Consider the following 68,675-nt stretch of genomic DNA (forward strand, 5'->3'; position numbering starts at 1 on the left):
CTACACAGCATATGCTTCTTGTGAAGAAAATAAAGTAAAATAAAATTGTCGCAAGTAACAAAAATCAGACTATGAATAATATTTATTTATGTTTATTTGCTTTTTTTTTCATAATCTCCGTTCTTACATCTGACAACTTGCAAACCAAAAACATGACAAACACTTAAAAATACAGTGGCAAATTACGATACCAATTGCAAAAATAAAGAGCAATAAAGTTTTTACAAAAGTAACTAAAGATAATACTGATCGCATTAGAGATCTGCCTTGCAGGAAATGCCACTTATTCTTCTAAATTTTAGCTTTGGTATTTGAATAATATTTCCATCCTTCTGCTTCATAACCCCATGCAAAGACCATTAATGTATTTAGATTACCAGATGTTAGAATATTTTATATTATACAAAATGGAGTCGCTTCTACTCAATTTAAGTATTAACTAGACAGTCTCTTCTGCGGTATTTTTAGGGTATATCATTGAATTTAATGAAGTCTCTAGCTCACATCTCACCATACGTAAAAAGTAGCGTGTTTTAACAAGTTTATTGTAAAGGATGTTGTCATGGACGCCGATTCAGATGTCATAACAGGGCTGAGGAAAAATAATTTCCGAATTTTCACTCGAATTTGGGTCGCTTCCGCCTGCAACAAGGGCTGACCTTTTATGTAATGAAAAAACGTATGTAAGGTGTCTGACTATCCAAGTTTTGTAATGATGCAAGATCATTTGAATTTTTTATGCGTGTTGTTTTTGAGAGGAAGATGGATAAAAAGTTCTTGACTAGTGGTCTTGTGCTTTTCAAGCACACATGTAACTTCGATGTAACAAACTTTCACGCCTTGGTGGATTCTCATGTGTTTTTGCTACTAAATTATAAAAAAGACTTTGTTTCAAAGATATCAAGAGGATTTTCTAAGAAGTTTGTTTTGAATTTATAACTTTTACCTAGATATGCGCATTTATGGTCGGGATATATTATAATAGTAAACTTCATGCGCGGATCTAGAGGGGGGTTATGGGGTCCGCCCCCCCTTGTAAAATTCAAATTTCTTTAAATTACATTATAAAATTACCAAAATTATGCCTCGGAAACCCCCCTCCCCCCGGGCAAACTCAATTAACCATCGGACCCCCCCCCCCCCCCGCCCTGGAATTTTTTTTCTGGATCCGCGCATGAACTTTTTAAATACTGTAGTGACACCTGCAATACATACGAGCTCTGCCGATTGGATGGAAAACTGTTAACTCATTAAAAAAATCATAGTTGCATACGATGAAGCGTCGTATACGCAAATTAAATGAGGTATCACTTTCTAACGATTATTACATATATTTACTGTGGTATTTCAAGTAGCTCAACAGTTACACTTTTTATGAATTTTATTCAAATTATTTGTGTTGGATTATCATCAAATTGCATATCAATGCAAATTGATAGAAAACAATTTGTGAAATATTGCATACAGAAAACGAAGCCTAAAATAAAATTGATAAAAAAACCCAGCACAAATTATCGTGTGAAATATTTTGTATAAGATTTCTGCATTTTTATATAAAACATGGTGTTCATAACTATAACATGTTACATGTAGCTCGACATATTATGCGTTAACGAGGGTCTATTGCTCCATGTTGATAATGAATTTTAATCAAATCACCGGTAGCAAATAACACTCAGGTGATTGCATTGTTTGAAAGGGATAAGGCTAGATGTTTTTACAATTATAAACACTTTTAATGAGATATTGAAAGCAATTTAGTGTCTTCTGACACTAAAATTGTTCCGTCCGGATAGAAGTACGTGTAGCAATAATAATATATAGTTTATATAAAGAAACGTTTGGTCCGGCGGTTTCAACTTTGAGACTTTACCGTTTAAAAACACTCAAAACCTATTCATATCACAAAGTTATTCCAATTATTACTTAACACCTAATACACAACTCAATGCATATAAAACCCATTTTTTTTTTCAAAATTCTAATTGGAAAGAAATCATCATCATGAATGTGATATCTTTTGAAGCACCTATATCCGATATATAATAATAATATTCATTAAATGAAATTTATTGCCAATTTAATAATAATAGTGATTGAAGAAATGTATATGCATGCAGGATAACTTGAAGATATTTAGTTTTCCCTACTGCATAGTTACGAGTTCTCCCTGGTACGACTTCTCCAGGGTACGATTTCTCTAGCATACGCCAGTAGGTGGCGGTATTTCGGAAATGCGAAAACGAAAGTGAAAGTAGGATTAGAAATCTGGCGACAAAAAAGCGCTGCAGCTATGCTTAGCGCTTTAAAAAGTAGGTAAAGAGTGTAAAGGGAGAAAAAATATTGTGAGATAAGAATAGTTTGAAGTAAAATTTAAAATACGTGGAAAACCAAAGGAACCTGCTATGAGGTATACAATACAGAAAAAAGCTTAGAGGGAAAATCTCTTTACAAGAGAGAGAGAGAGAGAGAGAGAGAGAGAGAGAGAGAGAGAGAGAGAGAGCGTATCGTGTATAAATCAACAGCACATAAATAAACTGGTATCTTACAGTTTCTAAATTGTTATCTTTGGTACTCTTTATTGAAAAAGAATAGTTTTATCTGCGTTTAAGACAATTCGAAAATACTATTCAAACATATAAGAAATATATTGTTTAACGAACAAAAAACATTTTAATTCAACGTATAAATGCATGTAAAGACTGCTTTAGTACAAAGATGAATGTAGCAAATATATATATTGATAATAGCTATTTTTAAAAACATTTTTCTTTTTTTTCTACTTCTTCTATCAAACGCATTTATAATATGTTACGAATACTTTAAACATTATTCTTATTCCTGTAGACCGAAAAGTGTTTCCCGAGAAATGAACAAAAAACAAAGACAGCGACCTATCACCGTTGTTATTGCTGTTGTTGTTGTTGTCGTTGTCGTTGTCGGCATCACCGTTGCTGTGTCGGTTCGTAACTAGACAGTAAAAAGATCATCACTTAAATCAAAACAGATGTCAATGCTTGTGAATATAACTCTTGAATGTAGTAGTTTTGAGAAACAAACAATTCCACTGTTTGGATTTTCAGACATTTTCATTGTTTCTTGTTATGATTCGGTTGAACAAGAAAAAGTATATATATATATATATATATATATATATATATATATATATATATATATATATATATATATATATATATATATATATATATATATATATATATATATATATTTGGTTGTTTTGAAATAAATAAACAAGTACTCAACCTTGATTTATTTATCATTCGTTCATTATTCTAGTTCTAGCACATTGTCTATATGCAATGATTGGTTTGGATTTAGTGTATCTACCAGCATCTTTCAATGCAGACGCTAAACAAAGTCTACGTTTTAACATTTTAACTTATATTCACTGGTAGGTTTAAAATATATTGCTATATCTAGCAAGCTGATTCGCTCTTGAAGTAAAGATAGCTTGTTGCTTTAATATTTTGAAACATTTCTTTTGTTTTGCTGAAGCAAAATTATTGATTAAAACTTAGGAAGAGGTTCTAGAGAAGTCGAAAAAAAAATCAATGTGAAAAGATTACAGGCGCAAGGTATATAAGGGGTGACAAGCTCATCTAAAACGTTATTTCAGGTGAGATCAAACTTTTAAGATTGCATAATTTTAGCACTTGTTGTAAACAGCCTTTCGTAGATATTTTTACATCTTAGCATCAACAGAACTTCCGGATTTTGGGAATTTGCCTTTTCCTTTTTTTTTTTGCTTGTCAAGATTTTTTGGATGAGTCTGCCCCCCCCCCCCCGGCCTTCAAAATCGAGATTCTACGTGCCTGTGTTAAAAATAATCTGCATGGGAAAAACACATTTTTATATATTAAACCTTTATGAACATGCATATGTAGTTTAATCCACAGAATATCCATTTCATGAGTCGTACCAAGACATTTTGTTTAAATACACGTTTGAATTTGCCTGCCATTTTGTCGGAAATCGCACTCGATAAGTCTCGGGATTATTTACATTAGCATGGCGACCATAAACAGCGAATTTTCAAACGTGATGTTAAAAGTGGCAGTGATTTCGTTGCAAAAACAGTTTATGTGGTAAAATGGGATTATAAAAGAGCAACATTGTAGGTATTTGAGACCAATCATATGAAAATTTAGGCGAGATACAGTGCGATCAATTTTTTTACTTGCTACGAAGCGAGTATATGGGACGAATTCTATCGTTAAACCGGGTCCGTAGGACATCTGTCATTTCAACGATAGAACATTCTATCTAGTCCCTACCGACCGTCAATAGCTGTCAGGGAAGGAGGGTTCGTATGTGCTGAATTAAAATAATTGTCCAGAGAAAATTAGTATAGTTCATTATAATTATAGTAATGTTAATTAATAGGCGACGTATTTGGATACAACTGCTTTCGTTTCGGAACCCACGACACAGATCCCTATAACTGCGATTGCCCTATGTTGAAGTACGACGGGTGGTGGGACAGTTGTTGTTCCGACAATTGCAGTCTGACCATGCCTAATAACGACCCCACCTATTCATTTGGATGAGTGTGAAAATGATGGTTAAAAGAAGATGAATTTTTTTGTTACCTTCACTTAAAAAGAAATAAGCATTGTCGCCTACATTGTATGCACATGTTCTTGATATTGTTCGTTCAAGCAATTAAAAAACACGACGAATTAAAGACATTTACATTGATCTTAGCAAAAGTTAACTGTTTGCAGCTTCGAAATTGAATACATAGATGTAACAATGTACATTTGAGGAGTGCTTCGACTGTGTCTCTGGCCACACATTGGTCAGTGGAGTTTATAAAATCATCAGTCCTGTAACAAACAGTCCCATCCTACTAGAATGTGTGATGATGGATGGATACGGATATACGGTAAACCCATGCAGCTGAAGTTAAGACAACAGTTTTTCTTTCCGGTATCCTTAAAGCCAAGTCCCGGTTTTGGGCAATATCCTTTAAAGGTATTGTATTTGACTGTGGAGGCATGTAGTTTTCGCTATATCAAGTACATCGTAAGTAAATTCAGATACCGTACTTATATATGTATTAATTTTACTTTCAGAAATGCTGTGAATCAATTTACTTCGCTTACTTATTATTTAAAATTCATTAATGCAAGATATCTTATATTTTGCGGTGTTTACCCAACCATGTAAAGGGTGAATTTCACACAGCGTTAGGTTTCAATAAAACGATTATAGAAAAGTATTAGACGAATATTTGAGCCAGCTGGGACTATTTTAAGGAGATATTACATGTCAGTTTTAATGTTAGAATTTTCTGAAAAACGTATTTACATGTATAATTAATTTAATGAACAGAACTTAATCTTAATATGATCGAAGAAAGTGATTCTAACGTTGCAAGTTTAAGTCTTGATATGGAATTTAGACTTTTCACTAGCTTAAAAACCCGGAACGTTGCGAGTTTTTTAAAACTAGATAACCTTATACATGTGCATGTACTCATTGTAAAATGTCAATAAACACAATATAATAACTAGTTATGACTTTGAAAACCTTTCCATACTGAAATTGTTGAGAAATGAACACAGACAAAAAGCCTTGAATTGTACTTCAGAATTTAAACTCACTCAAACTGACCGTTAATCATGCTTTTTTGTCACCCTTACTCCTCTTAAAGATGCTGTTTTCTCAGAATACTAAAAATTCAACTGATAATCATGAAAGACCATAACGAATATGCAACATTATACTGCCTTACGAAAATCATTTTAACCTTCATTATTAAATGATGATAAAAATAATGTTTAGTTGAAAAATTGAAATAAAATTGAAGTATGAATTTCCTCTGTTATGCTGTAAGTCTATGTTTTCTTTGAGCTCAAGATTTTAGATTTTAAATCAATATTCATTTATGATATAAATACTTATTGTGTTTAAAACAAATTTTTCTCATGGTATTGAACTTATAACAGTCCAAATTTGACTCTCAAACTATGAGTAAACAACACTCTCAACCCGTTGCGTAGAATTCATAAACTTCGTATTTCCGCATGTAAGACGTAATATTCAGATAATATTATACGATGTTCTCTATACAATTTTTGAACGTGAGTTTCGTCACTGACACATTCAGCAACGTGGCCGCGCAGTTGACAAGAAGCCACGACACTTTCACGAACTACACCGGTTATGATAAAAATAATATACGTACACTCTTGAAAAACAACTATTAGCTGACAACAAAATAACAATAGTTTTACGATTTATACAAACAAATGCAAAGCTGATACAAAACGACTTCAACTTCATCGATATCACAAATTTATTTTCATTCCTTTTGCGAAGTATTGTCAAGCAATATAGTATAATTTCGAGGTATGTGAGCTCCCTCACTCCTTTTATATAGGATTGTCTTCGTTTTTACTATTTTTAGTCTTTTACAATTTCGTCATTTCAATGAAGATAATCCTCCAGCGACATGATGGTTCCGTGGACTTCAACCGGACGCATTCCGAGTATTAGGACGGGTTTGGATCCCCATTCACAGAAATGTGCCTAGGTAAGTGATCAACTATCTGGCTCTACTGTCACCAACATTTTTGAAATTTCCCAACTTATACTGAAAGGTAAACCCCAACTTTGAGGTTAGGAATTAGTAAGAAGTTGATGACGGTGGGGACAGTAACAATACTACAGATCGAAGTTACATCAGATGTCGTAGTATTGATATTCCCGTCTGTACATTAAGTTGAAGTACAATGATTCCAGTTTCCGATATGTGGACTATTCTAATGTCGTCGTACATGCTGCCTCGGCCTATTATCGTCTTTATAATCACGGCACGATGACCGGAAACGCAAGTAAGAATTTTATCAAATATTGTAGCAATGACGCTTTTTTCAATTTTACCTTTTTTGAATTCAAAAGACAGTTCGTTTTCAACTGTATCATATTTGGGGATTCATGGTATATACAAACTTTAAAAATATAAGGAGTAATTGTTCTTTGGAATTGTTGACAGGATCATCCGTAACTGAGTTGTGAAGTAACAAAGTGAAAAAAAACACCAACTCTTGTCCATTTTCGTCTCAATGATGACAATGAGTGAATTAATATATATACATTCCTTATTGTAATAGTAATTTTCATTAATAGGTGACGTATTAAGTAATATTGAAGGCTATTATTTCGGAGCTTACGACCTGAATCCCAATGGCTGCGATTGTCCTATGTCAAAATACGGCGGGTGGTGGCACGATTGTTGCTTGACTCCATGCGATCTGACCATGCCTTATAACGACCCCACCTATCCATTTGGATGGGACTGCAGCAACGAAACAAGTATCAAGCTAACGAGTGTGAAAATGATGACAAGAAGAAAGTTGCTTTACAACAATATGTAGAACTTATCGCATGTTGACCGTATTTATAAAAGTCAGACTTGAGGGAAATTTATTTAAACCATGGATAACGTGTGTCATATATAACATTTATAGTGTTTGTAATCCGAATATTTTGAAATGCTTGTTACTTTGTTGGTTTTCTAAAGTGTCATTATATTCAAGCTTTTTATACCTTATTTTGTTGTGTTATAGAAATTAAAGAACTTGGCTAATTTGATGCATTATAGATTCATCGTTGAACATTTTAAATTTGATTGATTTAACTGCTTTAGACCTTTTTAATAGCACGCAAAACAAAATTTCGAAGCAAAGGCAATGAAAAAAGGTCTGAAATCATAAAGAGTCAAAAGTTTATGTAAAGATGGAATCTCTCGGATTTCGGCAGAGCTCGGAGAAAGACGTTATATTTTTTTATGGATTCATCTGTATACTTTTCATTTTTAGACGGTGGCTATAAATAGCCACGGTCTATTGCTACCGTCCTGACCGGAAGAGAATTTCTCACAGGGACCCTAGCGGATAAGGAACGATAACTCTGTTACAGACAATGTTTTATCTATGTGTCGATTTCAGTATGAGAACTAATTTTAATCTTATCAGATATTTTAAGCATTATAGCTGCTAATTATTTTGTACATATGTTTAAATAATTTATGAAATTGTGTTTTATCTTAAATTGGCCGTTACCCTGTCTGCTTACGCGGTATCGATAATTTATGCACCAACTGCCAGTTGTGACGTTAAACTCTGTATCAGGGCTGCATAAACTATATCACTGCAATAATTTGCTAAGAGATTTCACAATAATCGCTTCTTGTTTTTTTATGATGTAAACAATTGTCAGAAACACACTATTTAAACAGGTTTGCCATTTCATATTTCAGCAATTTTTCAACCGTGACGCATTAATTTTAGTTGAGGCAGAATATTTATTTTGTTGTAGCTTATTCCAAAGAATTCACAACAGATACTGACAATAAATATTACATAAATTACATTTTATTGAACTTCAACCGACCAATGGCACACTTTCTTCTACAAGTGTGCATGTGTTTTCAAACATACAAAAAACCTGAAATTTACGATACAAATGTGTTTAATTTTGGACTGACCTGTGATTTACATGAACCTTATTTTGTAACCCACCCAGTCTGTAGGAACATCAATTTTATTACAGGAACCTCAATATTCATCAGACAATATTTACTACTGAATTTGACGCTTTACTTGCTACTGACTTTTTCTCAAACACGCTAATCGATCGACCTCGGATTGTAAAATTCACGTGCAAATCGAGTCGCCATTTTACAATTTTACATATATAAACAAACCACATTTTACGATGTTTCAAAGATTTTCAGTTCAGATTTTTTGTAAGCAAATAAGGGATTGAAGACATAGGCTGTAAAACGTCTTATGGATTTCACGGCGTGTCAGCTCGTGTATCTCTAAATAATTTGCAGCAAACGCTAGCTTTTTTTGTGAGAAAAAACAATCGGTTCAACTCATGCAATATTCCATATACATTTATTGTACATTGTGAACAGTAATGTTAGAGATAATAGTTTTGTTCACTAACCAGTTTCTGACGATTTTTTTCGCAATAAACTGAATAACGCAATTTGATGAGCGAAGTACAATCTCATTCTGTGACTTTAATCCATATGCACCCGTCGACGTCTCTGCTATTAGAGAACCTTTTCTTTGGTTTTGGGGGGATTTTTTCACTAACAGATAACATTATTACACATGTACGTAAATATCGCCCCTTTTGTTCTCAAATAATTTTTATCTCGCGAGTACAACTCTATTATGAGCTTTCTTCGACATTTGTTTCCATAATAGGGAGGCCTTATCTATAAATGCGCCAGTTTGTTGCGACTCGCAATCGAAATACACAACGGTTAGAAAGTGTCATCACTCAACGAAATGCTACATCAGCCATAGCGTATACATCCATGCTATATTTGCGATAAATAATGAAACATGAAGGCAAAAAATGTGCTTCATAGATGACTGTTGTTTTCTGCTGAGCTACAGAACTATAGCTTTCCGGAAATATTGCTGGGATTTGCGAACCCTAAATATAGTGTATATAGTACATGCAAAGAATAAAATGATATTTATATACACAGCTGTACGGTCAGAAAAACATGCGTTTAACTTGGATTTTGTTTGTTTGGGTTTTTTGAAAACTAATTTTAAATAATTAATCAATATTTGTTGTAAGTTTACTAGAAGAGTTTAATGTAGCAAGTAAATTATGTGTGTTTAAGTGTACTGAGAAGAGATAAAATATACATGTGACTTTCCCAAATCCATTCAAATGATTTGAATGAATCTATAGCTAAATACAATTAATGATTAATGAAACTGCCGCGACTGTCTATTGTATGATATTTTTTTTTCAAATTTTTATTCACTTTCGCTGTGAACAAATGAGAAGCGATAAAATATACGTGTGACTTTCCCAAATCCATTCAAATGATTTGAATGAATCTATAGCTAAATACAATTAATGATTAATGAAACTGCCGCGACTGTCTATTGTATGATATTTTTTTTCTCAAAGTTTTATTCACTTTCGCTGTGAACAAATGAAAAGCGATAAAATATACATGTGACTTTCCCAAATCCATTCAAATGATTTGATTGAATCTATAGCTAAATACAATTAATGATTAATAAAACTGCCGCGACTGTCTATTGTATGATATTTTTTTTTCAAATTTTTATTCACTTTCGCTGTGAACAAATGAGAAGCGATAAAATATACATGTGACTTTCCCAAATCCATTCAAATGGTTTGAATGAATCTATAGCTAAATACAATTAATGATTAATAAAACTGCCGCGACTGTCTATTGTATGATATTTTTTTTTCAAATTTTTATTCGCTTTCGCTGTGAGCAAATGGATCCACTAAAGTCGAAGATAAAATATTGATTGACTCTTCTGTTTCATGATGACAAGCAATACCAGTTTTATCAAACAGGTTCTTGTAAACTATTCTGTTTTCTTTACACCTAAATGTATCAACTGACTATGAAGACAATAGCAAGTTGATGGTTCACAAGACTGCAACTTTTCCCCCGTGAAGAAATTGACGGAAAATGCTGTCGAGAGGGACAATAAACATACTACATGTCTACCAAATAATCAGTAAAAACCTGATAAGTATTTTATCCATTTATTATATCCAATCCACACTTTTCAAAAGTTGTTCCCCTTTACGGGGTCAACCCAAATGTCAAAAGGGAAAACCCCCCTTAAAATCCCCTTCTTTATACAATCAAATATTTGGGCGTACTGTGATGAAATCGCTTTGGATTTGATTTTAATTATTCATTCAATATGTGGTGGCAACCCACATATTTAATGAGTCATTCTGGGGCAATCAAAATACAAACATGTAGTACATGTATTACCTAAAACGGAGTTTTAATGTCATTGACACAAATGTATCTCGTCGACATATGGCAGGGAAAATGACGCTGCATTAGTGTCGCAATCTGTCGAACTGTATTTGTTACTTTAACATGAATAGTACTCGTGAGCATTTTCTATAGTTTTTTTTTTTTTTTAATTTTCAAGGCTTTCAGGAAAAATGGGCATTTTCTACATAGAGTAATGACCGGGGGGAGGGGTCATTAATTTACTGCGAAAAAAAGAACCCCGGTAATTATTCTACGGGGATCATTATTCTGCTTTACACCGGTTCCCAGGTGTGCAATTCTACTAGTCTCAGTAAACTACCGTTAACAAAACACTAACATCTAGCGTAGTTCCTCTGTCTCTCTGTGATTTCCAGCATGATTTGAGCGAGGTCAATGAAGTGGCCCACAGTGAACTGGAATCCATATTATTGCTTATTGGTTTAAAATTTAACTTAAAAACAATAACCCACGATAAAAGTTTGAGATATAAGTCGTTTAGTTAATTCGACCATTATATAAGCATTGATCTTGATAAATGTTTTGTTCCTCTTTTTTTCATTTGAGTTACATATTGTAGTTTCTTTCAACAACAATATTTATTTATTTATTTATTTATTTATTTATTTAGAGAGAGAGAGAGAGAGAGAGAGAGAGAGAGAGAGAGCACACATTGGATCGACATATTTCTGAGCAACGTTCAATTTCTCTGTATGTGTTATAAAAAGTATACAATTAAATGGTATTTCTAAAACTTCTAGAATCAAACTGTTTGTAGATTTTCGAAAAATGATTACTTTTTGAATTCTTGATAAATGCATCATCTGATAAAGCAAGATCAAACACATCTACTACTTTAAAGAAAAAAGTACCGTTTATTAAATTAATGCATATATATGCCTGAGATACATCAATAATAAATAATACACCAACCATACTTAATAAATATATATCAATCAATAATACATCAATAATACATGTTTCTATCATGCAATGAATATTAGCTATTCCTTTGTGAACCCAACTATGATGAAGCATAGTTCCCCGGGCTACTTTTATTGCTATAAAACTGTCGAATGTTGAACATAAACGTATTACTTTGTGATACGTAGTTGAAAATGGCGAAGATTCCAAGATTTGTGCTGTTGGTCCTATTTTTAAGTATTAATGCATTGGCCTTCTACAGCAATACCAAATTTTTTTACGAAGGTTTCGTGAACTATGACATAATTGATCATGTCTTTGAGGAATTTCAAATGCGTGGAGGACGCGAAATGGCGAACTGTTCTCAAGAATGTATCTTAGAAAACGACTGCATCGGATTCGAACTATGTAAAGTCGATTCGTCACAAACATGTAGGCTTGCACGTGAAAGTCCGAACCCTAAGCCTTCTCTTGACAAGTCTGCTCCCTGTCAGCACTTTATTAAGGTATCTGCTTAAAGTTCAAACATGATCTTTTAAATGAAGTACCAAAAAAAGATAATGAATACTATGGAATCATTTCATGTCGTGGGGGTTAATCTCCATACATTATGTGTTTTTTGCTTATTCGTGTGAATGTAATTTCATGGATACGTCGGGTTTTTTGTAACAGTTTTCGTCGAGGATGTAAATTTTTTGGTGGGGGCTAGAGCCACCACGAATTCGAATGATTCCACAGTCTTAGAATATCTCAATTCGGTTGTTTAAAGAAACAGGGTGTCGGCAAGACAATTCAAAAACTTTTTATGCAAGAAATTTACATGTTTAGTTACTGGTGTAATAATTTCATTATTTATACCGACAAATAACCATAACTGTGAAGAATGTGCCATACATTTCAGCTCTCCCACAACTTGTACTCGTGTGACGGGTTCTCGACAACCGATGAATGCATTGACAACTCTCCGACCGGAACTTATTTAGGTGACATAACTTTACCATTTCCTACTTTGGAAAAATATGGTTCCATTTATAAATAACTGTATCGTGTTTAGGATATCTTTATTATTTAAAATAATTATTTTTTTTTAATTGTAAGGATTAGCAACCTTCCCAATCAAGTTGATTTTTCACATTGTATCTGAAACCTTTGATTAACGATTTAGACCCTTAACTATAACTTAATTTATTTAACTGTTCATTATGATATTATTCTATCACATTTGCAATGTTTATTTTACATCACAGCGTTTGTTTTGTCAAAACTCCGCAGAAAACAAAATAGAAACCTTTAAGAGCCACCGTTGTATTTTTGTGGTTTTTTTTCATTAACTAAATCTTATTTCCTAGATTTGTTTGCAGCTTACAAAATGAATTTATAGATGTTACAATGTAATTTGTAGAGTGCCTCGACTGTGACTGTGTCTCGAGCTATACTTCAGTGAGTGGAGTGTATGAAATTACCAGCCCAGTAACAAACAACAGCACCCAGGTGGAGTGTGTAATGAAGGATGGACACGGATATACAGTAAGTACAGTATCAAACTGATTGCACAGTCTTTTTTAATATCTAAAATATATGAAGTATACTTACTTTTCTAACCAATTTCTTAATTTTTAATGAAATGCGGTTTTTCAACGTCGATATTAACATTTTCGCTTACGATGTTGATTTAGACGTTTCTGTAAAGTGGAACTATCATAAATATTGGTAATTCAGTTTTCCCCATTTGTTTTAAGTTTTTACCTTTAAGGAAAAGATATGATGTTGTTTGCTAGCCTGAATCAAAGGAACTGATCTTTGCGTTGCTAGTTTGAATTTTGGTGGTCGAGTTTCGAAATTGAATTTGGAGTCCCGTAAGATGCACGTCGTTTGAAATCCTTATATTTACGATGAAATGTCACTACTTCAATACAATGCAATAAATTTTTGACATTGAAAACCTTCTCCTGCTTTATAGGATATAGTTTAAAATGAAATAAAGCAAAAGAGACTTGAATAACATTTTGCTATTTTAGATGACTGTTTAAAAAATAGATTTGCTTTATTTTGACTGCTTCAGCACGACATATTGCTACGTTTTCACTATTAACGAATTATTATAAATTAATTATTTACTGTAAAAAGTGATATTTTGTAGGAGATTTTGATCCTGTTTTTTTTTCTGGTTGATAGCCTCTTTTACTCTTAAAAGCATAAAAAAATATATTGCATTCTCAAAAAATGTTGTAGCGTGATGTCTTGGTGTTCACTCACTGTTTGCATTTAGGTTTTGTATCTTGGTTGCATTTTTGTCACTATCTTTAATCTTTTACCATTTCTATGAAGGTAATCCTCCAGCGACATGACGGATCCGTGGACTTCAACCGGACGCATGCCGAGTACCAGGACGGGTTTGGGTTTCCATTCACAGAAATGTGGCTAGGTAATTAATGAATCATCTGGCCACACTGTCACCAATGTTTTTTAAATTACTTGGGTCAAACTGAAAATCTTACGTGAACAAACCGAGGTAAAACATCAGATTCAGCTTTGAGGCTGTAATTTAGTTGTTAAAGAAAGTTCATGACAACGTTTCTAGTTACAGTACTACGAAAGCCAAACGGTGTCTGAATGTCTGAATCAGAATTTGTTTTCGTAAATTTTTGTTTTTCAATATCTTGAAAAAAATAAAATGATAAAGATATTGCTATCTTTCTTATTCTTTAAACTACAGGAAATGAATATTTTCATAATCTGACCTCTTTGGGTTCCCGTCTGTACATAGAACTGAGGTACAGTGACCTTAGTTTCCGGTATGTGGATTATTCTGATGTTATCATAGACTTTTACGCCAACTTTTATTATTATCTTCGTCATGTCGGCCTGATGACCGGAAACGCAAGTAAGAATTTTATACAATATTAGAGCAATGGCACTCCTTTCAATTTTAACTTTTTAATTCAAAAAGCGCAGAGAGATCCTTGTGTAAAAAGGCATTTTAAACTAGGAAGTAACTGTTGTTTGGAGTTGTTGCAAGCATCATCGGTGACTGAGTTGTAAAGTGACAAAGTGAAAGAAATAGAAAACTTTAGTCCACTCTCGTCTATATAATTATGCACAGTAAATTAATATGATTAACTTTTATAGTAATTTTAATTAACAGGTGACATATTACATTTGTATGACGGATATTTATTTGGAGCCCACGACGTACATTATTATAGCTGCGATTGTCCTATGTTGAAGTACGGCGGGTGGTGGGACGCTTGTTGTCGCAGCCCATGTGGTCTGACCATGCCTTATAACGACCCCACCTATCCATTTGGATGGAACTGTAACGCCGAAACAACCATTAAACTAATGAGTGTGAAAATGATGGTTAGAAGAGGTTGGAATTTAAATATTTTTTCTCATGTTACACTGTATGCATGTCTTATACACGTACTTAATTTTGATCAAGAAAAATAAAGATATGGCGAACAAGATACATTTAGATTGATCTTAGCAAAATTAAAAACTTCTTTAGATTAACCACCTTAACATACCAGGTTTTTTAAAATTAAGATGCCAATTGCGACTTTTCGCGCATTTTTTCAAATCGCAGAATGTACTATCCTCACATGATGTTAGATATATTTCATACAGAAGTCTCTTAAAAAATTCCAATCAATTTTAAAAGAATTATCTGGACAGCTATGAATGCTTGCAGTAGTTTTCCCGCTCATTTAAGGTGGAATGTCCCTATGATAAGAGAGATAACTTCTGTAGAAAAAAATATCACTTCGTTTCTGTTAACTCACAATTATTGAGGCATGTAACAACAAGGGAGGTGGTGCTGGGTCCCAATTTATGTTGGAAGGCGATACACTTATTTCAATTCATATATAGAAAAAGAAAAAAATTGAACGGAACAAACTGAGCTCCAGGACTCCTTTGAAGCAGGGAGCAAACATGTAAAGAAAACTTTTACAAAATATTACAAGAAATGTATCATAATGATAAAGTATTTATGAGGCAATATCTACATGACCATCCCCCCTAACGATGGATTAATTCTTTTTTTAAATATAACTAAATTTTGTTCAGTACATGTACGTACATGTTTGATGTTTTAGGCCAGAGAATATTTTGATGGAATATTTTTATTTCTCTATCTATAGCTCGTTCACAGAGCTAAATGAATTATAATTGAGAAAAATGTGACCAAAACAATTTCAAAATTCTAGACTTAGTTATAATCGTTTAAAACTTATAACATTTCAAATGTTTAAAATTGAATAAGGCTTTTCTATTCTGAAGGAGCAGATATGGGAAAACAAATTTAAAAAAAAACTAATATCTCATTGGTTCAAGACAATATATCCCTATATTGATATCATACCAATTACTGGAAGATTATTCACTTGATCCCCTTTTTGTGTTTAACATAACAAAATGCTCTGGTTTACATTTTTAGGATTTCTTAAATATATATCCATTTACTATTATCTTATCCAAATCTAAGAACAGAAAACCTTTTCTGAAAATTGAGAAACTGGCAATTTATCATGCACTATATGTAAACATGTATGTTAAACCTTCAATAGTCTATGATAAAGAAAGATAACTCTTACTGATTGAAGCATTTTTTGTTGCAAACCTATACAACAAAGTGCTATTCTGAACAAAAATGCAGCGCTTCAATATGTTTTGTAATATGAATTGAAAATGTATATAACTATATATTATTTTCATATACATTTTAGATTTTTAATTTTATGCTGTGATGGTAAAATTTTGCTTTTTCTAATCACTATGTCTAGTTTTCTTCATATTATGATTTGACATATTATCAATTTTTGAAAAATCTAGCAGCGCTTCATTACTTAAACTTTGTTTCATATGAATGGATTGATATTGACTTTGATGAAAATCAATATGAAAATATTTTAAAAATATATGGCAAAATTAATAGCAGAGGGATATTACTCCTTAAGCTTCATTTCCAAGGGAAAATTATATACAAAATTTGTTTATAAAACAAACTGTACATAAAAGGCCAATGCGGGTATAATTGTATTACGACTTTGAAATTCGTTATTAATCAATTATCTGTACATACATATATTTATTTATATGTACAGTATGATATTGTATCATATATAATACATAAAATGACATTGTATCAACTTGATACAACATTGTATCACATCAAATGATACAATATCATTTAAATACATATATATAATATTATAACTGTAACTTGATCCAAAGGGTCGGATCAGGTCGAGTTGCCAGGCGCGGATCATCAGATCAAACGAGAGGCGATCTGATGACCCGCGCCTGGCAACGAGACGTGATCCGGCTCTTTGGATCAAACTACTGTTATAATGATAAATTTATTATATACCCTTGTCCATTTAAAAGTTTTAATTACAAAACTATCTTTTTGAAATCAACTGTGTGACGTTTACTTATATAACAAAACTATTTTGAAACGAACTCTTTTAAAACGCGCTAATATACAGACCTTATTTAATGCGTACTACGCAATCAGTTTCAGAGAGTGTTGATACGGAATCGGAAAACCGCAGTATGGTGATCTGGAAAATCGGAACACACTCTGTAAAATTGAGCATATCAAAAAAGGAAAATTGATTAGTATAAAAAAAGAGATATTTTCCTTTTGGGCTGAAATAAAGCGACCTTGGGCTCATATAGGATGAGATATAAAAATTGCCATGTTATGATTTTTATGTCATATGCATTGTACTTATAAAAATGATAAAAAAAAAAAACCATCATGTGATGAATAATTATTGTTAACAAATCGCTCCATGTTTATATATTGCATCTCTAATAAACTTCCTTGAAAGTTTTGCGCCAGCTGTTTATATACAAAGTTGACGTCGACGTAACTATTAGACATAATACTGGTACTCGGAGATCGGAGTTGAACGACGCATATCGAACTCTACGTCATAATAGCTGATGATAAACTGAAAGGGATGTGATATTACATCAGAAGATTGCCGGAGAGGGGTGTGACATAGATCTTATATACATGTACACCCCTAGGGTTTATATCACACGGGTAGACGAATATTCTGTTAATAGCGCACAGGGCGGAAAGGGTTATATTTTCTATAAGTTTCCGATATATGATACAATATCATATCTTGATACGATGCCATATCATATATTACAATATCATATTGTATCATATGCTATAATATCATATTGTATCAGTTCTTTATAGAGTAGTGTATATTGTTTTATATGATAAATCCTATGACACAATATTGTATAGTACCATAGGATGCAATATTGTTTTTAATATTATATACTGTATTGATTTACATTGTATCTTACAATTGTTTTGTCATGTAAACATGACTCGTGCCCTGTTTTTGTTTAAATAGGTTCAATATACCAGTAAAAATCAAATCGTTTACAAGCTGATTTGTCTATCTTATTCTTTAAACAAAACAGAAACAAACAGTTTCTAACGTTAAACACATTCATTTTAGGTCTATAATTAGAATGTTCACTTCAGTATTAAAATGTAAACAAATTCTTTGTTTACACTGCAAAGAATTGTAAGCTCTATAACTGGAAATTGAATTTATAGATGTTACAATGTATATTTGTAGAGTGCTTCGACTGTGCCTGTGTCTCTGGCCACAAATCGGTCAGTGGAGTTTATGAAATCACCAACCCAGTAACAAACAACCCCATCCTAGTGGAATGTGTGATGAAGGATGGATACGGCTATACAGTAAGTACAGCTGGGGAAGTTTAGACAACACTTTTTTCTTTGTTGTATCCTGTTTTCAAAGTCAGTATATGAATAAGTCCCCGTTTTTGGGCAATATACTGTAAACAAATTATATTTGACTGTGTATTCAATTTGACGTGACATATTTATTACAAGTTGTTTTTTTTAATTTGAAATGAAGGAATGGGTCTACAAAATAATATTTCCAAATTTGAATCTCTTACTCCCAATAGTTTTCTAGCTACAGGCTTTTGTAAAACGCTGTTTTTATATCCCTCATAACTGGCACAACGTCATAACGTCACTAATTACCTTGACGTTGCGCACATTACAAACATAATTTTATCATTCAGATATGCACTTAGTTATTTTTTTTATATTGTATAATTTGTAGAACAAGATGATATTTAGGGTTTTCCGTTTTCAACGGAAAACCCTTTTGTTATTCTACGGTTTCTTTTTCTTTATTATTATACTTTTTTTTCTTTTTCTGACTTTTTTGGAGCGTTTTTTCTCAGAAACTATTCAACCGATTTACACCAAATTTTTAGGAGTTATAAAGCATCAATGTCGCTACTGATTAATAAAATTTCAAATGATTACGTCACTTCCGGTTTCAGATATGGACGATATTGTAAATTTTTAAGGGTCATTTTGTCCACGCATCTCCTCTGAAACTAATCATGATAAAAGCTTGAAATTTGCAGGGATTGTAGATGAATGTCTGTAGATTTCCCTCCATGCTTCCAATTGCGAAAAATGCGCAAGGCCTAGAAGCTCGCCTGAACCTGAAAATTAGCACCATATTTTTTCACAAAATTTTCGCACATTTTCCGTAATATCTTTTGACGTATAAATATTTTGTTAAAACATGTAATGTAAAAGCTGTTTCAATTTGCACGGGCTTTTATTTGATATCAAGAAAAAGGGGCTGGCCCCTCAAATTAGGGGCCAAGAGGGCTCTAAAGTCTATTTGCAATAACTTTTTAGTGAACAATAATTTGTTATCAATTATAGAAGCAAAAATGTTCATTGTACAGCTGTTTATCTATACAGTGCCATACTTAAGTCATATATTACGTAATAAGGGGTTTCAAGGGGCCAGAAGTTCAAAACTTTGATCATTAATATCTGAAAAAGGAGAAATATTTTGAAAAGCAATGTAGAACAAAAGTTATTCAAAATAATGTTTTGTACAATATGCTACCTTAAATGTTTTTGTTTATGACCCCATTTAGGAGTTAAAGGGTCGGCCCCTAAAACACATTTGTACAGATATCTCAAGAACGGTAAACATTTTGTGAACACTTGTTGAACAAAATATGTTTATATTTACAAGACCTTCCATTTGATGTCAAGAAAAAGGGGCTGGCTCCTCAAATTAGGGGTCAAGAGGGCTCTAATGTCTTCTTACAATAACTCTTTACTGAACAATATTTTGTTATTAATTATAGAAGCAAAAATGTTCATTGTACAGCTTTTAATCTATACATTACCATACCTAAGTCATATATTTCGTCATTAGGGGTTTCAAGGGGCCAGAACTCAAAACTCTGATCATTAATATCTGAAAAAGGAGAACTATTTTTAAAAGCAATGTAGAACAAAAGTTCTTCAAAATAATGTTCTTAACAATATGATACCAAAAATTTTGTTGTAAGTGGCCCCGGTAAGGGGTTAAAGGGTCGGCCCCTAAAATGCATTTGTACAGATATCTTGAGAATGGTTTACAATTCATGAACACTTGTAGAACAAAATATGTTTATATTAGCGAGACCTTTTATTTGATATCAAGAAAAAGGGGCTGACCCCTCAAATTAGGGGCCAGAAGGGCTACTAAGTCTTTTCATAATAACTCTTTCCTGACCAATAATTTGATAATAATCATCAAGCAGCAAAGAAGCCTTTATTAAGCTTAATTTAAAACCGAAACCCGTTTTAAAATCGGACGATGCATTACAGAGATATCGGGGTTTAAAAATTTATTTTTTTCCGGAAATTTTGATTCCGCGTCCTTGGTTTAAAAAATAGCGTTATGTTTAAAGTAAAATTAACTCGTACCAAAAATAATTGTTAAGTCGTACTTCAACACATTCGGATTTTTTTTGTTAAGTCGTTCTTGAAATCGGAAAGGTGTTTGTTAAGTCGTACTAAAAATCATTCGTATTTTGTTAAGTCGTACCAGGAATAATTCGATTTTTTTTCATCTTTTATATTTAAGTTACTCTTGTTATTGGTTTAAGAGCTCTGCTTCTTACAGGAACTTCCAGCTTTACTTCCGACATTAACGGAAGACCCTACTCGTTGCTTTGCAACGAGCTTTGCTCTAGTTTTAAAAAGCTTTAGTTGATTAGTTAACCATATTTGATCATTTCAATTTTTTCTCCAAGTTATAATAATATAGTAATAAAAATATATACACCATCAGAGTAAAGAATAGCAATCTGATTAAAATCAGCTGTTCTGATACGCTACCGCTCTCGAACATCTGAAACAACCCGCTTAGAGGTCACGTCCGAACGACCCGACAATCTAAATATTTAAATATAAGGTCGTGACCTTTTTAACCAATGAAAATTCCCGTCTCTTCAAGACTATCGGGTGAAGAAGCAAAATGGCGACAGATGCAATGAAGAAAGTGAGCGAGTTGTTTAATGTTTCGAATGTAAAGAAAGAGCAAGAACAGATGTTGGAAATGCTTTTGAGAAGACAGGACTGCATCGCAGTGTTACCCACAGGCTACGGTAAATCCTTACCATACCAAATGCTCGTACCAGTTCGACGGGAAATGAAAACGAGTGACATGAACTGTAAAATTATCGTTTGTTCACCATTAATGGCTTTAATGCGTGATCAATGCGAAAGACTGAACAGCATTCCAGGCATAAGAGCTGTATATAAAGGTTAGTTAATGTACTGAAGTTTTATTTAAAAAATAGAGATCACGGGACTTGGCTATTGTATTTATCACGTTATCATGGTTATATAGAAACAATACATCTTCCTCTATGAGTTCGCGAGCAAAGCTATGTTGTTTACTTTATACCGTGATAGATAGAACTGTGTAAAGATTTAATTGAACTTTACTTCATTCAAATGACATGTATATCTATTCGGAAAATCATATATATCGTTAGAAATGAATTCTATTAGAACTTTCTCAATACACCTTGTAGGAGGCTCTCAGGATAATGAATTAATACAAAGCGGGGATTTCGACTACCTCTTTGCATCCCCAGAATATCTTGTTGGAGATAAAACGTTCCGGGCCAAGATTCAAACCTTTGATGTGTCCACGATAGTTGTTGATGAGTTCCATACCATTTCAACCTGGTAAGCATAATTAAGTACATAACCCCATATGTTTATTTAATACATGTACTATGGGTTACAAATCTTTGTCTTATAAGTTACATTAAAAATGTGGAAATATTTAAAGAATTTTACCCATACATACAGAAGTGTTACAGATTTTTCTAAATTATTTCAAACAAGTATTTTATTTCTATTTCATTGAATTTGTTTAATGTACTATAATTGTTATAAATGTTAACTTATGGCATTGTAAAATATTATGTATACAACCAGGAGAGGGCAATCAAAGTTTTTTTAAGAACTTGATAGTCATTTAAATATGTTCAACTCAATGTATTATGATTAACTATAACTGTTACTGGTATGTATTATCTTATAGGGGTGAAGAGGAGGGAAAACAAGCATTCCGCAAATGGTATCGCACATTGGTGAACTGAGATCACTTTTTCCCAAAGCCTCAGTGCTTGCATTGAGTGCTACGTGCACCAAGAAAATATCAAGAAGAGTTTCAAAAATTCTCCAACTTGGCACCGACACAACCGAAATTAGAATTTCACCCAACAGAGATAACATCAAGGTTGTTGTGAAAAAAATTCCAAATACTACAGAGATGGCCATGGTTTGGATTATTGATGCTTTATCGGATGGGACGTTACCAAGAACAATTCTGTACTGTACATCAATAAAAGATGCCTCAAATATATATTCCTACATAATAACAGAACTTCCACAGTGTTCCGAGGTGCAGATGTTTCATTCAGAAACCCCAGAGGACGTCAAGAACAAAATTCTGCAAGATTTATTGGATGAAAAAAGTGCCACCAAACTTGTTATAGCCACAAGTGCACTAGGTATGGGAGTGGACATTAGACAGTATTATAGTGTCATTCTTTATGGTGCCCCCAAGAGCATAGTTGACACTGTGCAAGAAATAGGGAGGGTGGGGCGTGATGGAAAGGACTCTGTAGCCCTTCTTCTCTTCAATTCCTACCACCTGAGGACAGTTGACACTGAGGTAAAGGATGTTTTTACCTCTAAAGACTGCAGACGTGTCTCCATGTTGGAGCCCTTTCTATCAGAGGGAGAACTTATAAAAGAAAAGAGTAGGACAATATCACATTCATGCTGTGATCTCTGTGCGGACAGGTGTGACTGTGGGACATGTGATTTGACCCCTATAGAGAAACTTTTTATGGTGGATACTGTCGAATTTAGTGACCTTAGTTCATCTGACACCGAACCTTATAATTATGATGAGATTGACGACAATATTGATGATCTTGTGTCTGATTAATTGTAACTCATTTTAAAGAGTGATATAAATTTAATTAATAACAATCAGTTGCACAGTTTTTTTTCTTCATTTAACTATTTTATCTATAATCAAAATCTTTCAAGAGTTGGAATTTTTTTTTTTAACTATACATCATAACATCAAGTGTGTTGAACATTGCATAATTGTGTACTACAAGTTGAATATATATGTCTAAATGTTCTTATAAACTGTAATATTCACATAACTTTCACACACACACTTCTGGTTTATTTAAGGGGGCTGAATGATCATTTTCAGACTTCTGATTTCCTTAAGAAGAAGAGCTTATAATAATCAAATTTTAAAGCTAAAGTTATTAATCGAATTTTTATTTTTACTAAATTATTATTATTATTTACAGCTAAACAAATCAAATAAAGAATTCCATGGTATATTTGATGGGTAATTAGTTGACCAGCCAGCCTCCTTAATCATGTTAAAAAATAAAACCTGTACAGTGCACACTTTTGGTAATCCATTTAAAAAATGATAACTGTTTTAATATTATAGCTACAGTTGACGGAATGACATACTCTTTAATTCGAGTGAAAACATCTGTAATGGTATATTGAATACACAATTTGATTTTGGTAATAGTTTTAATGATAACATCTGTTATGACATATATTACTTTGTCAATAACAAAATGCACTTAAATTTGTGCTCAACAATATTGATGAAACCACATGGGATAAACCTGACATATAAAAAAAAAAATCGACAAAAATGTTATAAACATCATATCAATATTATGCATAATTAGTATCACAACAGCTGGCTTAAACAATACTATTTTAAATTGTTTTGTTTCTAAGACGATGAAATGCAACAAGAGGTGTGTGTCTATGGACAAGTGTGGCAAACCCTTTGAAACAATCATTAAAAATGTTTTTGTTTGTACATAAAGTCTTGCATTTCAATTTTCTTCCCTCAACATGCAAAAAAGCATTCAAGTCTTCTAATTCTTTAACAATTTTTTTAACATCCTGTTCATAAGAAGGGAGGTTGTGTATTCCCTTTTTGGTTGTTACACCACAGAAAGTATCATAGTGTTTCACAAAGTTTACAATGTGTGGAAACTCTTTTGAGTGTCTAAGAATACTGTCCTTAGTTTGATAACCCGAGCAAACTATTTTACTGTCTCTATTCAATAACTCTACATATTCGTCTAACGCCATGTTATTATTCTTTCCACCTTGTAGGTTTACACACCTATTTGCAATTAGCCTTTCCTTTTCTTCCTCATCCAGTATTCCTTCGGTTAAAGAAATAAGATGGATAGATCCAATGGCATATTTAGTTTTGTTTGTTTTAACATAGATGGGAAGTTCATATTTTGCAGACCGCACACTACGGTGTCCATCTGCCATGTCAACGGCTGTATCTAAGTTTCTATGAAGCAGTGCAAGTTTAAAAAAGAGTTGACAATAGTTTCCTACTTCATCTTTAACCTTTTCTGTTGATCTCTTTGTTTCTGGAGTTTTTGCACCATGAACCTTTTCCTCATGCACTTTCAAGGAACCCACATATGTGTATGATTTTGGACAAAAATGGCATTGTACTCTTCCATTTTCAAGATTTGAAAGATAATAGTTTTCAGGATGACCCATGTCTGTTAAAATCTCTCTAAGATCTTTCATAATGTCTGTTTGGGATTCAAAAAAGTATTCTTGTAAAATTTCACAACATATTCCATTGAACCAAGCTATTTTTTCTTCAGATGATAAATTCTGAAAGTTATGTGGCAGTGGAATTTCTTCATCAGATGTTTTACTGAATTTTTGGAAAAATAAAACACAACACATGGCATCTAAAATTGTATAATAGAGAAGTTTGTATGGTCGATAGGCATTTCTAACTTCTCCCTTGACATTTACAGCATTTAACAAATTTCTGAAGTAAGCTGCAGTTCCTCTATCCCCTGCTGACTCTGCGCTATAGGTGAGTCTGCAGATTGCCTGAATGAAAATGAATGTTGTGCGAATAAATAAAAGTTAAAACCATGTGACATGTAAGCTATTACAGATGCTTTAACGTAGCCTTACCTATAATTGAAATCTGATTTAACTTGGGGTAATTTAATGTTTAAGACTATACATCAACATAATTCTCAAATTTTTTTATGAACAACCTTTATTTCTGAACAACAGACATTCATTTCACAAAGAAATGTAAATTTGAAAAAAAAATACCTCCAAGAAATTCATGAGACGATGAAAGTCTTCGATTTTTGAGATGAATCCTTCTAATCGTGACGATGCTGTGTCTCCATTAAGAACTGACTGTTGTGCACACTGCACCCTTTCATCCGTTAGTCTGTCACCTTAAAAAGAAAATTTAGAACTCATAATATGCCTTCTTAGCCATTGTGTGTTAAACTGTCATCAAGAGGAGTAGGTTTAAAGAGTAATAGGTAAAATGTCCCTTCAAGTAAACATACTAACTACATCTCTTACCACCAAAAAATACAGATTCCACAATTTCATCATTTTGGAATGGGACGTATCTTGATTGCAAGTCCCTTAGAAGTTGAATCATATCTGCGGTTTTTGTTTCGTTGGTGTCAAATAATCCTAACGGATACTGAAAAAAGAAGCCAATTCAATGTATTAAATGGGCTACAGAAAGACTTTTAAAACAGCAAATAAGATCAATCATAGTATATAACACAAATGTCATACCTGTTTGGTTTTTTCTCCTGCTTGTGCAGTATATCGATGATGAAGATGTACTGGATAGATGCTCAAAAATTCTGCTTTCATCTGAGGAACATTTTGGATAACTGAAGTAGCAAAAAGGAATACCAGCTCATCCATCAGAATACTCTGTTATGAATATCTCTTTATCTCCTGGTACGTCTGTTTTCCGGTCTCCTTCATTTCCAATACGTGTAAAAGTAGGAATTATTCGATCCACCACCACAACAACATTAAACAGGTGAAGTGATAATGTTTTCTGTTGTGATGTCCTAAAAATATAGTGGACTACTGATGTTAAAGAAGGTGCCACATTTAATGTCTGTATTCATGTTCATTGACAGTGATACAAAGAAAGAAAATGCCGTATTCATCTTGAAAAGTATTAAGATATCAATTATCTGATAAACAATCTGATTAAAATCAGCCATTCCGATATGCAACTGCTCTCGAGAGCGGTAGCATATAAGAATGGCTGATTATAATCAGATAATTAAAAGAATAAAGTAATAAAAGTAAAAAGATGGCAAAAAACAACAGATGTAATTCATATATGTATATTAAAAAAAAGCTATTACTTTGAGATGAAAACTATCTCTTTTTTTCAAATCAATTAATTCCTACAGAGACTTATAGTAGAGAAATGAACCTTTCAAAAATTTATATGCAGCATTTTTTAAAGAATTTACCTAAAAGCTGGGATTATGTTTTTGTCCCAGTTGTCTCCAACTAACTGGTACTTCACTTGCCCTCCTTTGGCCCATTCTTCTCTCAAACAAATAATCTCCTCGTCTAACTTGTCAATCCAGGATGCCAACTTGTTATGTACAGACCCAGGGCTGACACACAGACCAAGTTTGGCTAGTCTTTGGATATCCTAGATTAATGACAGTTGATTTTGTTAATGTTATATCATGAAAATGATTTTTAATATACAAGACCAGCAAACAGATTATTTTTCACATGAAATGATTGTTTAAACTATTAAGTGATATGAGGGAATTTTATAATTATTCTCATGCTTCAAAATAGTTTTTATCATTTGAGAAATAGTAAAATATGTTTCAGTATAAAAGTATTACCCTCTGAGTACATCCCCCATGGACAAGCAAAAATGCAGTGCAATAATGTAGCCCAGACATTTCCTGACTACGACCATGGAACCCAGTTGCAATTGTGTGTAAAATGTGCATGAATTTCTTTTCTGCTGGTGCTACTGGTATATCACTAACAACTGCACTGACCACCTTTAAAAGATTAGGAGCTCGAATTTCCAATTCCTTGTGAAATTTATCCCATGTAAAAGACATCAAGCTGGCATGGTCCTTCTTCTGCAACAGCGACCCTGAATTTCTTTTACATAATTCTTTGGACTCTACATTCACGATGTTAGCTGCCGCTGCAACAACTTCATCTGGGTTTGAGATAGTCAGCACATCCAGCACAGTTTTTTCAACCTTGTCTGATTTGAAAATAGCTTTACATATTTTCTGGTGAGCCTCATTCACAATAAGCGCTGTCCTTTTCCCACTTGGATAGGAAATTGTTATCTAATTGATACAAGAAATGTAAAACACTTACATTAAAATTGGTCTATTACAAATCAATATTCAAAACTTAAACATTGATATTAAATTGATTGAATCAGAACGGCTGATTTTATTCAGATTGATTGAATCTATTAATAAATATTCATGACTTATTCATTTGAAATTAAGATGAATAATTGATAAAAATTATCTATAATCAGTTTAATAAAATGAAGAAATTGAGTTATATATTTACAGCATAAATAATTATATATGAATACCTTGCCCTCTTCATGACTGCTCAGTTGAACCAAACAATAATTAACAAATGACCCTGAAATGTTAAAGAAAACAAGAATTGGAACAGCATGCAAACAATAAACTTTGAACACAACTGGAATAAACAAAAACATAAAAAAATTGAAATTGTTAACTAGCAATTAAGTGTAACAAGTTGGTAATTGGGGGGGGGGGGGGTAACTTTACATTGGAAAGGGGAGGGTGGGGTTAAAGATGCCTTCTATTATATCAGTTAAATTGGTCTATAATTAAAAATACAAATGTACTATATCATCTATTTTAATCAACTCTGAACATGTAATAAAAACTATAAATTGTATTGAGGTATAATACAAAATATGATCATATACAGCATGTAGAAGTCATAAATGATAAAAAATAGTGTCTGCTGTTAATCTCTATTTTTAAAAAGAAAAAACTAATAATGTGTGTCATGAGTTGTATTATTGATTTATTGCAAGCTTATTTTACTAAATTTGTAACAACAAATTATTTGTCACTGAAAATTTTCAAGCTTTGATATGATCACATTGTAAGCTATTGGCTGCTATATAAAAATTCAACACCAAGTAATAATTTAATAACTATTACAACATAAAAATGAGACGTACCTCCACTTCCCCATGTAAGATTTCAGTAAACGATGTTGTCAGTGACCTGCGTACAGAAACTGCTGCCTTTGGCTGTTCGGCTTTGGTGATATCTTCAAATGTCTGTATACATATAGGCTGAATACAGGTTATGGGCAACAGAGGGGTCAATTTCTTGGTAGGTTGTTGCAACCCAGGACTGCGGAGCATTCGTTTAGTTTTACACATATCTGCTCGTTTAGGTGACGGAAGAGAGAGAAAACAATTCTCCTTCACCCCTTGGGTTGATCGTTTGAGCTTATCTTTGAGTTCTGTCGATTCCTTTTCAAGTTTACTAAGTTTTTCAACACTACGGAAACATTTCTGACATACTCCCGTGTCGTTACCTACATCGTATGTATCAACACCGATAGCATCGCTTATTATTTTCTTACGTTCTTCCGTTAACTTAAGCTTTCTATCGAAATATTTCTTAGTGATCTCCTTTCCAAACGAGTCTTTAATTGTCTGGATAAACGAGAACCCACAAATAATGCACATGTTGCATAAACTGTAAGTTTTTTTAGGAGTTTGTGTCTCTTTAGATGGAGCAGCCATCTTGGATAAATGTAAATATAACCGCACAGATTTATGGGAAATCATCTGCTGGCTGAGTTCTGCTAGCCACAATTTGATTGGCTTATCGAAAGATCGTTCGGACGTGACCTCTAAGCGGGTTGTTTCAGATGTTCGAGAGCGGTAGCGTATCAGAACAGCTGATTTTAATCAGATTGAAAGAATAGGAAATTGTTTTTAATTAAATCGTTCTGCTATTTCATATTTGTTAATTCATATGCAAATTTAAGTAAATGGTGTAATTAATATATGAATTCTATTATTAAAAGTTAGATTTACACAATAAAAGTCCACCATCTCCTGAAAAAATGTTTACATCAAAATGTATCAAAGTAAAATTTCAGTTCAGTGAGTTTATTACTGAACTGGAGAAGGGCACGTCTCCTCCTAGAAAGCAGATCTCACATGCGAGTAGAGATAACGCACCCTAGATTCAGACAGTCCACCACCGGAAAGTACATCCGGTCTTCTTTTTTCTCTGAACTGAAGTCCCTGACCTTCTCGATTTCATCACAAGTCTTCTTAGTTATAATGCCTGGCTCGCAGGAATCGAACGAAAAGTGTTGGTACTGGCGGATACCCTTCACTGGTTGGAAAATCTGTCCCAGATACTCTTTCCAGGATCTCCATTGCCATGCTTGATATCGCACAGCAGTGTTAGTAGTAGAAGATCTGTTAACAACATCTTCAAGTTGGCCTATGCTATCACAATCACACTGCCTATACAACTTATTGAGAAGAGCAAATCCTCCATTGATGAGGCATCGTGCGTGTCCAGGGATCTGCATCTTAAACTCTATTCTGTTGTGTTGCTTTGTCATTACTCACCACATGAAATATCCAATGAGATACTGGTTCTTATTTTGGCCACAGCAGTGTATAGCATGCCATTTTGCCTGAATTGTGGTTTTCTAAGGCCCAGTTTAACATTAAAATCACAAAATATGGTCCATGCACTGGTTCTATCTGGTCCGATAGTTTCATCTTAGTTTGTTAGAAAGTTCAGTTAATTTGGTTTTCCATTGGATCGGACACCAAATATGAACTTTCCGAAGTGTCTGAAAGTACAGGGGGCCCATTTGCCGCGAATGATGAGAAATGCATACATTCCGACTGAAGTCAAAAGTGTAATGGACGAATCTGTCATATGAATGGATGTGTCTCGAGACCTTTTCACACAATCGTTGTACACTTTCCTTTCAGCTTGCGTATGTGATGTGTTCCTGCATCTTTCTTTCTGCTTCCAATTCTTCCTCCTCTGAAACTGCATTTAAAACACTTTTTCGAAGTTTTTCACACGTGGCAACACATCGTCCCTTGGTTTGGCTATTCTAATATGCTGGAGCACTGATTCCACATGTTGCAAAATGTGGAATACCGCACATGTCGGTCGTTTGGACAGCTTTCAACATATTTCTCGTGGACCTCCTTTTTTGTTCTGTCGGATGGAATGTATATGGGAGGAGTGTCATCTTTTCCTCTTGGGGCAGCCGGTTGTGGTAACCCAAGGTCTTCTGCATAGCTTGATATGAACTGTACAGCTATTCTAATATCATACTGTAGCGAATGACTAGGTTTCTTTCCTAGGTTTCTATGCTTGCGTGGTGTTACTCCATGTGTATTCTTATTGTTGATGATGTTATGAAGAAAATGCTTCCTTATATTATAGACAAGCAGGAAGTTTAACGTATTTCTGCAAACCTTTTCCCCAGGAAACATGAAAGTCTGCCTTGAACGTATTCTTTTTCCCCCGTTTTGTCGTTTCTTCGCAAATGTCCACAAGCGATCCCATGATGTACATGCCTTTTTGTTCTGTTGACACTTCTCTCATGTTTAGGATGTGCGAGTAAAAGGTATCACCGCTGAAGATAGAAACGCACTTGTTCTTACAGCCGCAGCCACGAATCTTTATCTATCTGATTTTGAACAGATAAGGATCATTATGGGGTAGAGGTACATTCTCAATGGACGTTGAGGTTCTCTGATATTAATTTTCGTCATCGTCCCCATTTCCATCATCTGAATTTGAATCCGACAAGAAAGCATAATCTAAATCAGTAGTGTCATCAGCCGGTCCATCGTCGTCCGCGTCATCTGACGAACCTTCATGATCAGTGACCTGGAAAGCTGCAGGAGTGCTGTTTGGAGTTCATCCAAAGTGCTCAGAAAAGAAATTCTCTAGCTCCTGAAAATAAATAAAAAATGAATATTTTTCACCAATAAGAAATCAATAATTTGACACATTGTAACATTTCATGAAAAACGCCAACCCTATAATGTTATTTTATTTAATTTTTTTGGTGTATGTCAATAATTGTAAATTGACTTATTAAACAAATATAATTAATACTCAAAGAGAAAAACTGCAAACATTGATATTAAGAATGTATACATATCAGTCCCGTTAATGATTTCTTTTCCCAAAGCTTGTTCAATTGTATTTTTAACCGGGTTTTCCAACGGAAAAATCCGGTTAATGAAATAGTGAAAATGGCGGGCGGGCGGGCGGCTGCCAAAAGGGTACCCTCATTGTACGGATCACTCCTCCTATAGTTCTCAAGATAGGAAGTTGTTCTTTTGCAGATCAATTGTACATATATCAGAGGTGTGCATATTGCTAGGATTTTGATGTCTGATAATTTATAAAAAAAATACCAGCTTTTGAACTTGCCCATTTTTGGCAAAATGTTGCATATAGGGTACCCTCATTGTACGGATGACTCCTCCTACAGTTCTCAAGATAGGAAAATGTTCTTATGCAGATCAATTGAACATATATCAGAGGTGTGTATATTGCTAGAATTTTGATGTCTGACAATTTATGAAAAAAATACCAGCTTTTGAACTTAGTCATTTTTTGGCAAAATATTGCATATAGGGTACCCTCATTGTACGGATAATTCCTCCTACAGTTCTCAGGATAGGAAGTTGTTCTTTTGCAGATCAATTTTACATATATCAGAGGTGTGCATATTGCTAGGATTTTGATTTCCGTTAATTTATGAAAAAAAATACCAGCTTTTGAACTTAGTCATTTTTTTTCAAAATGTTGCATATAGGGTACTCCATTTCAATGGATACGGGTTGACATGGATTATGGATACAGTTCACATAAAAGAAAACCCGGTCACATTGACAGCTTTTCACCTGTTTAATTTTAACATAAAAATTAATGTGCAAAAAGTTTCACATTTTGTTTTCCTGACTAAAAATAAATTTGGTATACATTTCATAATTGTTATTTTTATTGTTAAACCAAATATATTAAAGGGCGAAATGAATTCAAAATGCAAAAGAAGAAAAATAATGCGATGTCACGGGGTCTTGAACACCCGATAGCAAAATAGATGAATATATCAAGAGAATGACCTAGCCCACTGCGCCACGGACTCTACGCACAGACAATGTGCGATTTCGTACGTCAAAATAGCGATGTCAATAAGCCAGAGAGCGGTCTTTATATATATTTGTTATATTCAGCAGTATATTCTCCCTACATGTATATTACTCTATATAGACGAATAGTCAATATTTATAATATTAGCTCGTCCGAAAAATATTGACCGGTCAATATTTTTTTAATATTGACCGGCGAGGAATAATACCTAGAGAATATTCCCTCTATTTCAATTAATCGCTTCTGGTTTGTTGATTCGTAAACGATGACGTAAATAACTCTTCCCGACTCCAAAACAAGGTGACGTCATTATAGACAGCCAGTCAAGGCAAGCAAACAACGGACGCACAATGCTATCATAACGGATATAAGGATTTGCGAATTATTGTGAATTTAAATCAGGTAGAACATCTGTATAATAATTCTTACGGGCGGCGGAATATCACCAGTGACCGTTTGATGCTGAGGATATTTTGGAAATAAACTTTGCACAATATTGAATTCGTGAATTCTATGTTGAGTAGAGAAATTCACGGCGATCTGTTTTTAATTACTTTCTTAAATTTTGGTTTGTTCCTTCATATAACAAAACAAATATTGACTGTGTTTTCGAGCAACGTTGATTATATTAGCCCCCTTGGGACGAAAATATTGCCCTCCGCTTCGCGTCGGGCAATATTTCGTCCCTCGGGGGCTAATATAATCAACGTTGCCCTCAACCCCAGTCAATATTTGTATAATATATTTGTTTGAATCAGCCTAACTAATCTAAAAACGTTTACTCAGAATGCAAAAATTCACAATAATGAAAAACCACCTATTGTACTAGTATTTTATAGAACTTAGAAGGAGGTGTTTTTTTCTTTTTCAGTCAGTGGCTTTTGAATATTTTTTGAAACGTTATTTTAAGGAAATCCCCTTTTGCTGCAAGTCTACGTTTTGTATGAGCTCAATTCCATAAATTGATAAAGATTTTAATTTTTATATCAATAGTACTTAGAATCTTAATCTTTAGATCTTCATGGCATTAAACACTATAAGATCCAAATTTGACGACTCAAACTCTGAGCACCCTTAACCCGTTGCGCAGAATGAATCAACATGATATGGTAGTTACGCAGGTAATAAAATATTGATCAGGTGATCGATATTATAAGAAATTTTCTGTTCAATTTTTGAAAGTGAGTTTTGTCACTGACACGCTCAGCAACGTGGTCGCGCACTCGACATTGAGCCACGACTCTCCGACTAATTACTTGTAAACCAGTTATGCTAAAAATAGCCTTGCAGCGAACACTCTTGTAAAAAAAACCCATTGCAAACAACATAGAACAATATAACAATAGTTTACTATTTATACAAACTAATGCAAAACTGATATAAATGGACTTTCTCACACATGCATTTTCATTCTCTTTGCAAAGTGTTGTCAAGGAATATGGTATTGCAGGGTATATGAGTTGACTCACTCTTTTCATTCTGGATTGTTGTTTTCTTTTTCATCATCTTTAGTGTCTCATCAATCTGTCTTTTTCTGAAGGTAATCCTCCAGCGACATGACGGATCTGTTGACTTCAACCGGACGTATGCCGAGTATCAGGACGGGTTTGGGTCGCCATTCACAGAAATGTGGCTAGGTATATTATTAATCACTATTAACCACCGTCACCAACATTTTTTAAATTACCTAGCTCATACTGAAAGTCTCACCTGAAAAAAAACCTATTGAGGTTACACTCCGGATTGAGAACGGCTAGTAACGGTACTACGGATTAAAATCGAATGATACCACATGACCACAATGTCGAATATAAGATAATAAAAGTTTTATTGTAAAATTGTAAAATACTAGATCTAGATCTCTTGTCGTAATGCGGATTTCGTTCGCACACAAACAAACACCCACCCACACCCCCCCCCCCCCACACACTCTCTCTCTCTCTCTCTGAAATTCACACGTTTTCCTGTGATTACAGGAAATGAATATTTTCATCATCTGTCCTACCATTGGATTTCCCGTCTGTACATTGAATTGAAGTACAATGATTCCAGTTTCCGATATGTGGACTATTCTAATGTCAACGTATACCCTGCCTCAGCTCATTATCGTCTTTATCATTACGGCACGATGACAGGAAACGCAAGTAAAAATTCTCTTAAATATTCAAGCAAAGACGTTTCTTTCAATTTTACCTTTTTTAAATTCAAAAGACAGTTCGTTTTTAATTGTATCATATTTGGGGAATCATGGTATATACAAACTTTAAATATAAAGAGTAATTGTTCTTTGGAATTGTTGCAAGGATCATCCGTAACTGAGTTGTGAAGTAACAAACTGAAAAAAATAGCCAACTCTTATCCATTCTCGTCTAAATGATGACAATGAGTTATTTAATATATATATTCCTTATTGTGATAGTAATTTTCATTAATAGGTGACGTATTAAGTAATATTGAAAGCTATTATTTCGGAGCTTACGACCTGAATCCCAATGGCTGCGATTGTCCTATGTCAAAGTACGGCGGGTGGTGGCACGATTGTTGCAGGACTCCATGCGGTCTGACCATGCCTTATAACGACCCCACCTATCCATTTGGATGGGACTGCAGCAACGAAACAAGTATCAAGCTAACGAGTGTGAAAATGATGACAAGAAGAAAGTTGCATTACAACAATCTGTAGAACTTATCGCTTGTTGACCGTCTTTATAAGTCAGACTTGAGGGAAATTTATTTAAACCATGGATAACGTGTGTCATATATAACATTTATAGTGTTGTAATCCGAATATTTGAAAATGCTTGTTACTATGTTGGTTTTCTAAAGTTTCATTATATTCAAGCTTTTTATACCTTATTTTGTTATGTTCTAGAAATTAAAGAACTTGGCTAATTTTATGCATTATAGATTCATCATTGACATTTTAAATTTGATTGATTTAAATGCTTTGGACCTTTTTAATAGCACGCAAAAACAAAATTTCGAAGCAACGGCAAGAGAAAAAAGGTCTGAAATCATAAAGAGTCAAAAGTTTATGCAAAGATCGAGTCTCTCGGATTTCGGCAGAGCTCGGAAAAATACCGTAAAAGAAAGACGTTACATTTTTTTTATGGATTCATCGGTATACTTTTTTTTTTTATATTTATACATGCTGACCTAAATATCTGAATAGTTTGTTCGTCAGTTATTTGAAATTTGTAGTTTTAATACTTGGTTAAGATCTGTATTCAGTCTTTAATAGAGCCCGTTTTAATAGATATCAAAGTATATTTTTAATCAAACAATGCATTTGGAATGGTGATTTCAAAGATTTTAAATAAAACGTCATACATTTCAGATATGTTAAGTGGTTTTCATTTTTATTTCTTTCTTGTTTATTTAAATAAAAAAAATTAGCTATTGACACATAAGTTTTGTAAGAATGGTACAAGTTTCTCACGTGTATTTTTTTTTATCTTTTCATGTAGAAAATATATACAATGTTAAAACATGTAGAAAAATATTGTGAAGCATATTAAACCTTTTGTAGAATATGAAGAGAATTTATGTTTTAGGAGAGATACAGGAAGAGGCTAAAGACGAGAGCGATAGCTCATTTTTATAGGGGATGAAAAGTTAACATAATGGAGGTCAAAACTCTAAAACAGAGTTCAGTTCCAAAGCCTTGCTAACAGAACTACGTTGGTTACATAATATTTTTTAAATCGTAGTAAGACTGCATTTTAAATAGAGGTTACATCTTCAACCTTCTCCATTGGCCGGTGTAGAGAAGAATAATGACCCCCATAGAAAAATGACCTGGGGTCATTTTTCGACGTAGTGAGTAATGACCCCCAGCTGTAGAATAATGTATAATAAATGTTAAACATGAAGAAAAATGACCCCTGTTGTAAGCAAAAAGGATATGAGTGCGGTCTTGAGAAAAGGGTGGTTATGGCATTTAAGCACATTTTGAGATTTTTACAGAATTGAATAAATCACATTTCAAAGTTGTCAAATCTGAAATTTTATGACTATAAACCAGTTCTAAGTTGAGCCTTTCTCCGTTTTTAGTTAAGTATTTCATAAGGAAAAAATGTGACGTCATTTTAAAAAACAATTTTAATATAACAGCGACCGTGACTTTGAACCGCAATAAATGTAAACTAAATAGTTTGTTTTAATTATTGTATCATTTTTAGGTCGCTATGTGGTTAAAAGGACCCATACCAAGTGATATTAATCGGAGCGATATAGACTGAACCTTTGAGGTCGATATCACTTTTCTGTGTCTTCGGTCGATATCACTTGACATGGGTCTTTATAGTCACATGTTTATTGTACATTGATGTCCATAATACTCATTTAATCACCCGATTAGACAATTATATTTGAAATAATTAGTAAATGTAGCACATCACCTAACTCGGATGACCAGATTTCCTAAGTTCTCTGGATAATCATCCAAGGCAGACGATCATGACGACCATGCAAGGTCAGTTTGAGGTAAATACTCATTGCCCAAAGACAGAATGTCAAGTGAATTTTTTACTATCAATGAGAATTACCAAAATAATTGTATTATATAAGTTAGTTACGCACTAATGAGTCTTAATAGTATGTAAGGTACAGAGCCCTTGTAACTTGATCAACACTATAACAACAGCTGACTCATACGATACTGTATAGAGTACATAGATAAATTAAAGAATATTTATTAATTAAAAATACATATATGACTTAATGCCAGTTTCACTTATATAGCTGATATATGGTCCTCGACTATCTTTTTATCGTATTAGAAAAAGTCCTCTATGAATAGTGTCATATAACTTTAAAGAAAGAGGTGATATAAGGAAGCAAACATTTAAACTGTATCTAATTTGGTATTTATAATGAAATATTATGGTAGATTATCAGTATCGCTAAGGTCTTCTTTACTCGTGTATTATTCATTTTTATCATGATACATGTTGGGACGTTTTTTACGATCATAAGTTATATTTAAATTTTGTGTTATATTATTTTTCTCGTTAAGATCAGCGCAAAATGTAACATTGCAAAATCTTACGAATATGAATCAAAGGATGTATTCTTTGATTTCTTGGAATCTAAATCGCTTGCATTTACAATATTAAAATTAAGAAATGTAATCGTCGTCATTCTTTTCCGGTTCCGGTTCATTATTTACGGTTCGTTATGGTTGATGTCATTATGTTAAATGTCATTAAAATTCAAGTCATGATGACAGGATGAGCCTGTGTTGTCCATCCAATCGAATCATAACTGGAATGTCGGGCAGTGTTAGGGGTGACTAATTAGCACAGCTACGTTTGATTGCCTGTAAACATCTAATATATAAAATATCAATTTAAATTTGTACTAGTTCGTGAAAATTAATCAAACTGAACCACAATTGGTGAAGGATGATGAATTTAACAAACGAAGTCCATTCAATGTAAATCAAAAAGATGCAGAGAATTGCAATGAATTTTTTCTTAATTTTTACCTGTGTACTTTTCCGTGAAATAATCAAAATTGTTGCTAGAGGATGCAATTAAAACATCTTTGAAGTTTAAGTAAAACAATAGTTTTGGTATAAATTATTCATTTCATAATGTACCATTCCGTGTAAATCAATCTAAATTGTGACAGGGAGTTGCATTAAAAGAGTTCTCTGAATTTAAAGTAAAACGAAAACATGTTTTCTGTATAAAATATTCATTCATTTCATAATGTAAAATTCCGTGTAAATCAATCTAAATTGTGACAGGGAGTTGCATTAAAAGATTTCTCTGAATTTTGAGGAAAACACATTATGTTTTTCTGTATAAAATATTTATTTATAATATACCATTCTATGTTGATCAATCAAAATTGATGCATGAAATTGCAATAAAAAACCCTAAACTTTAAGTAACACGAAAATGTGTTTTCCTTATAAAAAAAATAATTTTAATTGTACCAGTCCGTGTAAATCAATCAAAATGATCACATACGATGTCCAAAATGACTGTAATGAAAAAATTCTCGGAATTTTAAATGATAAAAAAATCTTTCGCGGTATATTGAAAGACTGTATGCAGTTTGGATACAAAAGATTTTTAGACATTGACCATTTTACACCGGTCAGCAGAGAATGCTCACTCCTCGTAGGCACCTGATTCTACTTCTATATTTTTAGAGGTCCGTGTTGCTCTTCTTCGAATTCGTATTTCGTTTTATGGATTTTTGAGATGGATGACAGCTTGTTATTGTCATTTTTTTCATATTGACCATTTAAAATGTTTTCTTTAGATTTTGTGATTCACTACATAATTATGAAATCTCGATATTAAAGCAATTAAAAGCAGTGTTGCAGTTTAATACAGCGTAGATTTTACAGTTTGAACGAAGTCAAATTCAATTAAGTCAATGTTATACGTAAAAAAATACCACTGGCAACTAATGAATAAGTATTTGCTAAAAAATTAAAAACATATATAAGATAGAAAATCATCAAATTTGTACCAATTACGTTACATTTTCACATGATATAATACTTCAATTACAAACTAGGACATTTTTATATTTAAAACTTCTTCCTCTTTTCCTAATGGAATTTGTACATAACACATTACAGCATAACATAATAATAGAAGGTCTATTAACTTCAAATTCATGCTAGGCCTAGAAGTTTTAAAATTTGTTCTCTATGAATATGGGGAAAATAATTCGAGTTTCCATATCAGGGGTTAGACATAAGCTAAAAATAGCAATCCACAGTTTGCCCGCAAAAACTGAATAAAGTACTACCTTCTAGTCAGTATATTTTGGTTTCAAACTTCAGGAATTTACACGATATGGATTTTCTGGCAACTGAACCTTTTGAATTAATATATATAAACCCTCAAACAAATGAACCGACAAACTTTTGAACTTTTGGATAACTGGACATTCAGGATAAAATCGTCAGACTATAACAATATTTACTGAGAGAGAGAGAGAGAGAGAGAGAGAGAGAGAGAGAGAGAGAGATAGCACGTTCATTTTCTCTGTATGTGTTACAAAAAGTATAAAATTAAATGGTATTTCTAAAACTTCAAGAAGCAAACTGTTTGTAGGTTTTCGAAAAATAAATTTACATTTTGAACTTTTGATAAAGGTTTCCTCTGACCAAGCATGATTATAACTTCAAAGAAAAAAGTACCTTTTATTAAATTGATGCATAAACACATGTATTCCTCAGAGTTTTCATCACATCAATTGTTTCTATTATGCAATCAATATTAGCGATTCCGTTGTGAACCCAAACTATGATAAATTTTAGTTCCCCGGGATACTTTGACTACTAAAAAACTGTCGAATGTTGATCAAAAACGTATTACTTTGTGATACGTGGTTGAAAATGGCGACGATTCAAAGATTTATGCTGTTGGTCCTATGATTAAGTGTTTATGCATTTGCCTTCCTCAGCAATACCAAATTTGTTAACAAAGGTCTCGTGAACTACGACATAAACAACCATGTCTTTAAGGAATTTCAGATGTTTGGAGGACGCGAGATGGCGAATTGTTCTCAAGAGTGTATCTTAGAAAATAATTGTACCCGGTTCGATCTATGCAACGTCGATTTGTCTTACAAATGACAGTCCAAATCCTAAGCCTTCTCTAGACATTTCTGCTCCTTGTCGGCACTTTATGAAGGTATTTTTCTTCGTTAGAGCACGATTTATTTTATAAACTAAGTATTGCAGTCAAAATTTATTTGTTTAAGAACCTGAATTTAGTAGTATATATACTTTGAAAACCTCTCAAGTGTTCAGCAATATAAGTACATGTAGTCAAATTTTAGTTACTGGTCTATCGTATATCTTATCTAAATCTAAATTTAACTTTGCAAACAAATACTCAAAATACCATACATTTCAGCTTTCACACGACTTGTACACTTGTGATGGGTTTTCTACAACTGATGAATGCATCGGAGACAACCAGCTTAACTTCCGGTGTGACAGTTCAGACAACGACATCCGGGTCATATTCAGGTAATGTGCACTGTATTAAACTGTAGTATTACGGTCTTTGGGAACATGGTTTTTCATGTAGGATATCTTTGTTTCAAATGATTGTTTCATAATGGTTAGAGTCAAGTCAAATACAAATAATGTTGTGCAGATCTCCCGTCCTCTTCCATGAACTAACCTGCGCCGTGACGTTTAATGTAGCTAATCTAGATCTCGGATTTTAATTTTATGACATGGATGAATGAATTAAGAATTTTTTTATGGCGAATGTGTGCCGACCTTATCTTTAATTGACATATGAAAGGTCAACAATTCTGAAATCTATATAGTCGATACTTTTTCTTTTGAATATTGATAGTTCGTCAAAATTAACACGTCATATTTTCTCGGCACGAAATTCATCAATGTTTCAACTCACCACTATAATTACGTTTATAGTATAAAGATGTTAAATCGTATGTTTGTAGGTTGCTCTCACTGCCACTGTGTCTCGAGCTATACATCAGCGAGTGGAGTTTATCAAATAACAAGTCCAGTAACAAACATCCCCATCCTAGTGGAATGTTTAATGAAGGATGGATACGGATATACGGTAAGAATGACCTTACTGCCAAGCAAAAAGCAGTTCTCATTGAGACCGGTTCAAAGAAAAACAATGACCCCATCGGAGAATGAGCGGGTCATCATTTTTCGACGTACAATAATGACCCCCAAGTTGTAGAATAATTGGACTATTTTTAAGAATAAAAACGACACAGGGACCTTTTTCGACATGTTAGACTTTATGAGAAAGGACCACCGGAAGAAATATGACCACTGCCTAAACAGAAATAGATATGAGTTACCCATATCAAATATATTAGACTTTAAATGACTTGAATTTTCAAAAACGAGCATTAACATGTTGTTCACTTTACAGATTTGATACTTTATGTATACAAGTTTTTTATTTGCAATTTTATGTAAAAGTAAATAGAGTGCATCTGTGATCACAGTGTAGGAGCGGATCGAAGTATAGTTTGTTACAATACATAGAGTTCACACAAAGACAGGATGGTCAACAAATTGACATTAAAGCGACATGGTCTAGGTTTTGGTTAAATTCAGTTTTATATCTTTTTATTATTTACAATGATTTAGGAATGTATTTCTAATGATCATGTTAATTTGAAATATAGACGTAGGGTCATGAGCAAGATACAAGGCTCACAATTCTTTGTCATGTAAACATGGCACGTGCCCTGTTTTTGTTTACCTAGATTAAATATACCAGTAAAATATCTTTTTCAAACTGATTTGTCTATTTTAAATCATTTTAGTGTAAATTAACAGTTCCTAACGTTTAACACAATGTCATTCATTTATATCTAAAACTGGAATTTTCACTTCAACATATAAAATGGAAACAAAAGCTATATTTACATAGCAAAGAACTGTAAGCTCTGTAACTCGCTTATAACTCAACGGATGATATTCAAAGTTTGGTTGCCTATTGAAAATGCCTTACTGAAGCATTGTAAACATTAAAATCGGACAAATAATTTCTGACTAAATTTCTAACCATGCCCCTTTAATATCTGTCGTAAACATTAATATAAATATTTTTGTCCATATACTAACATCTAGTAAAGACAAAAATCCAAAGTTTAAGCTTTAAAATGAATCAGTGTCCTATACCTTCACACAGAGCTCTTCTTTTTATGAGATTTAAATAAAAGATAAGAAATGACTACGACCATCGATCCCTCTTAATATTTCAATTTAAAGATCCTCGACACACGAATATTTTAGTTAATTTTTATGCATTTTTTTTGTAAAACGTAAGAAATTGTTTTGATTGCGAACAAGGTTTTATTTTTAAACTTCAGATTTGATAGATATATTATACGAGTAATTATTCTGAATAATGGAGTAACCTTTTTATAATTTTGGCTTTATTAATAATTCTGGGTACTGCACTTGCATAGCCAGTGGTTATTTGCAGGGGATAATTATACACGCCAATGCAAGTATAATTCATGACCAATATAGGGTCTACTCTTTGATTGCCAATAAACAGAATATAATTTCGTTATATAGTGACTCGTATATCGAAATAATTAAATGTGTTTTCACTGGTAATGATGAGATACATGTAAGTCGCTAAGGTGAGAACTAAACTTCAGTACAATATATCAGTATCTTGCTATAACAAAAAGGATTCTAATTTTCTATAATACTAGACTTTGACCCGTGCGTGCACGGGTTGACATTGCATATCGGACATTTACGAAATAGGTACAGTGACACACCTTATTATTGGCATTTACATAACAAAGCTATAAACCTACAATAATGCTATTAATTTCACTGCACTTTCCATAGTTTGAATAATCTGTGTCTCGGGAAAGGCCCTCACCACAGTTAGAATGCCTCCCTTATACCCGTAATGTAGCAGAAAATTGCAGAATCGCTCCGGAACGATTTTGGAGAAAGTTAATGAAATTGCCTTGAAAATAACAGTCAAATTCATCACAACAAACCTTTTTGAGACTGCAAATACCTTTCAACTAAAAATTTTAATCCATAGAATGGAAGAATTCAACACCTTTTCACCGACGTACACGTATTTTCTTTGTAAAACTGGGTCCGTAGGACATTATTCATTTTTACGATAAAACATATTCAATCTTCACTCTCCTAACAAATACGAAGACAAAAGTAAGTACTTAGTTGAAATGTATATTTGTTATTTTATACATTCTCTCATAAGAAATCATTAATATATATGAACAGAATATATAGCAAAAGTCGAATGAAAATTTACCCGTATTTGTATTATCATTTCTGAGTTTATTCATGCGGATGTGATATTCTGGAAACATAAGCTAAAGATCCCGTTAGCGTGAATGTATTGCGCAAGCGCAAGATTGTAAAATCCAAAAAATTCAGGTGATTTCCGGGATTTTTTAAGGAATTTTCGTTGATTATTAATTAGCGAAGCTTAACTGAGAAAAAATAAAAACAAATTGGTAATCTTTAAGTGCCAATGATGTTTAAAATATAAAAAACAAAAGACAGTATTCTTCCGATTTCTCGGTATTAAAGACAAAAAATTCGAGTCTATTATTTTAATATAGTAGTATAGATACTCCTCCTTTTACTTTAAGTTTAACTGAAAATGAACTATAATTTAAAGCCACTTTCTGTTAACTGCGATAAAAATGACAATATTGTAGAGATGATTTTATTTATAACAAGAAATGAGACTGAAAAACTTAAATTTATAAGGGGATCATTATTTAACAGGGGTCACTTTTCTTCACGTAGATTATGCTCATTTTTATGAAAATTGCACTTATTCTTCTTGGGGAAAGGGTCATTTTTTCGTCCAATAATGACCATGGGTCAGCAATAGGATTGTTTAATCAATCAATCCATAAATCAAGCAATTAAATTGTTGATCAATCAATATGAATCAATTACATTAGCAATAGGTTTATTGAATTCAATATCGATGACTATTTTCTTTTGTGTGGCATTGTCATATGATAGCATTGGGTATATGTGCATGCTCACATTTTATTTCATAACTTAATATACATGTATAATGGTCGCTAAACAATCCGCCATTCTATGAAGGTAATTCTCTACCGACATGACGGATCCGTGGACTTCAACCGGACGTTTGCCGAGTACCAGGACGGGTTTGGGTCTCCATTCACAGAAATGTGGCTAGGTAAATATAAAATGATAAACCAGGTGGTTAGGGTACTATCAAAGCTGAACGGTAACACATGAAAACAATTTCTGAAAAATAGATGCTTTCTCATAAAAAAGAAAGAAAGATAATAACAGGGTCACGTTTGTCATAATTACTACATGAATTATGTAGATACTAGTATGTTGCACGCATGCGCACATGTGCACTCAGACGGACACCTCCACCTCTTTCTCATTCTAATTTACACGTTTTCTTTTGATTTTTATTACAGGAAATGATTATTTTAATTATCTGACCTCCTCTTGGAGTTCCCCTCTGTACATTGAGTTGAAGTACAATGACGCAAGCTTCCGGTATGTGAATTATGTTGACATCATCATATCCAGTGCTTCCAGCCAGTACAAACTCAAAAAAGTCTCCGCGATGACGGGACACGCAAGTACGATTTTTTTTATTGTTGTAGTAATTTTTTTTTTATAAATTAGTATTCTTTCATTTGAAAAGGCGTAAAAAACACATTTTATATTTTTCAAATATATTCCATCATTACGTTTGGGTGGGATTCGGTTTAAACAAGTGTATTCATGCATATACTAGATGTTACTGTTGTTTGAAGTTACTGTTACAGCAAGCATATTCGATGACGGAGTTGTATAGTTAACAATGTAATATTTATAGACAACTCTAATCCACTCTCGTCTAAATGATTTTTCATACACATTATACTTTAATTTAATTTCAAAATAGGTTAAATAAATTTTAGGTGACATGTTACGTTATTATGAGAGCCATCCTTTCGGAGCCTACGACCTTGACCCCAGTGGCTGCGGATGTCCTATGTTGCAGTACGGCGGGTGGTGGGGCGCTTGTTGTTTAAGCCCATGCGGTCTTACAATGCCTTTTAACAACCCCACCTATCCATTTGGATGGAACTGTACCGCCGAAACAACCGTTAAACTAACGAGTGTGAAAATGATGACTACAAGGTGAATACAATGCAAAGAATTTTGCCGAACTCTTCGTGTTATCTGCACCAAAGTGGGACTTGGGGAGTTTCATTATGATAAAGAAACTTTTGAGAAAGCTTGTATCTATCATTTACAAAATATGATCTGCCGGTGTAATTTTTTTGTTTGTGAAATTGTCTAAACAGTATTTGTAAATTTTACTGCAGTTTACAGAAAGTAACAGAAATTGAATTCAGATTCAAATAAATTTAAAGTGAATGAAGGGGTATATCTTAAAAAAAAAGATACTGACGTATAGTATCGGGGTATGGTTGTCATCTTAACGAGTTACATTTACATGTATCTCATTATTACGAACGATAGCACATTAAAATTATTTCGAGATAAAAGACACTATAAAACAAAATTCTGTTTATTGGCGATGAAAGAGTAGACTCGATATTGTTCATTAATTATACCTGCATTGATGATTTCCCCCCTACTACAAAGTACTGGGTATGCAAATATATCACCCAGAATTAATGATGAAACCAAAATTATCAAAAGTTCACTCCATTGTTAGGCATTATAACCATGCTGAAGTAAGCAGCCAGTAACAGCAGCCATTAAGCCAGTAGAAACTAACGGCCAATAAGGAAAATCATGAAAGTACAAAGAGAGCAAGAGAGCGAGAATTTGAATGCATTAATTTAAAAGGAAGCAAAAAGTAGAGTTTTTGTTATAAGAAATACTCTCGAAGCGTTTATCGTTAGGCAGTTGAAAACCAAAGTTCCGTGTTGCAATGTAACATGTACATGTATCGTGCAAGGTGCTCGCACGATAAAAAAAAAACTCTCGCTGATCGATGTCCAGAATTCAGGGATTCATTGATTATTTGATTTTAAAACAGATTATGTTTAGATTCAGGCCATAAAAGAGAAAGAAACGTTTTTTGTCGAAAATTTACTAGTTTATTTGCAAAGTTTTAGGAAAATTGACCATCTGGTTCTTTTTAGGGACCATCTCAAAATAGAGTTACATTTACTACAGGAATATATAGGAAACTGTCATTTTCCGCACTTCGAAGCAGATTAAAAAATACTATAATAGTTTTTTTTCTCAAATTGTTTTATATGATTAGTAATATCATTTCTTACATTATGTGTAAAGACTACTGAACTCTGACCTCTGGTTTTTAGTGGGGATCATCTTAAAATATAAAAATACACCAAATTGTGCTATATATTTAGAGCATTACGAATGAAGATTGGTTCAATGGATTCATTCAAAAGATACTGACAGTCTTGTCGAGGATAACATCATTCGGTGTACAAAATTTCTACGGCGTACAATTTTGACTTTTTCTTTTATGTTTAACTTATTTCTTACAACGTACTCCTACGTACAAAGCTTCATTTTTTGGGAGTTGAATTTAATCAACTCTCCTATGCAGTCACTCTGGCAAACCGAAAGAGAAACAATGTTTGGACCTAAGCACAAATCATCACCGCTGACAAGTCTTAGTTCTTGAATATAATAGAAAAATTCGTTGTAATGTATGCTGAAGCATTGTTTTCCCAGGAAACTTATCTATAAACACTATGAAAATAGTAAGATTTTATATAATACGAACAATTTAGATATTTATGTAGGCTCATGTATTCCTACGCCAGAGTTTAATATAGTCTCGTTCAACCAAAACTCGGCTGTCTCCGTAAATCTCCGACAAACAGAGAGGCTTTCTTGCTTGTCGGAGATTAACGGAGACAGCTGCGCGTCTGGTTGAACGAGACTGGAGTTCAATACCAATAGTGCTTGGATCCATACAATTATTAGAATTGTGTCGATTACTAATACATAGTTTGAAATCTATCTTTAAATATTACACAACATGATTCATATGGGGCTCTAAATTCTTGTCTGAAAAGTCTAATTAAAATTCATATTATGAAACTAATTACCACGCAAGATAAAATCAACTCCCGTCAGTACTTCAGTACTTTGATTCATAATTAATTCTATTATAATCATATTTATTTTGTCATAAAAGCGCAATTGCAACGCTCCCTTACCGCACAACGGGAAAATCGTTTGAAAAATAAAAATTTCCTTTAAAAATCTAAATATTTTTACATGTAATATGTATTTTGTGTTCAATTCTATAAATGATATCGAAAATAAAATCATAAGAAGTATAAATTTATGATTATATATACTACAGTTCGCAAAAACATGCGCAACGAAAACTAAGGTCGGCCTCCTGTAGTGTCTTATAGATAGAGTTCTGTTAAAATAATAGTAAATTAACAATTGAAATTATAGTGTTATGGATATGTAATGATACCGGATATTCTAGGTTTAGCTCGAACGGTTCTTTTTTTCGTTTCTTTGTTTATGTCACTTGACACAAGGGTATAAATAAGACGGTGAATCAGTTGTCGGCTGCTTACTTGAAGATAAGCAGAACAGAGAAGACGATTGTGAAATTGAATGAAAGGTATTTTGTTAATACAGAGCTCGTCCGTTCGTAACTGTACTGAGTATTTTTGGCAGGCCATAGAGAGGTTGTCCTCTTGGTATTTTGCGTTAGGTAGTGCAGTCGTTTTGGCTTGCCACAGAAGGCTTTCGTCACAGAGTCTAGCCATTGAATTGCTTTAGTGGCTGATCATACTGTCATCCAGGCCGTTGTGCCCACTGTCTGTCATGAATAAGGTAGCCTACAGTGTGCACAGTGGTTGAAGGGCTACCACATATACTGTCCGTCCTGAATAAAGCAGCCTATGTTATAGTCTGTCCCAAGATATTTATGCTGCATATTTGAACGATTTTTAATAAAAATACACATACCTGTGACTGAAGTGCAATTAAAATCGATGAAAGGGAAAATTCCCAAGATAACTTCATTCACACATTATCATTTTTCCCTCGTAAAAATTCACAGGAACGAAAACAGATTTCCTACGGAGATTTATAATGGGGAATGTTGACATCTTTTCTCCATTCGGAAATACTCGGGACACCTCGCGCAATTTTTCAACGTTATCATCCGGGCGTCTTCATCTCCTTGGCAATGGAAAAACCTCGTAGACTTTTTATTTTTAGCCGTGTACTGATACCAGACAAGCTAGAGGGGGCGTTTCAAAGGGGAAATCTTGGGATTTTTTAATACTTTTGAATGAACATCGTCTGAACCAAGAGGTATTTATAAATATTGAATAATTTAAGAAAATATGCGGCAAAAATATCTTGGGACAGACTACAGTATATGCGGTAATCTGAGAACGGTCAGTCATTTTAGCTGAGTGGTTGACCTCAGTGGATTGTCACTGTGGGTGTGTACTGTTCGACCTGAACACGGCAGCACAAGTACATCACACATCAATTATATTTTTATTATACCCTTGTCGTGTTTGTAAATATACTAGATTCCCTGAACTTATTTGTTGATTACTAACCTAAGTATGGTTAGGCTATACCAATCATTTTTGACAATCAATAGAAAATCATTATATTTTAAAACTTCTTAGTGTACACATAAAACCTGTGAATAACCAGGCACGAATACTCCCCCTGGCAGTATAAGTAGCTCGATACGTTACACATATATATTACTACAGGTATGAGTGATTGATTCGGATAAATTTTGATCATGTCTGTTTTAAATTTCTAAAGTACATTATGGTATATGTGGCGTATTTTTAATAGAGAAGAATAATAAAATCTGGTTATTTGCTTCCTTACTTCATTTAAAGATAGGGCTTTCACATAAATTACGCTGCCCAAGTCAATCGCATAACAAAGATACAAGAAATAAAAAAAATATCTATTTTATTTTGTTACGTGCCGGTAAAACATACAAAATATTTGAATAACCCCGCCATAAAAGGGTCACGTAACACACATCTTGGTCTATAAACAACAATGGCGTCGACGAGAAAGAGGGGTAGACAGTTTGACAGATTGACAGATTTGGCAAGGAAAGAAATGAGACGGACTGACAAGGATAGGAACAAAGGGAAGATTGTCATCGGATACCATGTAGATTAATAGAATAGGAATTAAGCAGTTTCTTTACTGTATAAGTTAAAAACCACAAGTGGATTTTCATTTAGAGGAATTTTTGAATAAAGAATAAACACCGTCAGTACATACATCCCTTAGCGAGATAGTGTTTACCTGTTTACCGTGTCGACGATGCTAAAATCTTGTTTCATTTTTATTACACATAATTAATGATTCCAATTTGTAAACAAACTGTTCTTCCCTCGTGTTTTTAATGCTGGGTTTTCCCACACTTATGCACAGTGACGTTATAAATGGCGTATCACATTAATATTCATCAGACGTGTAGCAAAGTTTAGAGACAAATAAATAAAGACAGAACACGTTTTATGGGTCCAGAGTTTGCAAAATGTCTAATTATAAGAAGTATGAGATATATTTTTACTCAAACTCATGTAAAATGTTTACTCCAAGTACGCCACATAATGAGTGTCAAGTGACCTTGAACAAAGTTTCTGGATGAAAGGTCAGGGTTTTATGAGACCTGTTTGAAAAATCTTTATCTAACTATAATTGTACTTTTTTCCTAATGATTCGGTCTAGCTCATACATTACTAATAAGAAAGCTTTTAAGTAAAGGATGTATAGTGACCTTCGATCAAGATAGTTTTTAAATGTCATGGTCATATCACAGACCACTGTGTAAAGTTTTAATAAATTCATAGTCAAAATTTAAAACTTTAAATGTTACGTGGAAAGCTTTTTATTATATCCATTTTCAAAGTGGTCGGATGCTTTTTAAGAGGGACACCATTTAAATGATGTCAGGTACATTTAGTTTTTGCTTTGGTTTTGCTTTATGGGCAACAATCACCTGAAGTGTATTGTGTAAAGAGTCAATGTTATAGCATAGAACTGTATACACTGTAGTCTGGACCATGTGTTCTCTCTCGTGGCAAAAGACTAGGTCATTGCTTCATACACACAATACTTGTGGTTTATTAGTGTGAAGTGATCATGAGAAGTTCAAGATCCCAATGATGTATAGTTGTGAAACACAAAGGACAGAAAATCTAATAAATCAAAAAGATCTAACTTTTTTTGATCGGTCAACCTCTTTCCAGCAATAAAATATTCTCATTAATATGGCATTTACTGTTTTGAAGTTGCTGATAAATTCTTCCAACATATTAACACTGTGCCGGATAATTATGCCAGTGCCAAGGTGGCATTTTTGCAACCGCTTAAGATGCAGTTTCGGAAAAATCCATGTATACCGAATGATAGACCAATGTCTAATTAGTATATAACCACTTTTGTTTTTAGTGTGTTTCACCTGACAGATGAGATATTTAACTTTAAAAATTAATATCCCATCGGAAAATGATAATTCCCATAGGAGAATTGACTCTCCTACAGGAAATATTGACAATCCTAAATGATTTTTTAAAAGTCCAGTAGGAATTATATTTCCTATAGGAGAATGGTAATTCCTCTAGGAATTTGATTCAGACATGTAGTTTTCCTATAGGATATTAAGTTTTCCTATCGGATTCTATCAAAAACTTTTGGAATTGAAATTCCTATAGGAAGTTCTTGTATTCCGATAGGAAATTTTAAAAAACCTATAGGAATATTGATTTTCCTATGGGAAAAATTATTTTCCTATAGGAACTTATTTTTGAAAGGTAACTATCTTACCTGACAGGTGAGATACACTAATAACAGAGGTGGTTGTGAACTCTTTAAGCAATGGTCTATCATATGGCATATTTGAATTTTTCGATATATGCAGCTTAAGCGGGTGCAAAAATGCCACCTTGGCACTGGCATAATTATCCGGCACAGTGTTAATTATATTTCGCACAAATTTTGAAACATTAATATGTTGTCAAAAGTGTTAAAAAGAAAAACAACCTGTTTTTCCGTGACTTTATTATAATAGCTGGATTGTAATTGCTGTCTTTTTCAACCAGGAGCTTATACATGCCATACATTTAATAATTTTTAAGCAAAAGTAAATAATATCATGGCTATTATCATTTAAAATCCCTTTTCGACACGAAGCTGCAACGGAAGACCTTTTTGTTGCTTTGCAAAAAGCTCAGTTCTAGTTAAATAAAACCTGTTACATAATGTTGAATAGTTAGAAACCAAAGATCAATTCTTAGCAACAGGACAAAACTGCTTGCCAAGACTTATCGTATTTTATCTAGATGAACGATTTCTAGGAATAAAAAGATGGTAAGGTTTTCTCTAAGTCAAGATTTATAGCAAAAGGATGCCTTGAACTTCTTCGAAATCGTTTGTAGAGATTACATAATTAATTACCAGTTAACTGTAACCTGAAATTAGTGTACATGTAAATTTTACCGAACTTGCTTTTAAATAATTACGTGTTTTTGCTTTTTCATCCTGTAAAAAAGGTTCGTACTTTCGATATTTGAGCACAGATGTTTTCGTCTTTTTTAAATATGTATTATAAATATTCTATCATTCATAATTAATCTTACAGTGATAAAATGATTAAATAGAAAATATTTAAACGCTTTTACTTTACTTTCGTTTTTGGAAAATAAATGTTAATATTGCAATGCTTGTTTTATTATAAACAATACTCATATTTCCTAAAACCAAAAAAATTGGTAAAAAAACCCCCAAGAGAATAGCCCCTTAGTTTGATCCTCAAATTTAATCCATATAAACATGCAATAGATATAACCCAGGTAATAAAATATTTGCTTTATCACATGGACAATACTTTATCAAATGATATTGATGACATATCATGATAGCTCTTAGCTTCAACGCTCCAGTTTGATCTTTTTTGTGCATTATAAACTTCTACATACCAAATAAATTTGAAGGTGGGGCTGACATAAAATTTCAAAAAATAGAAAGAATAAATATGCAGATAGTCAGGCTGTAAAATTTAATCACACGAGTTATCCAGAAGTTACCAACCAAGAGCCTTGGCTGTGTTTTTCTACAACTGAATTGAACACCCCCCACACCCCCCCCCCCAAAAAAAAAATGCTGCATAAGTCTTTCCTTACACCTCCAATATTATCATTGTACGCAACATATTGGTTATAGCGAACCATTAGATGTTTTAAAGAGCTGTTACACAGGTACATACAACATTTATACTTTTTGCTACGACGTTACTGTAAATAAAAGATTGTTTTAAAAAATACAACTGGTGAGACATATCTATTTAATAATGCACTCTTTACCTCTACAATAATGAAGTACATGCTTGCTTCGTAGAGAAACCATTATAAAGTTCCAATAAACATTAAACACGTTACATAGCTATGTGGGATTATTGTCTAGTTATACTTTGCTTGTCAGGATTAACAGAGCCTCGATATGAAAAGGTAAATAAGGACCGAATTTTCTCTCGAGTTAGGTTCATTACTGTTTCTTAAGAAAAAGTAACGTTTTTACGTCTTGAATAAAATCTACGACTTCTTCTTTATCCTGGTGCCCGATGTGCAAAATTCGTGCTAAAATTAAAGAAATAGCAATACTGACTTAATGACGATTGGTAGGTTTTACAAGGAGCATCTTTGTTGGTGTTTGGTGTACTAATCAAAATTTCTTTGGTTATTATTGTTCAAGTTTGTATTTTTGGTTATAGCTGGTTTTATCTGGATATAGAGAAACACAGTGGCTAATAGGGTTACTTTGACTGAAGTGTTAGTCAGTTTACTTGGAAGGTCTACGATAAATGCATGTTATTACTTTTCTTGTGTCCTCACAGATATGGGAATTGGTCCCTTTAGCATAAACCTTTAAAATGAACTTGAAACTTTTATCAACATTAACACTTCGTTATTGTGAGGGTCATAAAGAATATCCAAAGTGTGTAGTAAACTACATCCTATTCTCGCAATGAAATGATGGCCGAAAATCTAATTTAAATGGGAATGGTAATATTTCTTCTTGTTTTGTGGTGAAGAAAATGTCCTGTTGTATAATGTATAAATTAACATGTGGCAGTTAATACAAAAATAAACTTTTATTTACATTTCACATGCAGCCGATTTAAAATACATGGATTACAAATATATAAATCCTATTTCCAATTTGATTCTAAAAACACTCACAATCACGCTTAAAATATTTGAATCATAATGAATTTAAATGATCAAAGATTATGTTGGAAAATATTTCATGTGTTTTTGATTCTGTAATACTGATTCTAACACAATATTTTTTTTGCTTTCTACTTTATGCGTCTGCAAAGCAAAAATGAAAATTTTTAAATCAAAGAGCTTAATATCTAATTAAAAGGGATATGTGCTACTGGGAACATATATAGCTAGGAAAAGTCTTACTTTGTAGATATGGTACAAGTATACCGGTGTTTAAATGTATTTTTTGGCGAGACTAATGCATAATGCACATTTTTTACCCCCAACAAAAAGAAGTGTTATGTCTGCTGTATGTCCGTCTTACTTATCTGACCTTAATTCCACTTTTTCTCCAAAAAAAAACTCTCGAAACATGTCTGCACGATGTGCAAATTTTCAAAGCTAAATGTCACCAAGGGATATTGTAAAAAAAACATTGATTTTTGAAGACCTTTCCAAATAACTGATATCTCTACTTTTTATCAACATTTTTGTCTTCTTTTTTAAAAAATAAAGAATAAGAATAAAAATGATGCAAAAAGTTCCAAAGGGGTCGAGTATCCATTAACGGATGAAATAGAAAAATGTCTACAAAAAGTAAAGACGCAAACAAATGCCGCAAGTGAACAAGCAGAACGCGTCCAACAAAAAGTAAGTAAAGAGTGAAAAGGGAGAAAAGAATTGTGAGATAAGGGTAGTAAACAGTTTGATGTAAAACAACAATCATTGGAAAACCGTAGGAACCTGCTTTAAGAGGTACAATACAGAAAGAAAGTTTAGAGGGAGGAATCTCTGTAAAAAAAAGGGAGAGAGAGATTTATTTGTGTGTTGTATATAAACAATATATACCTGACTGGTATATTACAGTGTCTAAATTGTTATCTTGGGTACTTTCATCGAAAAAGAATAGCTTCAATTACGCTTAAAAACGAGAAAAAACCCCCACTAAACATATGAGAAATATTGTTTAACGAATAAAAAGCATTCCAATTCTTATATACGTCCACCTGCATGAATGCCAAGTACAAAGATGAATCAATCAAATATATAATTATAATAGCTCTTTTTTTTTTTTTTAAATAATGCTTTCTTTTTCTCCTTCTTCTTAATGCAAACGCATTTACAATATGTTTAGAATACTTAAAACATTATTCTTATTCCTGCAGGGTGAAGAGCTATTCCTGAAAAATCAACAAATATCAGAGACACCGACCTGCAATAAAGGTACAAATAGTTGTAACCATTGTTGTTGTCGGCATCACAAGTGCTGTGTCGTTTCGTAACTAGACAGTGAAGAATATCATCACTAATATCTAAAATGACATCAAAGCATGTAAATGTAACTCGAGTACATTTTGGAACGAAAAATTCCTTTATTTGGATTTTCAGACTTTTTCAGTGTTGTACATAAAGTAGTAGGTTATTATTCCTGAGCACTTTCCGTAAAAAAAATCTTAACTGTGTATATGGAATGTCTCTTTGTTATGTATATAGCATTGCTTGTTTTGAAATGAATAAATAAGTACTCAACTTTGATTTACTTATCATTAATTCATTGTTCTAGTCCAAGTATATGGTCTATATGCAATGATTGGTATCTTTACCAGCATCTTCAACCCTAAACAAAGTCTACGTTTTGACATTTTAACTTGTATTTACCGAAAGGGTTAAACTATCTTGCTATATCTAGCAAGCTGATTCGCCCTTGAAGTTTAGATATCTGGTTGCTTTAATATTTTGAAATATTTTTTTGCTTTGTTGAGGCAAAAAGACCCATAACTAAGACGTTTAATTTTATGGTGCTGCACTGCAAAACCGAGAAATTCCAAACCAAGTCAACACAATAAAGTTTTGATCAATACGAGTATGTGCTTTGTCTTTTTAAACTGTCTTCCAAAAAAAACACGTTTACCAGGAAGACAGGTTATTCTCTAGACTATCGTTTGTTCCACTCTTATTTTTGCGTCGTCAATAAAGTGGCTCTTATCTAAATAAAAGTGCCAACTATAGAATATGAGCAGTTATAAAAGTTTGATATTCGTCCGTATGTTGGGTCTAATTTAATCGATATTTGTCACTTGATTTCCATTCCAACTCTTTGACATTCCATTGATACTAAGATCTTAAAATATCTACGGAAGGCTGTTTACAACAGATGCTATAAATTATGCAATCTCAAAGGTTTTATCTCACCTAAACAAACATTTTTAGCTGAGCTTGTCACCCTTTATGCCTAGCGTCTATAATCTTTTTACATATACTGTATGTTTTCGACTTCCCTTGAACCACTTCCAAAATTTCAATCAATTTGGCACAAAGTATTCAGGAAAATGTTTTAAAAGGGTTAAATCAATTCTTTAAATGGAGTATCATGCTTGTATTAAAGAGAGAGAAAATGAAAATAGCATGGGCTGTATCTTATCTTAGTTCACTTACACTTTCATGTATTAATAAGACATTGTGAAAAGTACATGCATATTCCTCCTGAATTTTAATCTTAATAACCAATAGTCCCCCGCTGTCGTCATCAAATTGTGTTACGTATGGAATATATCACTGTTGTTTGATCTCGCTCATGAAATTAGATCCAAGATCAAACAAAAGTGAAATGTTGTTTATATCATATTTTTTAAACATAAGGTTGCCAGTATTCCTTAAATCAAGATTAAAAATAATCTCCACCTAGAGATGATTTATCAAAAAACATATACATGTAAATGTAGATCTGTTATAATAATAATTCGTTTCTCGTCCTTTTTACAGTTACTCGGTATTGTAAGAGTTGTCAGACAAATTGATTGACAAAACCGTCGTTGCCTGACGCTGTAAAAGGGGGTCTATAATAATGCATTTATGTTCTAGAATTCAATGTTTCCATTGACGTATATACTTCACGTCATTTGCAATTTAAAATCCCTCTAGACTTTCTATTCAGTCGCATTCTTGAAATAAAAAAATTAAGGCTAGAGCAGAAATCTTCAAAATAGTTTTTTGCTTTTTGATTACCCTTATATGAAACTGTGGTACTGAGACGTACATGAGTATAAAATGATTCTGAAAAATGCGAGGTTATCAAGGACCAGATTATTTAAATATAAAGTGTTGCATTCGTGTGTATGATAGCTGTAACGTATGTGACGCGGTTTCAGTATTTTTGATGCATTTCTGATATCAAATAATGAATTACTGAATCAATAATTTGAATTACTGATTTCAAAAAATATTTCTTGATATTTCATGATATAAAAGAAAGAAAATAATTCTTGATATCCAATATAGATTTTTAGATATCAGAAAATTGTTTGGATAAAATTCAAATATTTTATATCAAGAAAAGATTTTTTATATCTAGAATGTATTTTTGATATAAAAAATTAATGTTAATTCATTGATATTAAAATATCAAATTCTCAATTCGAATTTTCTAGATCAGAAATTCAACTTTTTTTAATATCAAAAGTTAATTTTTTTTAAAATTAAAATTCTGATATTAGAGTTTTTTTCTGATATCAAGAATTGGAATTTCTGATTTCCAAAAACCATTTTCTAATATATCAGAATATATATGTGTTGATGATAGAAAATATTTCAAAAATACTATAAATACGGTACCTTAGAGTTAAACTATCAGGTAAATGATAAAGTATGGCTTTTTATTTTTGGCGGGGATATGATATTAATTTTGCCATATTTTGGAAAATTCATTAACGGTAGTTTTTTGGGCTTATGTTTTCATACATTTTTGAAAACCTGTAAGCATGCTATTAGGGAAATGTGTTTTTAGATGCATACAGTGCTGCATATACAAATATTTAAGTTTAATGAGGAATTAACAATTTAATGAAGAGACATACAGATATTGAATACGCGGGGGTGTTAAGGAAGCATATGGGCAATATGCCGTCTTATTTTGACTGTTTTATTCAAAATCGTGAAATTAAATAATTATTTTGAATAAGATCAAAATCTTAGTATTATCCTTTAAAATAGATGTCAGTGCAATAAAATCGGGTAGTACATCACTGCCACATTGGTGCATTATCACGTGACAACTATAAATAGCTTACGTATATTCCTTAACATAAAAGGAGATAGAACAACACTACCCCGCGGTTTCCTAAATAAAATAAACATACCAAGTGAAGGCAAAACATCTCAGTTTAATCAAAACCGCTGCTAGAATCCTATGTTTTTCCTTATTAAAAAGTTATTCACCCAGTTCTCGTAAAACCTTCCCAACTTTTATAAAGTTTGCACGGAAAACGGCAAATTGCATTAAAACAACACACAACATGGGATTCTAGCAGCACTTTTCAATTTAAGCATTGATCAAACTAACGATACGTATAAAATTCCAAGTTCAATATACGCGGGGTAGTGTTGTTCTAGTCAGATTTTTACATCGTAAACAACGACAGAGGAAAGCCTGGCCGAGAAATAAAAGCAAATTGACATACCTTTTAGCGAATGATTGATAAAACTAACATCTCCCCCAGTATTCTTATGTTCAATTCTCAATAAATCACACCACAATACTTTATTAGAGTTCTTAGATTAGTTATATTTTGAATATGTTTACAATGCTTTCCGATCAAATTCACACGACATTCAACTTTTAGTCATGACGTCATCAATGTGTAAATCTACGTAATACAAACTAATTTCTGGCAAAAATTGTCTTCAGTATTTTTTATATGTTTTTGGTCTACGTTTCGTTGCTTATTTATTTGAATATGTACATAATAACTAAGATTTTTGATTTCACGGAATTACATGTAACTCAGATTCCATATGCTTCCTTAACACCCCCGCGTAGATATACAGTTGAAATATATTTATCATAAAGCCTTCGGGCTTTATTGGATTTGACCACGACCCGACCGAAATTATCCCCTCACAGTACTCAAAGAATAATTCCTTATTTCTTAAATAAATACGGGTTGGTACTTGATCAAATCTATCATAAAGCAAAACGACTTTTTAAAAACTTAATTAAAGTAATCAAATGGTTGATAAAGCAATAACATTAGAACTCATTTAAATTTGATGGAAAATGCCATTTCCGGAATCAAATATGCAGGTCAAGGTAGACTAAAACATAAGTCCAGGTATTACGTCATGAAAGTAGATCCATCTTATGACATGTCTTAGGATACATGTAGTAGTTATTGTATATTTATTATGGGTATTCTGAATTATTTGGACGAAGGGCAGTTACAAAGCACGAGTCTCTGCCCTTCGTCCAAATAATTCAGTATACACTATGGTAAATATTCAATAGTTTTTTGTATCATGCGCCAATTAAAACATCAGTAAGTGTCTTGTGACAAATGTTTGGTGCCTGATTTTTAATTAGACCAATAGTAAGTGTCTTATTAAGAGTACCTGGTGCCTGACCAATAAAAAAGGTTTTGTCAGGTGACCGCGTGCATATTCTCTTTTTCCCGCCAAAATATTCTTTGACCGGCTGTGAAAGAGAAAGGATGTCGGGTTGCAGCTTTCCAACAGTGAACACGGGTGCCTTACGAGATTTGGGCCTTTTTTTTTTAATGATAAGGACTTAATTTTATCTCAGGCATGTGAAAAAATAGAAATGAACTAGTGTTTTGGAGAAAATAAACTTGAGGAGTGTTACATGGATTTTGAAGCAGAAATGGAGAATTTTATGAATTTTGACATGAGCTTCGACGCAGAGAAGGGCGGGGTTTCTGGCATGGACGTAGACTTGGTGACAAAAAGTGAACATTTTCAAAATTTCGAGGAGTCACGATTTGGTTGTGAAGCTGACAAAGAGGTAATTCAAGCTTTGATAGAGAGTCAAGAAAATCGCATCTCGAAAAAGAAATATCCGTTTTTCATACGTATTATACTCACATATTTGAAATTTGGCGGCGCGAACGAAACGCGCAGTGTCAAAGGGCGGAATTCTTAATACCACAAATCGAAACCATGGACGCTATGCAGCTGAACTTTTATTTTGAGACGCTTTACTATGAAAGTACGCAGAAAAGACGGTAAAGAATATCCTGCAGAAACCTTTTATTACATTAGCTGTGGTATTTTAAGATATTTATGTGATCGTGAAATAAATGACGAGAACTTACTCGATGCGGCAGATCCAAGATTTGCAGGTTTCCGTAAAATTTTGGACAGTAAAATGAGGGACGCATTAAGCAGAGAGGTTGGGGGGAAAAGAAAATAAGCTGACCCCATACTTCCCGAATTCAAGCAGTTGTTTGGGAAAAGGGAATATTTGGGATGAACAACGCAGAAGCCCTTCAAAATACCGTGTTCTTTACTGTTGCAAGTTGTTTACGTTGAGAGGGCCTGACGAACGTCATTCTTTGGAATGTAATCAGTTTCTTCTTGGTGAGGATAACCGGGGTAAATTCCCTGAATTCACGGGCAGGTCAACATTCAAGGGAGGACTAGCTCACAAGGAAATACATAACAAACAAATAAGACATTACTACCAGCCCGGTAAGTCACCCCCTTTTTAGCTCACCTGAGCTGAAAGCTCAAGTGAGCTATTTTGATCACGTTTTGTCTGTCGTCTGCTTGTTCGCTATCAGTCTGTAAATTTTTAACATTTTGAACTTCCTCTCTAAAACTGCTTATAAATTGAAGAAATGAACGACCGATCTTTATTAAAAGCTGAGAAAACCTTGAAACTGTAGAAAAATAGGGGGTGTGCATTTTTTAAATTCTTCTTCTCAAGTACTACTGAGTCAAATTCAACGTAATTTAGCTTAAATATTCCTTATGGAAAGGAAATTATAAATTGCAAAAATTATGGGCTAATTCTGTTTCGAATAATGAGATATTACGAAAATATTAATAAAGGAAAGGCGTGTTTCAATCAGTTTATAGCTTCGGGTTCGGTATTCCATACAAGTAATGGATAGGCAATGCCAATCGCAACTTCTCGGTCCTTTCCGGCAAGCTCGGAAAAACACCTCTAATGTATTAACATCACCGGATGTTAGAATTTCATACAAAATGGATTCGCTTCCCATTGAAATAAGTTTCGGCTAGACAGCCTCGTGTGTCGCTTTTGTGGTATATTTTAGGGTATATCATTGGCTTTAACGAAGTCTAGGTGAAATCTCAACAGATCGTAAAATGTGTTGTATTTATATCAAATTTTATAAAAAGGGGGGTTGTCATGGACGCTTAGGTAATACATTCGAGGTGTTTTTCCGAGCTTGCCGGAAAGGCCCGAGAAGTTGCGATTGAGGCAGACCCGGACCGGGACAAATTAAAAGCCGGAACAGATCGAGATTTTTCAAATTACGTCGATAATGATATGAATAACCCATGCCATTGAAATTTTCAGGATATGTTGCAGACCGGTATATTTGTATTCGCTGTAAATATTGATAGGCAACAATGCGTATTTTGGAATTTATTGACGATTGTTGATTTACAATTTGGTAAAATGGGTAGGCAACCCCGTACATCATGCAGGCACCATCTGTGACTGAGTTGTAAAGTACAAAGTAAAAGAAATAGCCAACTTTTATCCATTCTCGTCTATAAGATTTAGATTATAATTAGTAAATTAATATACATACTTTATTATAGCAATTTTCATTAAAAGGTGACGTATTAAGTAACATTGAAGGCTATAATTTCGGAGCCCACGACCCCAGTGGCTGTGCATGTCCTATGTTGAAGTAAGGCGGGTGGTAGCACGATTATTGCTGGACTCCATGTGGTCCGACCATGCATTATAACGATCCCACGTATCAATTTGGATGGGACAATAGCACCGACACAACTATCAAGCTAACGAGTGTAAAGATGATGGCTAGAAGAGTGTGGAACTTTTACAAAAATAAGCAGAACTTATCGTATGTCGACAGTTTTTTTTAGTCAGACCTGGTGGAAAATTATTTAAACCATGGATAACGTGTGTCATATAAAACATTTAAAGTGTTTGTAATCCGAATATTTTAAAATGCTTGTTACTTTGTTGGTTTTCTCAAGTTTAATTATATTCAAGCTTTTTATACCATATTTTGTTCTGTTCTAGAAATTAAAGAACTTGGCTAATTTGATGCGTTTTAGATTCATCGTTGAACATTTTAAAATTGATTGTTTCATTACCGTAACTTGTTCAATACTATAACAATAGCTGACTCATACGGTACTGTATATTTTACATAAATAAATTATAGAATATTTATTAATTAAAAACTATATATATGATTACATGCGAGTTTCACTTACATAGCTGATAAATGGTTCTCGGCTATCTTTATATGGTACTAGAAAAAGTGCAAAGTATTCTATGATTAGTGTAATATAACTTTAAAGAAAGAGGCGATATAAGGAAGCAAACATTTCAACTGTATCTTATTTGGTATACATATTAAGATATTCTGGTACAGTACCAGTATCGGTAAGGTCTTCGTTACTATTCATTATTATTCTTTGTTATCACGATACTTTTTGGGAAGTGTTTTACGATCATAAGATATCATTAAATTTTGTGTTATATTATTTTTCTCGTTAAGATCAGCGCAAAATGTAACATTGCAAAATCTTACGAATATACTTGTAAATCAGGAGATGTATTCTTATTTCTTGGAATCTAAATTGCTTACATTTACAATATTAAGATTAAAAAATAAAATCGTTGTCATTCTTTTCTGGTTCTGGTTATTATTTACAGTTCGTTATGGTTGATGTAATTATGTAAAATGTTATTAAAATTCAAGTCATGATGAGAGGATGAGATGGGCCTATGTTATCCATCCAATCGAATCATAACTGGAATGCTGGGCAATGTTAAGGGTGACTTATTAGCACAACTAGGTTTGATTGCCTGTAAACATCTAATATATAAAATATCAATTTAGATTTGTACTAATATGTGAAAATTAAGCAAAATGAACCACAATCGATGAAGGATGGAGGACGACGATTTCAACGAACGAAGCCCATTCCATGTAAATCAAAGATGCAGAGAATTGCAGTGATTTTTTTTCTAAATTTTTACCTTTGTACTTTTCCACGAAATCATCAAAATTCAACTTAAAAGTCTCAGACGTTTAAGTGAAACAATATTTTTGGTATAAAATATTCATTTCATAATGTACCATTTCGTGACAATCAATCTAAATTGTTGCAGGGAGTTGCATTAAAAGAATTCTCTGAATTTTAGGTAATACGATAGTGTTTTTTCTGTATAAAATATTCAATCATTTCATAATGTAAAATTCCGTGTAAATCAATAAAAAATTGCAATAAAAGAGTTCTCTGAATTTTGAGGAAAACACGGTATGATTTTCTGTATAAAATATTCATTTATAATGTACCATTCTAAGTTGATCAATCAAAATTGATACAGGAAATTGCAATTAAAAAAACCCCATAAACAATAAGTAACAGGAAAATGTGCTTTCTTTATAAAAAAAAATAATTTTAATTGTACCAGTCCGTGTAAATCAATCAAATGATCACATACGATGCAGATAATTGTCATGAAAAAATTCTTGGAATTTTAAATATAAAAATCTTTCCAGTATATTGGAAGACTGTATGTAATTTGGATACAAAAGATTTCCAAACATGGACCATTTTACATTGGTCAGCAGAGGATGCTCGTAGGCACCTGATCCTACCACTATCTTTTTAGAGGTCCGTGCTGCTCTCCTTCGAATTTGTATTTCGTTCTATGGATTTTTGAGATGGTTGACAGTTTTTTATTGTCATTTTTTATATTGACCATTTAACATGTTTTCTTTAGATTTTGTGATTCCCAACATAATTATGAAATCTTTTTATATTAAGCAATTTAAAAGCAGTGTTGCAGTTTAATACAGCATAGATTTTACAGTTTGAACGAAGTCAAATTCAATTAAGTCAATTTTATACGTACAAAATACCACAGGCAACTAATGAATAAGTATTTGCTAAAAAATTATAAATAGAAAATCTTCAAATTTGTACCAATTACGATACGTTTTAACATGATATAATATTTCAATGACAAACTAGGACATTTTTGATATTTAAAACTTTTTCCTCTTTTCCAAAGGAATTTGTACATGATAAATTACAACAAAAAACAATAATAGAAGGTCTATCAAATTCAAATTCATTGCTAGGCCTAGAAGTTTTAAAATATGTCTCCTGTAAATATGGGCAAAATAATTCGAGTTTCCATATCAGGGGTTAGACATAAGCTAAAATAGCAATCCACAGTTTGCCCGCACAAAACTGAGTATAGTACTACCTTATAGTCAGTATATTTTGGTTCAAAACTTCAGGAATTTACACTATATGGATTTTCTGGCTACTGAACCTTTTGAATATATATATATATATATATATATATATATATATATATATATATATATATATATATATATATATATATATATATAAGAAGCACTAGCAAACCAACAACACTCGTTATCTAAAGTGTCGGATCAAAAGATACAAGGTTATAAGATGAGATATAAAAAAGCACTAAAAATAACCAACGACACGAACAATAAAGTAAAATATTGTCAAATTTTCGGGACAACCCGTCCCTTCTTCAGGACAACAAAATAAAAACTACATAAGAAAGAAGAAAAACATCTACAAAACTAGCACTAAACTAAACTAAATAATATATAAAAAAAAATATTAATCATGCTTTTTATATATTATTTAGTTTAGTTTAGTGCTAGTTTTGTAGATGTTTTTCTTCTTTCTTATGTAGTTTTTATTTTGTTGTCCTGAAGAAGGGACGGGTTGTCCCGAAAATTTGACAATATTTTACTTTATTGTTCGTGTCGTTGGTTATTTTTAGTGCTTTTATATATATATATATATATATATATATATATATATATATATATATATATATATATATATATATATATATATATATATATATATATATATATATATATACACCCTCAAACAAATGAACCGACGAACTTTAAGATAACTAGACATTCATGATAATAAACCTTCAGACGATAGCTACGTATACTGGACCGTGACCGCTCTGTTACAAAGCAGTATAAAAAAATTACACACTTTGAAAGGATTTTTCAAAATGCGTTTATTTTGAAACCAAGTCAATGCACTTTGAAAAAAAAGTATTTTTTTTTTCAAAGTGCGTTGAATATATGTACGTATTGCATAACCATTTCGTAACTTAAAAAAGAAAAGAAAATAACAACACATTCATCCACAATTAATAATTGATAAAGTACGTAAAACGAAATTAACGTAAAATAATATTTTTTAAAAATATAACTTTTCTCCAGAAATGTAAATAAGAAGAATTCTTTTTCTTCCCTGCCTCCTAAGTCTTTTTCACGAAAATATTTGTCATTCTTCGATTGACAATTTTTTTTACGAATGAATATTGCTCATATTATTACAAAAAATATATTACTTTCATGAATATTGTTCGTCAAGTATGAAAATCTCCTTTGAGACAGAATGTTAATTATTAATTGTGTATGAATGTGTTGTTATTTTCTTTTCTTTTTATATATATTGTAGTTTTTATCAGCTCAACAACATTTACTGAGAGAGAGAGAGAGAGAGAGAGAGAGAGAGAGAGAGAGAGAACGTTGGGTCGACATAATTTTGTGCAATGTTCATTTTCTTTGTATGTGTTACAAAAAGTATAAAATTAAATGTTATTTCTAAAAATGCAAGAAGCAAACTGTTTGTAGGTTTTCAAAAAATAAATTTACATTTTTAACTCTTGATGAAAGTTTCCGCTGATCAAGCAAGATCGATATCAAGCATGATTATTACTTAAAGAGAAAAAAGTACCATTTATTAAATTAATGCATAACCATGCCTCAGAGTTTTCATCACATCAATAATACATGTTTCTATTAATCAATCAATATTAGCGATTCCGTTGTGAACCCCAATTATGATAAATGTTAGTTCCCCGGGCTACTTTGACTACTATAAAACTGTCGAATGTTGAACAAAAACGTATAAGCTTGTGATACGTGGTTGAAAATGGTGAAGATTCCAAGATTTATGCTGTTGGTCCTATGTTTAACTATTTATGCTTTTGCCTTCCTCAGCAATACCAAATTTGTTAACAAAGGTTTCGTGAACTACGACATAAACAACCATGTCTTTAAGGAATTTCAGATGTTTGGAGGACGCGAAATGGCGAATTGTTCTCAAGAGTGTATCTTAGAAAACGATTGTACCGGGTTCGAGCTATGCGACGTCGATTCGTCTCAGGTGTGTAGACTTACAAATGACAGTCCAAATCCTAAGCCTTCTCTGGACATTTCTGCTCCCTGTCGGCACTTTATCAAGGTATTTTTCTATGTTGGAACACGATTTATTTTTTAATCTTAATTTATTTGTTTGAGAACCTGAATTCAGTATTATATATCTTTTGAAAATCTCTCAAGTGTTTTGCAATATTAGTGCATGTACTCATATGTTAGTTACTGGTCTATTGTATAATTTCATATTATCTGAATCTAAATTTTACTTTGCAAACAAATACTCAAAATACCATACATTTCAGCTTTCACACGACTTGCAAACTTGTGACGGGTTTTCTTCAACTGATGAATGCATCGGAGACATCTCTCAAATATCGGCGACAAACAGCGTAACTTCCGGTGTGACAGTGCAGACAACGACATCCGGGTCATATTCAGGTGATGTACACTGTATTAAACTGTAGTATTACGGTCTTTGGGAACATGGTTTTTCATGTAGGATATCTTTGTGTCATATAATTGTTTTATAATGGTTAAAGTGATCAACGTTCAAGTCAAATACAAATAATTTTGTGCAGATCACCCGTCCTCTTCTAAGAACCAACAATCGCCGTGAACTTTAATGAAGAGATTGTCCGATTTTAATCAAAGTTCAGTGGCGTAGCTTGGTACAAACTATTTGTAAGCAGGGGATCGGGGGCGGCACTCCCCCCCCCCCTTCCACAGAAGCTGAGCAGTTTTTAATTATTGCGGCAGTAATTTTAATATAGTTCAATTTACTAGATTTAATACCTCAGCCATGATATTGTAACTGTCTGTATCAACAAAAACAAACAACAAACACATCAACTGATAAAAAAAAATCAAGAAAATACATCTAAAAATCAATCAATTTTATTATATGAGGCAACCACGACTGACAAAAAGCATCTTCTCTAGCAAAGGGTGACGATCCTTGTTTTTCTCTATTCACACTATAATCAACCATAGATCGTCGCACTTGGCTAGCGAATATGGACAAAAAGGTAAAAGTAGGACTTTTAACTATAATTTTTTATATTTTTTATTTATAGTTGCAGTATTTCTCAAGCCGAATTTTATACCTGGTATAATTGTATAATAAAGAAATCAGAGTTGTAATTTACGGTGACGGTTATTGCCTGTTTTGCAAATTTATATTACTATGGCAATTTACTTTCTCTTTTGCCAGGCTCAGGGAACCTCCGTTTTTGAGGATATATTTTATTTTCCCCGAAATTGGAGAATATATGATTACCCAAATTGTGTTTTTAAAAAAAAACCCACATTCTTTACATTTTGACACGCGCTGATCAGTTGATTGTAATGAAATGAACATTTGTTCATTTGTATATATACCATATGGATTTAAATTATGTGGTCTTACAATTCAGTCAGTTTATTACTTGTAAGACATGCATAAAAACAAGTTCGGGATGATTCAGAAAAATACCGACGCAAACGCAAAAATTTTTTTTTGCATTGAAAAATAACAATTGATTGTTTTTAACAAAAATTTAATTCAGAAAAAAAAATTTGTAAGCAAGTTCTTACATTGCTTCAATGTAGCTTCGTTATGACATTAATTATTGAATTTGGTTTTTTTTTTGGCGAATGTGTGTCCATTCTTAGCTTTAATTGACATATAAAGGGTCAACATGTCTTGAATCTATATAGTCAATATATTTCCTTGTAAATATTGATAGTTCGTCAAAATAAACACTCGTCATGTTTTCTCGGGATGAAATTCATCAATGTATATCGCCGTTATAATTACGTTTACAGTGTAGAGATGTTATACCGTATGTTTTTAGATTGCTCTCACTGCGACTGTGTATCTGGCCACACATCGGTGAGTGGAGTTTATGAAATCACCAGTCCAGTAACAAACAACCCCATGCTAGTGGAATGTGTAATGAAGGATGGATACGGATATACGGTAAGAATGACCTCACTGCCAAGCAAAAGGCATTTATGGCATTATGATTTTGATAAAGCTACGAGTGCGTAGTAATTTTCAAACCTTCGAGAAAACCTGCCAGTTTTTCTAGAGTTGGCGTTCTGTACGATACTGTTCGTGAGAATCCCTGATATTTATAGTAAACTGTCAATGAGCATAATACAATCACTTCATTAATGTATTATAATAATTTTGAAAGAACCAAAATTACACGGTGACAAATAAAGTTTGAAGAATACCCAAAAGAGGTTTATCAATGTTTAGAAATGTTTCTTATGTGTGACATTACTATGTGATAGCGTGGAGTGTACTAGTATATGCTTCTTCACACTTTTTTCATATCATAATATAATACATTATGGTCGCCAAACAATCTGTCTTTTCTATGAAGGTAATCCTCCAGCGACACGACGGTTCCGTGGACTTCAACCGGACGTTTGCCGAGTATCAGGACGGGTTTGGGTCGCCATTCACAGAAATGTGGCTAGGTAAGTATAAAATAATAAACAAGATGATTTACAAACCCAAGAGGTAATACATGAAAACAATGTTTGGAAATTAGATGCTTTTTTGGAAATGAGAAGAAAAATGCGCACATATACAGGACACCGCCTACTCTCTCTCTCTCTCTCTCTCTCTCTCTCTGATTAACAAGTTTTCTTTTGATCGCAGGAAATCGTTATTTTAATTATTTGACCTCGTCTTGGAGTTCCCGTCTGTTCATTGAGTTGAAGTACAGTGACGCAAGCTTCCGGTATGTTGATTATTCTGACGTCATCATATCCAGTGCCTCCAGCCAGTATACACTCAGTCATGTCGACTCCATGACGGGAAACGCAAGTACGATTTTTTTTTGGTTGAAGTAATTTTTTTATAACTTATTATTCTTTCATTTCAAAAGACATAAAAACACATTTATATTTTTCAAACCTATTCCATCATTACATCTGGGTGGGGTCCGGTTATAACAAGTGTATTCATGCATATACTAGATGTTACTGTTGTTTGGAGTTACATACTCAATGACGGAGTTGTAAAGTAACAATGTAATATTTATAGACAACTCTAATCCACACTCGTCTATTATTACTGAATTAATGTTTTTCTTAGTATTCTTTCATTTAAAAAGACAAAAATACATTTTTTATTTCTCAATTCTATTCCATCATTACATATGGGGGTATCCAGTTTTAATGAGTGTATACATGCGTATCCCAGATGTCATTGTTCTTTGGAGTTGTAGAAAGCATAATCGATGACTGAGTTGTACATAGTAACAATAAACAATTTATAGACAACTTTAATTCATTTCTTGTCTTAATGATTTTTCAAACATATTAATTATACTATTATTTCAAAATAGGTTAAATAAATTTTAGGTGACATATTACGTTATTATAAGAACCATACTTTCGGAACCCACGATCTGGACTCCAGTGGTTGCGGA

At 32.9% G+C, this 68,675-nt stretch overlaps 2 protein-coding genes, 2 long non-coding RNA genes and 2 pseudogenes across 4 annotated transcripts in view; 5 read left to right on the plus strand and 1 right to left on the minus strand.

Moving 5' to 3' along the window:
- Positions 1-6,472: 6,472 nt before the first annotated feature.
- LOC128184262 (uncharacterized) lies at positions 6,473-7,598 on the plus strand. Its single transcript, XR_008243711.1, has 3 exons — positions 6,473-6,559; positions 6,769-6,860; positions 7,156-7,598. It is a non-coding gene; the product is annotated as an uncharacterized LOC128184262 (long non-coding RNA).
- Positions 7,599-12,644: 5,046 nt separating this feature from the next.
- LOC128177066 (uncharacterized) lies at positions 12,645-60,550 on the plus strand (annotated as a pseudogene).
- Positions 21,055-22,431, plus strand: LOC128174745 (probable ATP-dependent DNA helicase RecS). The gene is made up of 3 exons (XM_052840218.1): positions 21,055-21,403; positions 21,677-21,833; positions 22,195-22,431. The coding sequence occupies exons 1-3, from the start codon at positions 21,115-21,117 to the stop codon at positions 22,250-22,252; spliced, it is 504 nt and encodes a 167-aa protein (XP_052696178.1). The 5' UTR covers positions 21,055-21,114; the 3' UTR covers positions 22,253-22,431.
- Positions 23,120-27,809, minus strand: LOC128174639 (uncharacterized; annotated as a pseudogene).
- On the plus strand, positions 51,062-54,692 carry LOC128174850 (uncharacterized). Its single transcript, XR_008242589.1, has 3 exons — positions 51,062-51,137; positions 53,549-53,683; positions 54,199-54,692. It is a non-coding gene; the product is annotated as an uncharacterized LOC128174850 (long non-coding RNA).
- A 5,008-nt stretch (positions 60,551-65,558) lies between the features above and the next one.
- LOC128177075 (ficolin-1-A-like) overlaps positions 65,559-68,675 on the plus strand; it is a 3,276-nt gene continuing 159 nt past the window's right edge. The window contains exons 1-5 of the mRNA XM_052843605.1: positions 65,559-65,688; positions 67,083-67,207; positions 67,620-67,716; positions 67,901-68,068; positions 68,608-68,675. The exon at positions 68,608-68,675 is cut by the window's right edge and continues 159 nt beyond it. Of these exons, the coding sequence (XP_052699565.1) occupies positions 67,166-67,207; positions 67,620-67,716; positions 67,901-68,068; positions 68,608-68,675 (375 nt within the window). The 5' untranslated portion in view covers positions 65,559-65,688; positions 67,083-67,165. The remainder of the gene's footprint in view (positions 65,689-67,082; positions 67,208-67,619; positions 67,717-67,900; positions 68,069-68,607) is intronic.

This window comes from Crassostrea angulata, chromosome 1 (genome assembly GCF_025612915.1).
Source record: "Crassostrea angulata isolate pt1a10 chromosome 1, ASM2561291v2, whole genome shotgun sequence".
NCBI lineage: Eukaryota > Metazoa > Mollusca > Bivalvia > Ostreida > Ostreidae > Magallana > Magallana angulata.

Coding starts and splice junctions, on each gene's coding strand:
- LOC128174745 (XM_052840218.1), top strand. CDS start 21,115: ATGGCGACAGATGCAATGAAGAAAGTGAGCGAGTTGTTTAATGTTTCG. Junction 21,404..21,676: donor CATAAGAGCTGTATATAAAG/GTTAGTTAATGT, acceptor TACACCTTGTAG/GAGGCTCTCAGGATAATGAA. Junction 21,834..22,194: donor TTCCATACCATTTCAACCTG/GTAAGCATAATT, acceptor ATTATCTTATAG/GGGTGAAGAGGAGGGAAAAC.